The following is a 68,301-nucleotide window of genomic DNA, read 5'->3' on the forward strand; positions in this document are numbered from 1 at the left end:
TTGTATCAATCTAAATATTTTTTTAAATAGTAATATGAAAACATGCAACTCTTATATGAATAAATATACTGTTCACTAATAAATGTTACCCTTAATAAGAAGACACAACTATATTAATTAACTTAAAAACGTATTAAACTATAATAAAAAAAGAACAATATATAGACCAAAAAGTCATAAATTGATTTCAAACATTATATCCCATGGTTATTGCACCTATAGAAAAGATAAAGATAAACTTCAAAGAAGATTGGAAACACCACAAATGTTTAAAGAAAATCTTAACCTTGAAACTTTTAATTTGAGTAATGTCAAAATGTTAATCTAAATATTTTTCCATAGAGTACGTATTCTTTCGATGTACTTCTATCATACTTCTAACTTACTCTTCATTAATTTAAAAAATTATACCAAAAAATGTTGTACGTGCATAGTAAATTTTTTATATCTTAGAGTAATGAAATGTTTATGAGTTCTTTTGGTCATGGACAATACATATAATTGAAGCACCTCATAAAACAATTATACGTTTCAAATTAAAGTTATCGCATTAGTGATGTATAATGCAATTATGTGTTGCAATCCAGCTTTAGGAGAGACAGATTGTTTGGTGCTTTGGTATCCATCCACTGTCTCAACTCTTCTGCATCATTTTCTTTCCATTCCCTTCCGCTGGATTTCCCTAAAAGATGGTAGCAATTTGAGAACGGAAAAGGAGACAAAATGGAAATGGTTGGATTTTAGGTTTTAGATTTTCCTTTTCAGTTTGCTTACTTTCTTTTAATTTCATTGAATAAACAATAAAGGGGCAGAGTCGAAAAGGTTGCGCTTGGTTCAGCTCAATGCTATAAGGCTGCGTTTGGTCGTAGGATAAAAAATAGGATAGAATATGTTTTCTATTATCTTGTGTTTTGTAGATGTCCAAGATAGGATAAAGGGAATATATGGGGATATAGCCCAGATAAAAATATTCTAAGGGAGGGGATGGGGTAGACCCGGATAGAATTTCTCAAGAGAGTAGATATAAGGAGAACCAGATTTTTTCTACAACCATAGCCTCCCCTCTGCGATGGACCACCTCTCCATTGCATGAGGCCGACTCTTCGGCAACGGCGAGAGTCAAGTGTGGTCGCCTCTTCGGTGGCACTAGGCTAGGGTCTTTGATAGCAAAACCGGATATCTCCGCGATTAAGAGATAGTTTGACATGATATGAGATTATGTAATTTGTTAATCACATAATCACATTTTGAGATTATTTAATTGCTTAAATATTTTCAACATTGAATAGCGGTCTCAACATATTATGAAGAGCTCAAGGTTGATCATCGACTTTCTAGAAAGCTCTATCGGACGGCATGTATGAGTGCATCTTCAACTTGTGAAAACAGGCTGATTAATTCCATTGTTTAGCACTTGTTCACTCACTCGGCAAGACAATGAGGAAGGGTAGTGGGTAATGCTCAACGTATTCGACTTAAAATCAAGACCCCCGATTCTAATGGGTCTGCTTGATTGATGTCACGCCTAAATTTTGATGCCACAAACCTCTGTTAAAAAATAATTCACTCATTAGAACTTATCACTGAATAATTTATAAAGCATTTTGATGTTTCAGCAAAATAGAGTCGATCTCAGCCGCACCTTGCCTTTACTTATTTGATTTTATATCAGCAATTCGCCAAGTAGTAGATAAGCTATGATAAAGTCCTTGAATTTCTTATCCTCTCATATCCAGTCTTATCCCGACTAGAAATTGAGATGATTAAATGCAGCCTAAGTGTTTTACATATTGTAAATCTCCTCTATTAGTATCTTCTGCGAGGTGGATGGGTGAGGAGAGGAAAGGAGGGGTTAGCAGTAGCCTCGCCCCACCCCGCGAAAATCCCCTCTCCGCCGCCTCGTGCCTTGTTTTCTTCCCGTAAGTTAGGGCCAATGAGGCGAGCACTATCCAAATTAGGGGGTGTCCATCCCTATCTTTTATAGAGGCTTCTGAGCATAATGCCCCTTCATCGTGGATTGAGCACTATTTGAGTGTAGATAAAAATCACATGACTGAAAAAAAGGGAAATCAAGCGAAGAGAGCATAATATTGTCTTTGGAAAAAATTCTATATATAAAGAGAAATCAAGGAAAGGGAACATAATATCGTCTTTGGAAAAAATAATATATATATATATATATATATCGATAGACTGTGAAGATAATATTATCTTTTAGCCCAGTTTGAAAAATTAATTACAGTAAAGTGAAATTCAAGTACTTTAAAAAAGCACTAACTTGTGACTTTAACCCAACTCCGCCTCGTCTTTCGAGTGGGTCAAAGAAAAGTACCGACTTTGAGTCAAGACTCGATTATGCCATAGAAAAAGAAAAAATCGGTATCTAATTCATTATCCATAAAGCTGGCCATCCATTTTGCGTTAGAAAGACATAATGACATGCACCGTTGGGATCCTGGGCAACGTCATTTCATCAAGCTACGATATAGGGACAAAGGAGATAGACGTGGTCATTAGAATTCGAGGCAAATCAACGGCATTGTCATCGACGGGAAGCTATAAAGGTGACAGGGCTTTGAAAAGCTTCACCTCTAATGAAGAAAACATCTCTTGCAAGGATCGGAAGCGTGCTATGCTGTACACTTGGCGAACACCACAGTATCCCACGAGGAGATTTTACCGTTGTTCCTTGTGGAGGTTACGCTCTATCGAGTTGTTAAAAGCAGCTGAGTTGATTGGCTTCAATTTGATTTCGGTTTCTTCGTTGGAAAGATCAATGTTCAGTAGCTGCACTGGGAGTATCAATTTGGATTGATCAGTGTTGAATGATTGATATTCTCTGTCAATTTGATTGACTAGTTCATGGTCATTATGTCTCGATTGAACACAGACCTGACGTCTATGGTTGTGGCTTCTTTAATTGGATTCACCTCCAATTGATGGAAGACAATGAATTGTTGAAGGAGAAGCTGGAATTTGTGGATTAAATCTATAGAGAGATGAGGAAAGAATGACCAATTTGTAATGGCAAATACTGGACAAGAAAAATGAGCTCAAGGTAGCAGAGATTAACAACTTTAACTAAAGTTTACTGATGGAAAGGGAAAATGCAAGAGCTCAAGGGAAGGAGAAGAATCATGTGTCATATTAGCACTGATAAAAGACTTGATTGGATTGACAATGTTGAAAGTCGATAGCAGGCTTCAATCTTACTTGACCTAAATGGTTCTAGTAGGTAGTTCGATATTTACTGGTGTAGTATTGAAGCTTTTTGTGCAAGCTACAAATGTAACCAATGAATTGGGGAAGGGGATGAATGTGACCTTGGTTTTGAAGCTGATGAACGTTGAGTTTGTTTTGGATTTGCTAGTAACATGAATGTCTTTGGTGTATTTGATTTGCTTGTGGTTTGTGTTGTACAAGGTCAAAATGATAACCTGGTCAAGAGAAATGCACCAAGTCCAACCTTGTACAATTTCATGTCACCAATTTCCAACCATAAGTAGCCGGATGAACTGAATTAGCACAAATACAAAAGATTTAGGGTTCAATTGACAAGAAAAAAAAGTTTATGATTGAATTGACAAAAGTACGATAGTTTTGAGGCTTTTTTGATAATTCTCCTGGTCGTATTATATACATAATAACTTGTTATGTGGGGATTGATAGTCAAGCTAATTAACGAGAGTAAAGAAGCACCGTACAAAAAAAAAAGATGGAGCATTGTGCTAATAGGCAAATGGATTGCCCATACTCATTATTACTGTGGATTAACTTGCATATTTGCACTTAATACACATTTCCATAGTGGCAATTGTCATGAATGGTAGGTCTATCAGAATGCTTCAATCCAAAAACGAAGTTGCACATTTATTGATTGATGAATATTCATTTTTTAAGGAAATTGCACTACCTACCTTAAGATATCGAGAAATCACTACAGACATGGCAATTCAATTATTAAATGCACCGATTCATGCTTTAAAGCGCATGCTTAACATTAAGGGAAAAAAAACAAAGAAAAAATAAAAAAAAATGAAAATTCAAGAAATATTAAAATATTATTAAAATTGTCCACATTAGCGCTCGCCATGAGAATGACCGACGTCCATGTTAGTATTTTCAACAAAAATAGACCGTAAAAACTCAATTGGAAAAACTTAAAAATGTTTATGACTCAATTGGAAAAATTAAAAGATTCATAACTGAATTGAAAAAAGTGCAATAGTTTTAAGATTTTTTGAACTATTTTCCTAATGTGTATTAGACGGTATCGGGCGGTTTCTTATGCTGTGAACCAAACATTTACTAAAACTAGAAAAACGAGGTCACGTATCATTTGAATTTCTTTTAGTTTGAATTAATCAGAAGTATATATATGGGACTTCTAAGCAACATAAATAGGAGAGGATTCACATCGATTCTTTTTTTGTCTAAACATCGAATATTTTGTTGATTAGAGAAGAAGTATGACAGAAAAGATATGCCAGGCTTGCCATTGCTTCGAGGTCATGCCACTGCCGTCATGACAATTGCTCGAGATTCATGTCCCATGTTTCATTAGCAACATAGAAAAAATTGGAACCAATTTCATCAGAGATCTGCACATAGGGATGTTCCGTGTAATAAGAATTTATTTCATAGTGACGCAAAAATCAAGGGACGCTCACTTCCGACACCGAGCTCTTATACAACTTTACATGTAATAATTGCAAGTGAACCTATTCACCCTCAAGCAGACCCTATGTTCTTCCTCTATCTATCCATTAAATATGAACTTTGCTTTGCAAAATAAACCTGTGCAAACTTCACTCGCCTTCGATGGATGGTGATTCGGGAGGAGAATTGGCCCCGAGCATGGTAATGAAAATTGGCCGCCGATTAAACTACCCTACTTCTTTTCGTTTTTATGACGCTCTCGGTCCTGCCCTTAACACCAGATCCGCACCAATCTGCAATTAGTGAGTGATGGGAAATTAGATCAATCACCTAAATAACACGTATGAACGATATTTAGTCGGATTAAGACAGCAATAGTTAAGATGAAAATTTGATACTTTTTGGAAATTCATACCCGTAATGAAGGCGATATCGTAGATATGATTATTTTGGTAAATCATTGATCCGACTTTTCAGGGTTAAAGCAATGATGACGGATCTCCTACTGAAATCAAGCTTTTCGTATGCAGGCCATGATTTGATGAAACAAATGATAAGAATTTAGATGCATCCATAGATTTCTTGAGCAAAGGACTACAAAGGTTGAAGGAAAGACTTCATCATTTGTCAATGAGATAGTCCTATATGAGGAGAGTGGTATTGCTGCCAAGAGAAATTAGATATTGAAGTTTGGAGGATCACAAGATGAGAGCTGTATAAATAGGAAAAGAATTGGCCATTCTCATTAGGGAAATAATTCGCTGACAGCACTGTTAGGGGCGATACAATCTCAACTTTAGATCCACACACTATTTTTTCATATTTTGCATAAAGCATTTATTGATTGGAAAATCGTGTGGTAACAAATAACTGATAGTACTATCGGATTGTTAGAATAGCAGCTCCCGTCTCATTATTGGTGAATACACCTGCATATTTTGCATTCAATATATTTCCTTACCAAGAGATATGATAAATGGTAGGTTAGGTAGGAATTGTATAATCCACTAACACGTCAATGCACATCCTTTGATCTTTACTTCACTTTTATGGAAAATCGATATATCAAACCTCAATTATTGTGGATAAGGCAACTCAATATAAATATTGGATATTGTTATGGAATTCGCTGGCCATGTACTTAACCTCGAGCTTATTATGTGCAGCTCAAAACCGTAGCTTGTTCAGTTGATTTCTATTATTTAACTACCATCTTTGTTAATTAGATGGATTCCATCATGAATCAAACTAATTTATCTCGCATATATTATTCGATATTCGTCGAAGATGGGATAGACTTAGTAAGAACAAAGGATGGAGAGAATTACTCTCTAAAAGCATTTAGCGACAAATTTATGTGAGAGAGCATGTAGTGCTAATATCATTTCTTGGTAAAAGAAAACTACACATCTATTTTACAAAACGCAAGGTAAAAACAACATTGTGAGTCTTGTGATTTTATTAACAAACAATACGGTTATCTTCATTTGGGATTTAATAGTTCTTTGGTCATTCTATTCTTCTTAAAGATGTAAAAGGTGTTTGTTACTTTGTGTTCCCATATTGCTTTAATAGAGGAGAGTAAGGGAGATGGAGCTTTTCGGAGAAGAGCGCGCAACGAAAGCTGTGTGTATTCCACTTATGTTTAGATTAATGTTGCATTCGTAATTCAGTTTATTATCCGAGGTTAATAAGCATATAATATGATAATATGTGACATATAATATGTGAAAGATAAAGACCGTTATAGATACTAGTACTTTTTGAACTATGCGATCATCGAAAATGAATGGGTTGTCGATATCATTTAATGTACCAAAGCCACATCTTGTGGATGAAGCAATTCCCCAGAATGGAGGACTATACGTTAAACTTTGGATATCTATGTTTTTGGCTAGACATTAATTGTGGGAAAATTGTCCAAAATGTCCTAAAAATATTTGAACTTTTACCATTTTAGTCCTAAACATTTCAATTTTCCCAAATCAATATATTCGGTGAATTTTGGCTAAAAATCACTAACATGGACAGCGGTCGAGCTGATGTGCGCAAATTTTAATTATATTTTAATATTTTTTCAAATATATATATATATATATATATATATATCTCTATCCAGCGAGGTCACAAGCGACCATCGCCGGTCATCGGCGAGGGTCGGTGACCACCGGTATGGGCAAGGGTTGCGATCCCCTCCCTATGGCAAGCGAGGGCGTTGTGGCCCTCACTTGGATCTTGGCAAGGGTCTTCGTGCCCTGGTGAATCAACAAGCCGGGGCTCGGCCCTCGCTTGGATCTAAGCAAGGCCCAACATTCTCGCTTGTGGCCTGTCAAGGCGCAGATGCCCTTGCTAGTGGTTGGCGAGGGTGGCGATGCCCTCCTCTAGACCAGGTGACTTTCACTATCTAGAGATGTAAAAAAAATAAAGAAAATAAAAATAAAAATTACTAAATTTTTTTGAAAACTATTAAAATAATAGTAAAAATTGCCATATCCGTGCCACATAGGAGGATGGGCGTCCACGTTAGCGATTTCAAACCAAAATTGACTTGATAGGCTCAATTGACAAAATTAAAAAGGTTTAAAGCTTAATTGTCAAAATTAAAATATTTTGGATTGAATTGGAAAAATTAAAAGATTTAGGACTAAATTAGCAAAAAGTGCAATAGGTGCAGGATATTTTTGACAATTTTCCCTGGTAAATGTATGGATGTGTAATATGTTATGGCATCGTCATTCATGATTCGGTTGTTGTAATTTTGAAAGGGAGATGCCGAAAAAAACTAATTCAGCTTAATTAAATTTTCCCTAAATAAAATCACTACCATTTAGGCCAAATGTTACCTACACGAGTTGACTTTTACAGGAATCTCATTCATGGTTTTACTGGAATGCTTCAAAAGATGAGCAGGCCCATGCAGCCCAGGGGCTCGATCAATGAGCTGAAGTTGAAGTTTAGATTTGTAGACCTGCGAGAAAAGGAACAGCCAAAATACTGATGATTTCTATACTCGTTACAGTAATTACAGGGGCAGCAGTGAGAGGAGACCCTCACGATCCGCTTAAGCACACTGTCTTTAGTGGCCGATCGATTGTGCGTAGTAAGCCAAACAAGAATCGAAGATTCGTCGTAATAGAGAAAAACTTTGAAATCGCACTTGGATGTGATGAAATGAATGTACTAATTAGATTGATAACACTTAATTGAATAAGAAGAAGATTGATAACCCACTCTAAGATAGAATCATTCGCTGAATCACCTTGTATATAACCAAAATTCAACGAAATTCCCTAATCACTCTTGCTTATCGCGAAAGCGAGAATTGGGTATACTGCACAAACGAGAGCACATATGAAAGATTAAAGTGCAATACAATATCTCTAATAAGGAAAAAGAAGAAGACTTATCACTCATTGAACTACGGTACACTTTTGATTCGATACAAAGTAGATCGGGGTCTAACACAATTTTCACATTAGATACTCGACAGTGGAGGCATTGGCTATTAACTCGTCCCTTTTTTTTTTTTTCCTCTACTTCTACGATTCTCCCTCGAAATAAGAACACGGGTTGGCCTTATACGCGAAAAGAATTGCCCTCAATTGGCGCATGTTCGAATGCCGCTCCCTCAGGAATTCCATTCTGCATGTTGTAATGAGTAGAGGGTCGCCTTCTCCGCTGCAATAGGAGTTGTAGGAAATTTCTATTATCTGGCGTTCACACAGCGAAGCTAGGCCGATTCTAGGCTTCATTGTCGTCACCGAGTCTTTCATTGTAGACAAAGACAGACATAAAAAGGTCAAGAGAAAACTTCATATACAAGGAGGGAAATGAGTCAGTTATTGGGACTATTAGGAGAGAGTGGAATTGACTTAGGTTAAGGTGTGAAGCACCAAAAGTTGAAGGATACATTGTGGTTTTGGTAGATCACTGATCCGATACTTATGCACATGAAAGGTTAGAGTGTTGGAGTATGTGAGAGATGATTCTTAGAAGCATGTCAGAAGAGGCTTTCAGAAAGATCTTGCTTTGAAGCACTTGTAGGACCAGTAAGAATGAAGAAACTCAGTCAACTAGGGCGTGGTGCGACAAGTGATGAAAGGCTCTATAAATAGGTAAATACTTAGTCATGCTCATTATTGGTGTGGATAGACTCGTGCAATTTGCATTTAACGCAATCCCATTCTAGGAAATATTATCAAGGGCAGGTTTGTTAGAATTGATTTTCTCTAGAAACATGACCATATACACGCCCTCGATCATTACTTAACTATTTGAGAAATTTAAAATTTGGACCATTAGATTGTGGATGATTTTAATGGATGGAAACATCAGGAGCAATTTCGCAATATTCAAAGTACCAATTATATTTTTTGGATAAAACCTTAAAGTACGTAGATAAACTATTATTTGCTACTGAAAGTTATAATTCGTCACATCAAGCTCACATCTCTTTCATATTATTGAATTCGTAGTTATACATACCATTGACTGGAAAGATATTCAACAATGGTTAAACTCATTCATCTAGCATACATACGGCTTGATATGTATCTGTATTAAATTATGTCTCGAGTTTGAATTCTTTATTGAACTTGACCCGGTTGGACAAAAACTCAGTTTAACTGCACAAAGAAGAAGAAGAAGTTTTTTGCCACTAAAAGACAAAATAAGGGGCGCACTTATTTTATAATTGATATTTCACTTGTGGGGACTCCACTTTAACTAATACCAATATTGTCGGATATCAATTCTTGAGATAATAATGCGGACACATCAACGGATCTTGCAAATAAATAAATACAAAAATACCAAAGAAATAAACGTGGAACATTAAAGGACGCCAAAAATTTATGTGGTTCGGTCTATGTATTGGTACCTACATCCACGTGGAGAGCCAGCAATAAGTAGTCCACTAATCAAACGGAGAATTACAGAGTTACAATCACTAACACCGTGCAATCTAGAATTTTAAGTGTTTGTAATAATATTTAGAATATAAAGCTCGTGTGACATTTTGAGGCGTCACATGCTCGCTCGAGTGTTTCCTACACCTAAATTACACCCAAGTCCAAAGTGTTCACAAATAAACAACACGACACAAATCACGATCGTAATCCAAGAATCGCAACTTTGCAGCTCGGACTTCTCTGGGCATTTTCCAAATATCTCCAATACATTCAAATATTGGCAATCGGAGCGGATCATTACCCGAGAGCATCTCATAAAAAGGGAAGCTCCATCATCATCATCTTCTTCTTCTTCTTCTTCTTCTTCTTCTTCTTCTTTACTTTTATAGACACTTAGCAGAGAAAAATAAAAAAAAAAAAAGGAATTAATGGTGTGGTCTCTTCTTTCTTTCTTTTTTTTTTTTTTCTCTTTGGCCTCTTTCTCAGTCCGTTTCTTCTCACAATCAGACTCTTTCTCGCTCCATTTCTTCTCACAATCGGACTCTGAGACTCTCACTAGTCTCTTTAATGCACACTTCACGAACACCGGACAGGAAAGATGAGCTCAAGGCAGCGGGGATTAACAACTTGAACTAAAGCTTACAGACAAACATGGAAATCGCAAGAGTTGCAAGTGAAGAAGAAGATTCATGTGTGTTGGTATATGGATCATACGATGTGCACCCATGCGGGCAATCATACCCGCCACTACGGATAACTGCTTTTGCAGTTATCTATAGTTATTTTATTTTGAAGTGAAAAAATAATGTCTTTTGGAAGACATTATTATCTCCTCTCCCTTCACATAGTATTCGGTCGTACTCTAGAGAACACGAAAGACACTTTCTCCCTCTCTACTGTTGAATCTCAATTACGCGAAGGGACTCTCGAGATAGCAAAGGCGACATCTAATATGTGGCAATTACGGTATGTCCTCATGATGTATTCGTTTCCCGATTGGTGATGCAAGTTGTGTTATGGGAATTTTTTTTTTTTTTTTTTGCAAATTCAATGTATGGAAGAAAGGATTTAGTATCCGTCATTGGTATCAGAGCCTATAAACTTGTTTTCCTGATCACTCACTCATTGATTGAACCAATTACGCCGTGTTTCGTACAATGTTGATTGAAGTTAATCACATTCATTTGCGTCATCAATACTGTTCATGTCTTTTTTTTGGAAAATTGGTTCAGTAAAAAATACAATGTGAATAGATGGTTAGAATCTACGCATCGATACAAGTCTAGAGAGTGGTCGCCCATCGCCGGAGGAGGCCGGACAATGATGCACACGCCGTGACAGGGCGAGGCTCTTGGGGTCCGCAGCGAAAAGTTGTATTTTCATGAACATTGGTTCAATGAAAATGTAATTTGATCATACCATTGCGACGGTCGCGGCCGTACGAGTATTTTGAGGGTCAAAATGTCACCATAGGATGACGAACGCGCTGCACGACCGATATGCCCGGCAAAATGCTCTACGCGTGGGTCTCATGCGCCCATGTGAGTCGCACGTGCCTAGAACAATCGGTAACTTCATGCTGACGTAGCGCACGCATGGCTACCTACACGGCATGCCATGTAGCCGATAACATGGCGCATGCCCGACTTGAGATTCGACCTAGGTCGTGGCCCTACCCGGTTGACCTGTTGGCCTATTGACCGTTGGCCATTTAACCGTTGACCAAAAAAAAAATTCTTTGATCAATTTATGGCGGCTTGTATGTTATTTGATTTGCGTGTCTTTGATTACGATATGTTCGTAATTATTACATGATTGATAGGTTTTAGTAATCTACTTTATTTTGCATTCATTGCGGGAACAATGTCATCGAGGCCGAGGCCTAAGAAAAATTGGAAGGTGCGAAATGAAAAAACAACTTCAAGGATAATGACCCATGAGCAAAGGCAAGCTCTCGATATGATGATTGAGGAATTGGTCAATTATCGATGGGATAATTATGGTGACATTATAACTCATGTGAAGACGATCAATAAGATGATCCAAGAGATCATTTGGAAAGGCCTGAAAGGACGTTTTATGCACTAAGAAACACCAAACCCGAGGAATGGCATGGATTGATGAATCACATATAGCTTGATTTCATCAACGACAAGAAGTTCGTGCTTCATTTCTTGAATGAGTTCATAAGAATCGGGGCAACGAAGACGTCGTCGCTTGGAATAAATGGGTCCTGGCGTAGGCGGAATGCGCCCTGGCGTAATACCAAGAATTTTGTTGATGGTTTTTGGCTGATGTTCACTTAAATGGCAGCCAATTGGGTGGAGATGTGAATCACCATTGCTTGTCACCGTGATAAATGTGGATGTTGAGAGTGTTGTAATGTTAGCGAAGGGCTTCACAAGATGGTTCGAAATCCAAGTTGGCCCAGGCACAAAATCCAATCTATAGCTGGATCTCGATTGTTGGTTCCTGTGCATTTTTGTGAAATGAACATGAACACTATTGCACCGTCTTTACCCCTTCCCCCACTCCTGTTCCCTTGATACAAAGCTGCAACTCACACACAGAATTCACTCACTCCCAAAGCCAAAACCAACATTCACCCACTCCTTCCTCTCTCTTCCTCTCCTTCTACATGGAGGTCAACCATTCCTCTACCCCCTCCTAAAGTTTCCCAAATGATTTCCCTTTCCATCCGAGCACTTTCCTAGAAAATTCCCCTCCGAAATCGTGGTACGGCTTCTCACTTGACCTAAAGGCTCCTCTTCCGCCTCCTTCGAATGTGAATGGCCTCTTCTACAATCTCCTCCACAGCCGTAACACCCATATTCTCAACGATGACCATGGCTTCTCCATCGAAGCCTCCTTGCCCCCTTTCTCTCGGCTAGACTCGATCCCACGGCTCGACCCACCATTTCATCACCCATTCACCGATCCTCCCCTGACCATAATTTTCATTAATACTTTTGTGGACAGGCTATTAGTTCGACGAAGAATGATATGCTAACCAAAAACCAACTCGGTCCAGACAATTACAAGAGTATTACAAGCCTCCTTGTCGGTTGGACTGGTTAGTAAATACCAATCTAACCTAGGTCCAGCACATTGGACTGTTGTTAAGAGAATCCTAAAGTATTTGAAAGTAAGCGTTAATTACTCGCTGACATATCAAAGAAGTGATTTGCACCTTGAAGGCTATATTGATATTGACCAGGGAGATTTGGATAAGAAGAAATCCATTTTCTGGAAATGTATTCTTAATGAATAATAGGGCTATATTTTAGAGCAAGAAGAGGCAAAAGTGTATAGCATTGTCTACCATCCAAATCAAGTTTGTAGCATTGTCGGCAGCAGCACCAGAGGGTGTTTGGCTTAGAAGATTTTTTAATCATTTGGTGTTGCTAGAGATGTTGCAAATCATGTATCGATTTATTGTGATAGCTAGGTAGCAATAGCTTATACTAAGGATCCTAAGTTCCACTGCAAGACCAAACATATAGACGTTAAGTATAACTATGTCAAAGACATGGTAGCACGAAAGGATGTGAACGTACAATATGTATCTACGCATAGAATGTTAGCAGATTCTATGATGAAGCCGATTCCTAGAGATGTTTTATTTAGTCAAGTAAAGAGTCTAGAACTGCGTAGAGGTTGATTTATTGAATATTTGTATTTTTCCTAAATGTTCACAGTTGATGATGTTGTTTATTAATATGAATGTCTATAAGTCAATTTGATATTTATGCATGTTAATGCTTGGTGCATTATATTGAGAAGGTATGTCAAACAGATGAGAGATTAGTCCACTCATACGGGTAATCGCCTTCATTTCTTGTGTGATGAATAGAAATGATGCAATTTTAAACTTATTATCAAGGTGATAATTGAGAGCTCAAATTTAAAATACTGATGCCGTCTTAACTAAGTGTTAAGATGAGATCATAATGTTTATTATGTCCGCAGGTGAAGTAACCCACACATTTCACCTTACATGTCTTAAATGCCAGATGTGAGTTCCGAAAGATTTTTTTAAAAGAGGGTAGATTTATGAACTCAAGTTAGACATTGGGTATGTCCGAACTATTATCCGTACGGTATTATTTGTAAAGACATACGCTCTATAGGGAATGAGAGAAGACCGTAATACGTATTTCATACTACGTATGCATTATTCGACCAATAAGATTTAACAAAAGTTTTGATCTCAACTTTTTAAGCCATATGAGACTCTTGAGGATAAGAGTTCCTCAATTAGTGCCCTCACAACCCTTACTTATTCTCAAGGTTTCTTTTCAGTATTTGCTATCTTAGAGTGTTGCCAATGATCATGGATGATTCGGTCTAATGGGATATTTCTAGAAAAGCGATCCGAACTGAAATTGAGAGGTTTAATGGAAGGGGAAAATCGATATATCTTTGAGTCACATTATAATTGGTATTCTCTGAGCGATCTAGGGTGCTACATACTAGATCTACTCTAAATAGTCATGCCTAATTTGAGCTGCTATATACTCCTAACGGATGTATGGCAACGAGCTTTCAAAGTATGCTGGTCTCACGGACTATTTGTCAATATGAACTTTGCAAAGAAGAGAGAGTTGTGGTTTAGCCCATCATGGCCGAGTGTGAGATGTTGGGTTATTTAATGGTTACAGGTCGTCCATGTGGGCCAAGCCCATAACCTTTATGCAGCCCCTGGAGAAGGGAGTTCCTGTTTAATAAAAGGAAATGTCGTCTTTCATAATATGACGATAGTTCTCCCTAGAGAAGTAATACAACGTTCTCCCCACTCACAGATTCTCTTGACGAACTCTCCTCCAACGAAGCGTTGCTAGATCCGTCCCGGAGATTGCAAAGGCAACATTTAGTCCGTGAACAATAAGGTACACTCTGAATTTCGTGATGCACTCTTCGATCGGTGTTTCAACTATCCTAGGCATGTTTTTCCGTTGCAATTTCTTAGGAATTAGTTTCCATCACTTAGTGCCGTGGGTTTCTAGTATAGATTTCTCAAAGAGATCCCACTGACCACTATAACACATGCTTGGGGAAAAAGTTAAGAGGGCAAAGAAAATGAAAGGAGATAGTGCATGAGATGAAGTTGGAAGCAGAAAGAATCAAAAGGTATATTGTTGTGTGGAAGAAGGGAAAGAAATTGGAAAGAAAGTCGTATGGGAATTAGTTAATAACAATTTGTTACCTCGTTACAAGGATAATTCTGGTGTTCAATTGAAACTTAAAAATGAACTTAAAAATATTTTCTGTCGTTTGGGGAAGAAAATCTAAGTAGATATTCCGCATCGTTGTTTGGTTGAAAATTGCTGATGTGGACTTGGCCATCCTACATGGTGAACCAACGCTAACATGGACGATTTTTGTAGACTTTTAATAATTTTTGTGAAATTTCCAAGTAAGGTCCTCATTTTTTCAAATAATGATCCGAAGTGAGTCTTGTATAAAAAGGGCTTGAAGTGAACATGATAGTTTCAAATAAGGACATCAAGTGGCCATCGCATTTTTTCAAATAAGTATTCCCGCCGATCCATGGCATTTTCATCCAAAGATAAATTTAATGTAGATTTTGGTCAAATTAGATTAAAATGTAAGAAAGCTAAAAGTTTTAAAAAAGATGAAAATGCTATTGATTAGCTAGTGAGATCACGCCTTTTTTTGACCAATCCGGCCACTTTAGGCCTTTATTTGAAGTAAGGTCCATTACAGATTAGATGAGGGCACTTGAAGATTTTATTTGGGATTTTTCATAATTTTTTAAATATCATTTTTTTATATTATTCTTTTCTTTTCTTTCTTTGCTTTTCCTTTTCCTTCCTTCCACCGCAACGGGCCAATGAGGGTTGCGGGCGAGCTCAAGCTCACCGGGATTTGGTAAACCTCGAGGTCATCGGCCTTGGTGTCGCAACCTAAAATTTTACCATCCTCGGCAAATGGATTACTAAGTTTTTAAACCTAGATCGGACTCTCTCAAGTCCATACCAAATCACTACTTATGTTTCAAGTTATCAACATTCAAAGATTTAATCACGAGTTATCACTAATTAGTTCGGCATAGGTCTATTAGATACCTAAGTAAAATAACGGGAGAATTATTTTACTCCTGCGAACTAGAGATTTTGAGTTCGAAGACTTAATTACGTTAGATAACTCCATTGTCCTTTCAGTACCATTTAGAAAAAAAAAATGTTTACCAAATAGTTTGGATTCAATTTAGGACCTATCTCCTAACATGTGAAATGTCCAAGTGGGTGCCCAATCATGAAATGAGCAATACTCACAATTGCAAATAAATTGCATAAATGAATGAAATACAAGCAACTGCAATCATTAAGTGGTTCTTTTTGGATTTTTCATTCGTTTAATGTAGACTAAATTATATGCAAAGTTAACCTAAATTAAATGACCCGGCAAAATGTTATCTATCCTAACACGATAAGAGAATGCATGACCTAAGTCTCATGACGTGCATGAATGAAGTTAAACTTTATTCTAAATGACATACAAAGGTTATTTAAGTGAACTAACATGCAATCCTAAATGACATAGCATGAAAGCAACCTAAACTATATGACATGAATGTGATGCAATTAAACTACATGACATGTTTTTTTTTTTTCCTATTAAAATTCGTAATTAAAAATTAACAAAAGTAAAAATCTATCTAAAGTGAGATATCATCTATTTAGGTTAGGAAATACGCTAACCTAAATCCTATCTTATCTTAGATACTTATCTTGGCATTCAATTCAATTCAAGTGTATTGTCTGACCTAGATATTATCTAAACGTGCATTCAATTTAAATAGAAAAATACCCAAACTAATCCTATCAGGCGATCTTATCTAGAAATCAAATCCTAACCTATTAGGGAATGTAATCTAAAATCTATCCTAAATTAACATGCAATCTATCTAAACTCAATCCTAATTTAATATGCAAATCTATCTGAAATGTTTCTTAATCTGCATGCGATGCAATATTTTTGGTATTCTCAAAATAGGACACATATCCAAATTAAAGATGAGAGCACATTCACCCACTTTATAATATCCATCAAAATGTGCAATAAAAGACTAGGATAATTGAAAAAGTTATCAATAACGTCAAGGATAAAAATATTTTGTAAAGTAATCTTCTTCTATAATCAAACATAAACAGATAATGTCTAGAATCTCAAATATTCACATTAGATATCAATCTATCCGAAATAGGCAACAAAATATTCGAAAACAAAACGGATGAAGATTGTTACCTAGTTTGAAGATTTCAAACCAGCAAGAGATACTCGGACGTGGCCGCACAAGCGTCCGACGGTGGTGAGGGGCCGACTGTATGAGCCTGTAAAACAGAAACTTTTACTGTCGTAGAGAAGCAATCAAAGGTAACTGGCTTGGTGGGGACTCGATGAGGAGCTGGTCACAGCAATGGCTTGCTGGTCAACACGATGAGTCAAACAATCAGACAGCAACTTGATTGGACTGAGACTAGTCAGGCTTCTTGCTGGCGGGTCGACTGGTGCCAGTCTGGAAATCGCCGGAGAAGCTGAACTGTAACTAGCAAGGCCCGGCAAGGCTGGGGGAGTCGGGGCAGAGGGCTGACGACGGTGCGGTGCTCAGCCACGAACTCTCTATATGCTTTCTCTCTTTTTCACGCTCTTGTGTGTTTGTCTCTCTATTGCTCTGAGAATTCTGAATTCGCCTCTTTTATTTGAGATGTCTATTTATAATGAAAATCCTAGGTTTAACGTCAGTTCCACGGGCTTAATTCGGCCTTAAATAATGAGTCCCATTAACATTTAACTTAAAGGCTTCTTATCTCATACGGGCTTCATTCCATTTAAGCAACGCTCAATAAGGTCTCCTTTTCTATGTAATTTTCGGCCAGTGCTCCCCTTCATTGCTTGGCCAAATTTCACTTCGCTTACGTGCCCAGTCCAGCCAAATCAAATAAGTTCAGAACTTCAAACCACGGCCGGTCCAATTTTAATGTTATGCAAAATGTTCCTAATGATTACATGCAACAGAATAATTAGTTTCGTTTAGGGGCCAAAGTCTACCCTTAGTTTTCTATATAGTAAATGCCTAAATGGGTCACCAAAATTTAGGTGCCAACACTCTGGTGAGCCCGCTAGCAACTGGCCAACAGGCCAAGGAAGAAGTAAAAAAGAAAAATAAAATAAAGAAAAAAATAAAATTAATTAAAGAGAAAAGGGATGTGAAGAAGCGAAGGGAGGAAAGATGAGGGAAAGTCAAGGAAAAAAAGGAAATCATATTGCTCATTTTTTAAGGTGTTTTTATTTTTTCATTGCTGAAAATTTTTTCTTTGATTAGTTTATTTTCTATGAACCAAAAGCCAAAAAAACTATGAAACTTTTTCCAGTTTAGCCTTGATTCAAGTTAATCAAGTTCGATTAGACTGAGCACTCACTCATGAGAACCTATTTAAATCCAACTTAGAGATGGAAACCGCAATTCAATATTGTTGGATGTGATGCTTTTTTTAATAATGTGAAATTCCTTGAGCATAGGGAAACCTTGTCCTTCCGGGTACTCCGTCGTAAAGTGCTTGAAGTCCAATAAGGTGGTAGAAAGTTCTTTAAAGTTTCCTTAATTAAGTATGATTTCAAACTCTTTTTTAATCATGTTAGGCCATTTAGCATTAAGATGAACAACTAAATTTATAATCAAGAAATCACTAAATTTGCCCAAGCTAACCCCAAAATCTTGGCTTGATCTTGCCTAGATTCAAGATAATCAAGTTTTATTAGAGAGCACTCGTTCATGATAACATATTACGCATATTAGAATCAAATTGAATCCACTAATTCAATATAGTTGGATGTGATATATGTCATATATAATATATATGCATCTTTTACTCTCATTTTTCTCATGCAAGTTGAAATACTCGAATGGTTAATTCTTTTCTTTTATTTTTTTCTGAACGAGAACAGAGGAATGTCTCATTCATTATGGTTTGGTATGCAATCTTTATTGCATCTTTCTTTTTTCTTCTTATCTGATCCTTTCCTTAAAGTAGAGTGGATATTGTACAAGATAACAAAAAAAAAAAAACGAAAATTGAAATTGATATAGATTACATTTTATTGTGTATTTAATATACATTAACAATTTGTATAGCTATAACAATCATTTATATAAGTAATCATTTCATTAATTTGTAAATAGAACATAATTCTAATTATTTATAATTCCATAAACTATTTTCTTATCTTAGAGTGTTCAGTATTTGCAAAATGCCTACTAATAATCTTCCAAGGAAGGGTTAAAATATGTACAATTAAAAAATGAATAAGAAGCGTTTTGGTACGTGGATTAATTTGTTATTCTAAGTTCCTCAATTTTTCACTGCTAGTCATTTATTAGTCTTTCGCGATTTCCTTCGTTTCAATCACAAAGTCTAAGAATATCGGATAATCCGCCTTACGATTTTTGTAAATCAAACTCCCCCGAGATTTGTAAAAATCCGTAAAATTCCTTTCTGCGATCATCCTAGTTCCTCCGTAATATCCCATCAATAAAGCGAAAACCTAAAATAAATGTTCCAATTGTTGTACTAACATAGACATCTAGTTCCTCAATTTCCACGTCTATAAATTTAACAATAATTCTCTATGGATCACAAAATGACTATTTATTCCAAAAGAGTATCGCCATTCAAAGTATCTTCACTTAAAATTTAACCCTTAAACTTCTTAGATCAATAACGTAACTACTCGCCTTAATTCATACTTAAGAAAAGCACATTTTCAAACAAGGTAACAACGCCAATTACATCTTACTATTTGAACTATAACTCCCAATTTCAAAATTTCAAGCTTAATATTTCAAACTTAGTCTCCTAAGATCCATTCTCATCTCACTAAAACTCTCCACATGAAGATTCAAATACCTCACTGGAAGACCTTCTATTTCGTACATATTACCAGCGAATCATAACCTATTCCTCAGAATCCCATTTCCTTGTTTGTATGATCGTTACTTTTTATCTACTTTTGTGATATTGCAAGTTTTTCCCACAAGCAGGCGTAAAAAAGTTAGCCCTACATGTTTAGCCACTTTTTTCATTGCTTTCATTGCTTTGTACTATCTTCCCTTTGGTAGGGCTACATGTTTAGCCACTTTTCACTCTTTTGGTTGTTGTTGCTATGGGCTGATGCGCCCTGGTTGCTCCTATATATTTTGCAACCGGTTCACCGTTGAACCATCTCTGGCACTCATGGTGCCACCCATGGTTCATGGTTTTTTGTGTCCGGTTTTTCCTACTTGTACCTAGCCTTTTGAAAAGCTCAATACACACTTACCTTACCAAAAAAAAAAAAAAAAAAAAAGTTAGCCCTACAAAGGAGGCTCTGGGAAGCTTGACTCACAACGCCTTTTGAGGTTGCCAACACAATGGTAGGATCAATTCAGATTTCAACAAAGCACAAATCATTGCCGGAAATGGGCAAGTGATGCTTGTAATTCTTCCAATGCGTGCCCCTTGGTCTCCGGTACCAGCTTCACAGTGAATACGATAGTCAAACCGCAAACGCATGCGAAAATCAGAAAGGTTCCTGAAAGCAGCATAGTCATTACATAGAATTGTTAGTACACACACCGGACACATGAACACATGCAGTTCATGCTTATAGGCTCCAGAGAAGCATAGCTGGTGAAAACTACGGAACAAGAAGGAGAAAAGGAGAATTAATTATCCGTGGCGCTCCAGTCGAGCATAAAGTTGAAAGTGTAGCTAACAATCCAACAACAGGACCACCTAGCCAAGGTCACCATGCTTCCAGCGGAACCTTTAATATTTACTGGGAATACCTATTGAGATCAGTCCATCGGAATAGATAGGTTTCTAATCTTATCTGTGGCCTTGAAATGGAGATTATAGAGTGTAATGTTAGACTCATGGTATCTACTTACCTCGGACATTATAACCCACGGTAACCCGGCCATGCCGAGGGAGTAAGTTATGGCATACACCTAATTGCAATAAATAATCTGTCAGCAACTTCAACAAAACTAGTCCTGGAAAGACGGTAGAGGACTTAGAAGCACTAATATTTGATGAAGAATTCAGTTAACTATTGCTTCCACGTTTGAAAGAAAATGCGGTCAAACATTTTTCCTTTTCTTTCCCTATCTTGTCCTGGACAGATTGAGCAATGAGCCTAAAAAAAAAAATTCATTACCAATATATTGTTCTAAAACTGAGTAAAAACTACTGGGGGCCAAATCTTTTTTGTTCTTTTGTCGAATTGTGATCTGACAATTGCCCGGTAAATTAGGGTTGAGCCACAACTCGTTACGCCCACAATCATAGGAGCTAGCCATATAAAGAGTTGAACAACATGAAAGTAGAAAGTATTTGTTGTACATGCTTACCATAATGCATACATACGCCAAAATGGGAGTGACTTCCTTCCAATACTGCAGGTCCTGGCTTAGCAGCAAAGTATTAAAACAAAGGATCAGGCCACTTCATGACATCACGGAAATATTAACTAACTTACCAAACAGATTTCTGTGTTTTTTTTTTGTCCTGTTTCCGGGAACAAAAGAACAGAAATCAAAGAAACAGGAGCTTTACCAAACAAACCCTTAGTTAGTGTTGGAGTACCTGCATGAAGAATGAGAGTCCTAGAAGAAAGCAACTTAAGCCCATTCCAGCTGAAGAAAACTGCAAATGGGGGTCAGATTTGGTTATGCCAGTGAGCGACTTTAACGACTGTGTCAATATGTACTGGTTCAGTCACCATTAAAAGCGGTCTTCTTCCAACTTTATCTATCAAGATTACATTAAGAGCGCCTGCTGGGATCTGCAAAACAGGTGAGAAATCTTGAAAATGGGACAAAGGAAACTAAGTTCCAGTGCGATTCTCGATAGTCGATTACCTGGACAATAGCTACGCTTTGGGTACCAATGCTGCTTAAAAAGTCTGTCAGGATAATAAGTTGAGATTACCAAGTCTTCATTCGTTATGATTGAGTAACGAATTAATAGCGCAATCTTTACCAGCTGATTTAAATATAGTGGTTGTGTAATATTCAAATGCATTCGCCCCTTCAAATTGTTGAAGCATCATCAATCCGACTCCTATCTAGGATTTGCAAACATTAGGAAAGAAAAGGAAAAGCAAGACCAAAAAATGGAGAGTGATTCGAATATTTTCTAGGGAAGGCTTACTGTGAGGGAATGAGCATATCTTCGTCGAAACAAATCGAGAATCCTAGGCTGGGATTGCCGTTCAAAGGTTTCCGTATAGTCCTGTAAGACAATACTCATGGAAATATCAAAAAGTAGTAAGAAAATTCTGACATGTTAAATGTAGAAATTACTCTGATTTCTGCCGCTTCCTGGGAAATGTCCGTGTTTTTGCCTCGGAGTCTCTGCAACGTGACTTCAAACTCCTTTTCTTGACGGACTTTTACCTGCCAGTCATTAACTACAATAATCATCATCTTCGCAATGGAAAATGCTGAGTCCTAACAGCCAAATTGCCACAACATTAACTTCAATTCAGTCATGAGAAAAATTTATATTGGCATGATATTCAATTCGTCAATACTAGTCCCATTTTCAATCTAAAATTTTGGCAAAGTAATGTGTTTGCGCATGATAAACATTTAAAATGATCTTTCTTTTAGTACGTCGTGGTGTGCTAAAAGATTCTCCACATGGCGTACAACATTCTACTTGTGCTATTTAGATTGGCTCATCATCTAATCAACCAAGTTCCATTATGTCTTGTGTTGAGAGAATACCCTGTACTATTTTGACGATTGACAAAATAATCAAAGGTTACCAATGCATCTACTAGTTGGGTAGAAACAACTTATAGATGCGCAAGCCAATGAGTTGGTGTCTGGACTAGGAACATCTGAATACCAGCAGTGCTTTGCTTCTACAAAGTTGAACAGTCAACAATATGTTTGGAAGAGCCGGAGTGTAGAAGGTGAACAGCAAATTCAATTTGAAGTGTGGAAAGACTGGACAGACCGGTTGTAGAGGCAGCTCCTGCTATAGATGTTATATAAGATGTGTTGGCTTCTACATGCCTGGATAAAAAGACCTAGATCTTCTTCCAATTTGATTTGAATTCGAATTGATTTCTAGCAACTACTTTCAAGGTTTGGAATCCACAACAAGCAAACCGGAGAAGATCATAGTAGTTTTCCCTTTTCTGTCCAAGCAGTCAGAGAGTCAGATAGCCTGTAGAAGCAAAAGCCTCTATTCTTATAATGTTCTGCTTTGTGTAGGGACAGGAGAATAGAATCACCATTTTTAGGTGCATTGAGCAGATAAATTGGTTCAAAGGTTCCTGTGACCTCGAGATGGCTTTCAACGGTTAATTTGAAGATTGGAAGGTAAATCAAAGTAAAAAAGAATGGCTCAGGACTTTGGTGGGGATGAAGAACTTCTATTTTCTCTCTATCATTCATACTCTTGTGCTTATACTTATTGTTATTCTCTGAGATGGTTATATTTCTTGTAATTTGGGAAAAGAGAGTGGTTTATAGAGGTGTTGCGCGAAGCAAGCAATCAAACAGTAAAATAGATTAAATACGAAAATAAATCGAGTACCATATTTACGTGGTTCAATCATAGAGGTCTATGTCCACGGGAAGAGCAACAATAAATTTCTCTATAAATTAAGCGATATAACTGATATTACAACCACACTCGAGTTACTCAAACAGTCTCTATATTTCCCGGCCTCCAATTATATTCAATAACCCACGAGTGTTTAGCCGTCACAATTTCTCACGAAATAATCTCTTAATCTCATGATCAAAACCAACGAAGTAAACCCTTTCAAGCACTCGACAACAAGACGTGAAGTCCAACTTCAAGACGAAACATATGTATGAACTCGAAGTCTGACCGAATCAAGGTCAAATTCAATGTCCATGTTGACGTTCCAAGTTCAGTGGCCATATTCCCACACACATTAGGAAAGGTATTGGCATATATTTCCTTTTCCCTGTTTTTCTTATTCAATTTGGACTCTAACACCAAAAAAAAAAAAAAAATCTGATCTTCATGGCATAGATAAAGAATATGTTATTTTGAGTTGAGTTTCATTCCCGGGCTCAAATGCTAAACATAATTTAATAATCTCTACATTGACTCGACGTTTGAGTCAAGTTACAACCGCTTCACTAAAGTCTGAACTTCGTTGTTACTCTCCCACAACCCATATGGGCTCAATTGCTATAGACATCATGCAAGTTCAAGCCTCGCTTAAACTTTAAAATAACCGCGGATCTCATGATAGCACCAACTGCATATGCACCTTTAACTTTCTTGCTCTTCCATCAAGCATACCATCTCTAACTCAAACATAATATGGACAAACAAATATTCTAACGACAGAATAATCAACAATGTTATCTGACCACACTCATTCGGGAGTCCGACATCCTATAGCAGTTAATGGGGATCTATGATCGGACCAAAATGAATGGGATTGGTCCGACCTCTCGCTTGGATGGTTGACTCCCGCCATCGATAGATGTCCCATGCACATTTCGTGAATAGCAATGCACGAGAATGAATGAATTGTGATATAGCATCGAATAAGTCACTGCTCTATTCCCGACTCAAAATCCATGAAGGAGAGAAAAAGAGGCCCTATACCATACATCATGCTGCCTCGGGATGATTGCACTCAAGTCACTCCCCGTATGATTGCATTCACTAGGAATCTCCTAGCCATACCAACACTAGGGGAAAAGTACACTTTTAGTGCCAAAAATTGTGTAAGAAAATCACTTTAGTGCCAAAAGTTTTAATTGGATCACTTTAGTGCCAACTTTCTTGAAAAACGTTCACTTTGGTGCCAAGTCCGATTTGCTTCCTCGAAATTCTGACGTGGCACTTTTTTATTAATATTTTCGGCTGATGTGGCTCGCCGAGGGTTTCTGTAACCCTCGCCACCCTCGCTCCACCATTGCCGGCGAGGGTGGGGCATGGCCAGCAAGGGTCAACGAGCCTCGGCTAGGGGCCGATGACCCCGGCTGGCCTCGGACGAGGGCCTGCGGACCCTTACCTAGATCCGGGCGAGGGCCGCTACCAGCGCGGATCGGCCACCGGTGCACCCTCCTCATTCACTGGTGCTTGTTGGGGCTGATTCAAGAAAAAAGGGGGGAACAGATCTCTTAAGGGAGCTAAAAACCAGACTAGGCCAAGAGAGGAAAAGAAGAGGAATTTCTGGCGTTAAAGGCTGAGAGAGAAGGAAAACAGAGAGAGATTCGGTAAAGGAGAGATTGAGAGAACCATGGCCGATCGGGGCCTCGCCGAACTCTCGTGCGGTCGCCTCCCTCTCTACATGTCAAAAAAATCCAAAAGCCCTCCATCTCCGTCGGTCCTCTCTCTCTCCCCTGGCTGCCCGAGTCACTCCGGCTACGAATGTGACCATCTCCCTCCTATTCAAACCACCAAAGCAGCCATCCCCGCCCTCTTATTTGAAGAAGTTGGGAAAAACCCCTAAGACCTAGCGATGTCATTTCTCGCTTCCGGGGTTTTTAGGGGTTATAGGGCACTATTGGCCCTTGTTGACATCTAAATTTTGACTAATCTTTTCAATCATTTTTCATGTTTATTTTTAGCGTCCAGTGCATTACACTTGCAATTTTGTCGGACGGGCGGTGAATGAAATTAAAGTGATGGTTTTGAGCTCAATTTAGTCGATTGGACTAAGCCTGCGGTGAATGGAAATTTGGCCAAAATCCATGAATATTAATAGAGTCGAAAATTGCATGCCAAGGTGGAATATTGATTTATCTTGAAACTTTGTGAGAAATTAAGCTAGATATTATCACAGAATATAAGAGATATCAAAAGATTTTATATTGATAATAAAAAAATCTCTTTAGGAAGTAGCGAACCCTAGCTTTGCTCTATAAATACATTTCATGCTCACAGATCTGGAGGACATGATTCACATTCGGCAGAATTTGAGAGGAGGTTTCGTCCAGAGAGTGGAGGAAGAGAAATCGTGGGGGCTGCATTCTTCCAAGCCGGCGTCGCGGCCAATGAAGGGAAAACGGGAATGAAAAGGGGGGTGCTCTCATGTTTAATTTCGTCTCTCTGTTAGTTTAGTTTCATGTCCATTAAATCGTACTGACAATCATGATTTGCGTTTCATCTTGCATGTCCTCATGGAACACACAATCACGGTTGGCGACAAAAATATGGTCACTCATGGCACTTTGAGGACGGGGCCATTCACAGATTTCTTTACACGACCAAAGAGAGAGAGGCCATGGGTTAGAGTGAAAAAAAAAGCATCTACATAAGCCGTTGGGGTTGCTCCTTGATCCAAGTGTCATTGCTGCTACACTCTCGGTGACGACGAGGTTGTCGATCCGTGATCCTTAACAAGAAGTGGCCGCTTCATCTACATCAGATACACTCTAGACCAGAACCGATCTGTGGCTGAGTTCCAATGCAAGTCTCGGCGGAACATCCTCCGAGAGCCATAAGCCACCACGAGCCGGCGAGCCCAACCATATGCCGGTTGACGTCTTTGTTCGTGCTGTCCCTCGCCATCATCGTTTGCCACTATCCAGTCGTGCCGAACATCGCCAACAACGTGTGCGTCAACGACATCCAGGCTTCGCAATCATTGTCTGCTATTTTCTTGTTCGGCAATAAATCTAGCAAATCCACGCCACCAGATCAGCATGGTGATGATTCCTCAATCAAGTCCAAGCGGTGCCGTTCTTTCCCTGAAGTCCATGGTCAAAGAAGACAACAAGAATCTCTGCTAATTAAGTTTTATCTTAGACTTATCTTCTTTTGGTTTTGTCTTGGTCTGATAGTGCTATTATGGGTTCACTGACTTCACATAATTCAAGCAAAAAATAAATTTTTTAGGGGAAGCTTGGTCGTTGATAATTGTGGACCTTGAGACCAAAGGATATCCTATATTCGTTGGTCATCGTGCACGAAGATCCGCACAGGCGACTACTGCAAGTATTCTGTCCAGCCGGCCAAGTCGCGATCGTGAGGTCCATCCGCAAGCTTGATTCACGGGGCAATACGAGGTTTGAATTTGGCAATCAAATCCGTCAAATTAGGTAACGATTCTAATATTTAGAATATCTGAAAACTATGTTGCCTAAATTGATTGATTGCAATTCCGATGATATCTTGTTGAATGAATTGCATTATTTGGAAGTTTGCATATCAAGTTTGAATATTCTCAAGATATTCTAAAGATTTTGATTCAATGTGAATATTTGAGATTTTTGTGATAATCTTGTGATAATCCGAAAATCTTTTTGAATATACTCAAGTTACCAAAATCCTTTCAAAATGCAGGTTGATTAGGAAAATTTTCTTTCCTAATCCGCAACTTGTCGCATGATCGAGAACGTCCATCTTTAAGATTATTGATGGAATACTCGATTAGGCAAGAATTTGGGTTCAATCGTTAATCGTAAGATTACGAATTAAAGATTGACTCAAATATTCGCAAAATATTCCAAAACTTGATTGATATATCCACTTTTTTGTTTGACATTGATTGACATATTCACTTTCCTCATTTGATTGGAATTGTTTGATTGTCATATCTTTTAGAATATATCCGTCGCGTGATCTAATCTTGAAAATTCTAAAAAAATTGCATTCATTCACTTTCCATATTTGAAAATTGCATCTTTTAAAAAATAACATCATGTAGATATTGCATATCTAATTTTTTTAAATAATTAGATTAGATTGCATTTTAGGATAGAAATTGCATGTTTAAATAGAATTTTATGCCAAATAATATATCTTAATATATTAGATTTTAGGTCAATTTAAACTCTAAAATATGCAAGATAAATATTGTTTTAGCATAGTTCTATTTTAGGAAATTAATTCATCCGAAAATATAAAAAAATTCATTCATCCATGCCACGTCATCTTTGCCATGTCGGATTAGGTTGCATTTTAGCTTATATTGCGTATTAGAATTGCATGTCTAGGTTTTAATTAATTTACATGTCACGTAGTTAATTTAATTAAACCATGGTCTCACTTGTATATTAATTTAATTTCCATGTCATCTTGTTTAGTTTTGCATTTAATTCATAACATTGCATTGCATATAGTATAGTTTTTCATGCATTCATAAAAAAATCAAAAATAAAAGAATTATCTTGTGTGGCGCATGCTCCCTTGATTATATTGATTTCTAGATGTTCATTAATTGATTGTGCACCCGCATGATAACCTTTGTTAGTGACTTAGGTTAAAATCAATTAATGTTGCATTCTCAAATGATTTTTCATGAAATAAAATGGAACCGAAAGGGCGTTAGAGTAATACGGTGTAATCAAGTCCCCGAACTCTTAATCTCTGGTTCGTAGGATTAAAATAGTACTTCCGCTATTTTATTTAGGTTTCTAATCGACCTACCATAAATGATTAGTGGCGGCTCCAAAATTAAAATACATTGCATGTTAATCAATTGAACCTCAAGTTGCGATTTGGTATGGACTAGGGAGAGTCCGAGTTAGGTTAGTTAAATAATTAACCTGATAATCCATTAGCCTATAAATTTTCTGAATTTTTAGGTTGCGACAGCCCCAGCGAGGTCTGCTTCCTCCGCGGTTGCTGCTCCTGCTTCTGCTTTTGCCAAAGTTTCCAAGGTCGCGGCGAAGCCGAAGAAGGCGAGCGATTCGGCCTCGCCGAAGGCGCCGAGCGGCCCTTCGGGGATACAGAAGGTGACTCCTGTCTTCTTTGGCGCTCACTCGATTTCTCAACACAAGCAAAGCCTCTTGCATCAAGGCTGTCCATTTTTTATTTTTAAAAAATTTTTAGCTTATTTTAATTTTTTTTAAATAAAATTTTTATTTTAAAATTTTTCTGTTAGTTTTTCGTTTTTAAAATCTTAATTTATTATTTTTTTTTTTCTGAATTTTGAAGTCCGCATGGAACCAATGTGTACTTCATTTTTTTTTAAATGCTAGTTAAAATTCAAAAATTAAATAAAAATGCCACGTGGCAATTTTGGCTGGAATTTTTGGTCGAAGGCACCAAAATGATCATTTTCTCTCCGACTTGACGTTAAAGTGATCTGTTTGAAATTTTTAGCACTAAAGTGATCTCCATACAAAACTTTTGGTACTAAAAGTGTACTTTTGCCCAAACACTAGAGCGCATTTTATTAGCCTTCTCTGATAATGATTTGCTCATCAACTCCGCAATATATTGTGGTTTACTAGCACTAGTGCGGTGTCTCACTATGCATTCCTTCATGCATACTTCATTTAACATCTCTTAAGAGAACTTCATGCTTCTATCGGTTCGCACATGGTTGATCGTTTTACCAGCCTCTTTTCAATCAAAGCTCTTAACTGCATGATTTGGACAAAAACATCAAACTTGTGCCTAAGCACAATCACCGAGGTCCTCTTCGAGTAGTCATCTAAAAATGTTAACACAAAATTTGTACTCTTCCTCGAAGAAAACTACGGTAGCCTCTGAACATCCAAGTGTATTAATTCGGCAATTTCCATGGTTTGTTTGACATTCACACTAAACTATACTTTTCACCATTGATTTAAATCACATCACCTGCATACATTCAGTTCATTACTCACATAATCACATAGTTAATTCCACTCACTTAGAACCTTCCGGTTTTTCCTACTAATGTTCCCAAACATATATACCACAATTCAGATTCTTGAACGGATGCATCCGATGTCTTAGTATCGAAATGTGTCGGTGTCTCACCTTAAAGTTCATACATGCCATTGTGCTCTATTCCTTTCATTATCACAAAGGCACCTCGAACAATTTTCAAAACACCGCATTCCGAAGAATACCAACAACTAGCTGAATCCAAGGCACTTAAGGGAATTAGGTTTTTCTTCAACTCTCGAACATGCCTAACTCTAGTCAATGTCTTCATAGTACCATTATGCACACATTACCAACAACTACAACATCGCATTCATTATTGTTCCCCAACTGCACTTTACTACTATATATGCATTGATAGTTCCTGTTAGGTGTAGCATGAAAAGAATAACCACAATCCATAGTCCATTCATCAAACGACGAATCATTAGTGACAGAGAAGACATAATAAGCACTAATCTAAATTATATTCAACAATACCTACAACATCATTTGTAGAATCAACTTTAATTCCCTTACCCTTGTAATTCTTCAATTTAAGGAAATTCCTCCTAAGATGCCCCTTCTTACCACAATTTCAACAGACATCACTACTAGTCTTAGATTGGTTAAGTCTATTTGAGTTTATACTACTTCTCCTAACACGAGTACAAGTTCTTTCTCTATTTTCACCTACTAAAGCAGTAGATATAGATTCACCGGACTCTCTTTTATGGATGTCCTCAAATCTCGAATCCCAATGAACGTCAAACTTGTTGACCTAGATGAATTACTACCAGCAATATGAGTAGTATTTCAACTATCAGGCAATGAAGATATTAGAATCAAATCACATACCTCATCTTTAAAATCAATCTCAACTGTACTCGGTTGACTAACAATCACATTGAGTTCATTGATATGATTATCAGTAAATGCACCTTCGTTCATCTTTAAGTTAAATAGACGTCACATTAAATAGACCTTGTTAATCGCAGAGGGCTTCTTGTACATATCCAGTAGGGCTTTCATCAAATTCATTACTAGATTTTCTAACAAGAGAATTTTTACAGAGGATACAAACATGCCACCATATATACATATATATAGAGCATATACATACATGTATACATTATATTACTTGGCTATTAGATATAGTAGAGTAAACAAGAGGAGTGTCACATTTTCTCAATATGAGTTTTCTAAATGAGAGATTGTAAGATAATACTTGTGGGTTTACTTTTGGCTCAATCTAAATATTGGAAACACTCAAGCATGTAAGGAATTGTTACTTTTTGATTGTTAGTGGATTATTTACTGCTAGCTCACACTTGGAGAACGTGCTGGCACTTGGACCTAGCCACATCAATCTCTAGTGTTCTTTATTGTTTCTCATTTATTTCTCTAGTGATTTCACATTGATTTAATTGCAAGATTCATTAATGTTTCTATAGTATATTATAAAAATTGGTATTGAAGCTAAGGTTAGGGTTTCTAGAATTAATGTGGGGATTTTTTCTTCTTTTTTTTTTTTGTCACTATTTGGAAATTCTGTATATGCAATTATGTTTGGAGCGAAACTTGAGATTGAGAAGTTCAATAGGAAAAATAACTTTGGGTTGTCGAGCATTAAGGTGTGTGCCCTATTAACAATCCAAGGTTTGGCAAATGCGTTGGATGGAAATAATATGTTTCCAGAAACAATGAAAAAGGCCGATAAGGTAGAATTGATGGAGAAAGCAAAAATCATAATTATGTTGAATCTGTCGGATGAGCTATTAATTGAAGTGGTCGAAGAGAATAATCCACAAAATTATGAGCAAACCTTGGGCACTTAATCCGATGAAATGTTTGAACAAGCTGAAAATGATGTTTCAGTGCCAAATGGTTGAAGGCACATCCATTGTAGCCCATTTAGATGAGTTTAACAAACTCATAATGAACTTGAAGATTGTGAATGAGTCATTGCCAGAGGAGAAACAAGGTATGATGTTGTTGGCATTTCTGTCACATTCTTTTGAGCACTTTATGGATCACTGCTACATGGGCATATTATGATTACTTTGGAAGAGGTAAAACTTGCCTTGTTTTGTAAGGAGTGGTAAAAAAATTTATGAGAAGATAACTTGGCACGAAATTTGATTATTCGAGATCGGAGAGAGTCTGGAGGAAGCAGATGGAATATGCATTCTAAATCGAGCTCCAATGTGCAGAATTGTCGATGTTACTCTTGTGATGAGATATGGCACCGCAGGAGAGAAAGTATCGGATTCATGAAAAAGTTTTAATTTTCGTAAAATATCCAATTCACCCCCTCATGGTTACTCAACCATTCAATAGCCCCATCGGATGACTAATTTGGACCTAAAACTCATCAATTCGTCTCCATTGGATGAATCTACATAGAGTAAAGTGAAGGGCCACAATCTAAATTAAAGTTTCGAATGAGCACCTGATACACTCCATGAACAACTCACCAGCCATCTTGGAGACTCGGGGATGAGGAATAAACCAAAAACTTGAAGTACGCAAGGGATTCCACACGAAAATGAATTCATGGACGGTGAGCTTCTGATTGTTTCCAAGGTAAATTTAACAAAACAAAGCACAAGAGAAGCGAGACAGTAACCTATCAAAGCCAAGATACGCCAGGAAACAATAGTTCCTAGGAAGTACATCAACGAAATGCCACAGCACGACAAAAGCTGCAGCAAGACCAAGCAATGACGAGCAACGCATCGGAGTCGACCCCATTACCGGTTTACAGCGGCTCAAAAAAATGTTTACGTGATTTAATGCCGTGAATGCTCCCCGGACGTGTTTGGGTGTTATTTCGGCAATGTACACAGGTACCTGTTTGGCCGCAAAAATCATGATCAACGTCTTCCAGAAATCAATTAGGACAAGAAAATCTGTACGTTTCTGCATTACCACATAACTTAGAATCCCAAAGCCAACTCCATGTGATAGTCTTCCGATATCGAGCCACCAAACATTCTGTAAGCTAAGATGAAATACATCGTTAACTGCGTCACAGCCTTTTCGGAGCAGGAAATTGAACAAATAATCCCCAAACTTTAGTCAAGTCATCGACAATCTATCGAACGAAGTTCTGAAGAGGTAAATAGACAGCACGAACCTTGGCAAATGCTATAGAAAGCCATCCTGCAGCGCAAAATATTTGCGAAATCCCCATTGTCTGCGTCGCAACAATACCTCAATTAAGAACTCAATGAGATCCTTTTCAGGTTCTTCAAATTCAAGAATAGCTGGAAAGGCTAGAGAATGCCGTACCGATCTTCGGCCCATCATATCGGTCTTGTTAACGCCTAAATTTTGACTAATCTATTTTTTGCATAAAAATTAGAACTAATTTTAGTTCTAAATAAAAATCATCTCACATATTTATTTTTAGCGTACATTGCATTGACATATAATTGGGCAAGCGGAACACTTAATTTAGCATGCGTCTAGACTAGGCACGGGATGGAAAAATACCTTGAGAAGATTTGAAACTTCAGGGACTGTATTGCAAATACTTGAAACTTCGGGGACCGCATTGCAAATACCAAAAGAAGATGGAGAAGGGAAGATGGTGAAGGGAAGATAATGAAAGGAAGATGGTGAAGGGAAGATAAAGAAGGGAAGATAATGAAAGGAAGATGGTGAAGAGAAGATGAATATGAAGAAGGGAAGATGAAAATGGAAGGTGGAGAAATGAAGATGAAGAAGAGAAGATGAAGATGAAGAAGAGAAGATGAAAATGGAAGGTGGAGAAATGAAGATGAAGAATGAAGGATGAAGAACTTTGCCTATAAAAGAGGAAGAGAATTGAGAGAGTTTTTTGGGGAGTGAAAGAGAATTGAGAGAGTTTTAGAGTGGAAGAGAATTGAGAGAATTTGTGAGAGAAATTCTTTAGAGAGGAAAAAGAGAGTTCTTGAGAAAAGTTGGAAGAGAAAATTTGAGAGTGAAGAAAAGAGTTTTAGTCGAGCATCATCTTTGACGAGTCCCGACACGTACTTCGCCTCTCGTCATCCAACAACGCCGCTGCTTGCCTTTTTCGACGATAGCCACGTTCTTCCAACTCCGAGATCTTGAAGGAAGCCATAACGTGTACGTGAGTAAGATTTTGTGTAATAGAAGGTAACCATTTCCATCTCGATCTACAAAAATGTAATCGTTTGGTGTGAACATTTGTTTGTTTATTTTAGACATGTTACGTGTCTCAAAATTTAGCATCATTACATGTTAATTTATTTTTATAAATACTCGTGATTGGCTGCGTTTTCCTTCTTTCTAAATCACCCATGGTGTATATCGTACAAAGTTCAATGTTTTACATCCCCATAAAAAGAAGAAAAAACCAAAAAATTGCATCTTTGAATTTCAAGTAAAATCCATCAAAATTGCCAAATCAAATATTTTTTCATGAAAATGGTACCGAAAGGGCGTTAGAGTAATCTAGCGTAACCAAATCCCCGAATTCAAAATCTCGGTTCGCGGAAATAAGATAGTTTTCTCCCGCTATTTTATTTAGGTTTCTAATCAACCTACCGAAAATGATTAGTGGCGACTCCAAATTCAAAATACATTGCATGTTAATCATTTGAACCTTAAGTTGCGATTTGGTATGGACTTGGGAGAGTCCGAGTTAGGTTAGTTAATTAATTAACTCTGATAATCCATTAGCCCGAAAATTAACTTGTTTATTTTTTAGGTCGTGGATGACTTAGCGACTCATTTGGGGACTAAAGAGGACTTAGGCCAGAATAATTTCATGAAAAATAAAATCACTTGATCCGGCAATCTTTTTTGAATTTTAATCCTTAGGTGTTAAATGGTTTTGCAGGAAAGGGAGTTATAAGGGGAGGAGTCTGTGGCTAATCTTTTTTTTTTTTTTTTTTGGTAAAGGTAAGATATATATTGACAAAACCAAGGCGCAGCCATACAATAGTAGATAGAAGAGCACGGGGAGCCCGACACTACATAAAAGGGGGTCTTGCACTCGTGATGACACTAGTCGGTGCCATTAGGAGTGCAAGAGTGTCGTTGGTCCAAAAGAGGGACAAGGGTCCCTATGGAAAAGAAGGAGGAACGGCCAAAACAGCTCAACCAAAATACAACCGGAAAAGGAAAATGGGACGACCCTTCTATCAGCCAAATATAGTAGGATCGATGGCCCGGGTGGCTTGTATTCTCCTGTTGCGAGGTGTGTCTTTAACATGCTTGAAAGTCAGCGCTTTATCCTTCACAACTTTTTCCGGATGCGTCTTGATGGCAGGTAAATAGAGAGTTTGATTACGGAACAAGATCTGGTTTCTTGTCTTCCAAATGATGTGGCAAAGTGCTCCAAAGGAGAAACGGGCTATCTGTTGGTGGAAGCTGCGACCACCTATATGCTGCATGGCCCCTTGCATATTATCCCGCCAAGGCCTATTATACCATGCAAGATTGCACTTGGCCGCCCAATATGAAGCAAGGGACGCTGTGTGGTGGCATCCAAAATATAAATGATCGATACTATCCGGTCTACACCGTGAAAAGGCACATGCTGCATTCGAAATCCGGTTGTAACTAATCGGTACCACCTGGGTGGGTAGTCGATTCCGCATGGCCAGCCATAGATGGAATGAGTACCTAGGTGCCATAGAATGATTCCAAATGAAAGCATGCCACTGTACTTCTTGTCCTCTCCGCCTTATGATATTCCAGGCTGAGGCAATGGAGAAGTCATCGGAGGAGTGGCCAAGCCAAGCAAAGCGATCAGAACGGCTCTGGTCAAGGGGTGGGATCTGCTCCGGCCATGCTCGAATGGTGGCCACAATCTGTGATTGGCGACCGGGGACGACAAACACATCAGCAACCGTGGCTTTCCGAGGGATGCCCGAACGGTAAATGTCGATGTTGGAAAAGACTTTGTTAAGCGGCCCCCGTGGATGCCAAGGATCAAACCAAAAAGATACATTACATCCGCTGCCCAACCGCCAAGTAAAGAGATGCAGAAAGTCCATCCTCGGATCAAGTATTTTTTTCCATGCCCAAGAACATAATGTTGGCCTGGTGACTACCCGGAAATTCTTGTTCTTTAGGAACGTGGAATGAATCCATTTGCACCATAATGATTCTCTGTACGTAAACAAAAGCCATATATGTTTAAGCATCGCTGCCCTATTGCAATCAACAAGTCTCCTTATCCCGAGCCCCCCCTCTTCTTTGGGAAGGCAAACATCATCCCACGAGACTTTTGCACCCCCAACACCAAGTCTCGGCCCCTTCCACAGGAGCTGCCTTAGGATGCGTTCTATTCGAGACAGTACTGCCTTGGGTAGCATAAACACAGCAGCCCAGTAAACGTGAATTGCATGTAAACCGGACCTGATGAGTTGAAGCCGACCTGCAAAGGATAGAAAGCGTTGAGTCCAAGATTGAGCTCTAGCCGTTATCGGGTTCACCAAGGAGTCACAGTCCACTCTTGACAGTCTTGAGGCAATAACGGGGACACCTAGGTATCGGAATGGCAGAGCACCTTCATGGAAGCCAAAGACATTGAGGATTGCTTCTTTCGGCTCCATAGAACCCCCGGAGAAGAAGATCTCACTCTTGGACAGATTTGGCCTAAGTCCAGCCCATGTAGAGAATCTAGCGAGGCCATCCTTCATCAATGTAGCCGTTGGTAAGTTTGCCTCCATGAAAAGTAGTACATCATCTGCAAAGAACATATGTGTGAGCTAATCTTTGTTTTGCGGGCTTGGTGATGAGAATTTTAATTTTTGAACTATCGGAGTGCTGATTGCTTTTAAAATGTCGTGCATGCCTCTATATAATTGCACTACACCACCTTGACTTGTGACCGAACCCGGGTCACCCGATAGTTTCGGGATGGTATTTATGTGGTTCTTTAACCTTGGCGGTAAGGCTTCGCTAAAGGTTATCCCGCTTGGATCCCGAATTCTTCAAAAAAATGGCTCGAGAGTTATTCTCATGCACGTAAGGCTATGATGCATGAGAGTTGCTCTTGTCGACCGAACCAAGCCGAGATGATTGGACCCGACTAGTCGTGACTATGTATGCGAGGCAGCAACTAGTCATGATGAACGTACGCGAGGCTGCGACATGTCGTTCCGTCTTTCATTTCATTTTGCTAAAAGAACTAAAATCTGAATCCACACTTCATGTGCATGTCTTTGTGATTGACATTTTCTTCCCTACGGCGGTAATTTCTTGTCTCTTATGCCTTGTTATCTCATTTTTATTCTGGGCTGGTCCATGGTTTAGGTTGATTTAATTGGCACGTGATCTATATACGAATGGGTCGCAACGATATCCGTTTCGTGCCTACTCCGAAGCTAGAGCTCAAGAAGCTATGGGGTAAGTTGAAGTCGGATGGCCAGCAGTACGTGCTCAAGCGTATCGGGTTCATGTTGCCAATTCTTGAGATTGATGTTCAAAGCGGGATCATGCAAGCACTTGCTCATTTTGGTGCCCCGAGACGACCACGTTTGTGTTCGGAGGTAAGTTTGAGCTCACACCTACTGCGGAAGAATACAGTATTGCCATTGGAAAATCAATTGAGTTGGATGTGGTTGAACCACCTATTCGGGTAGATCCGGTGGTAGTGCTTGCTGAATTTTGGGTTCGACTAAAAAGAAATTGAAAAAGTCTTTGAAGGGTAAGCTGCCGGGCATGCCCTTTATCTTTCCTCATTGAATGTTTTGAAAATAACTCCGACCTCATGAGATCTAAGATTTTTATCTTAACCTTTTTCGGACTTATCATTTTTCCATTCCGTCAGAACGCTATAGATCCCGTGATAGCATGGACGGTAAAACAAGTTTGTGGTGGGGTCAATTTCGTAAACACCATCCTTGCTGAAACTTTCATTTCACTAACATGTTTCGCTCATTCCAAAAAAGAAAACGAGAAAGAAAAAGATAAGATTTTTCGAGCCCCAATTGAGCTTTTACAAATCTGGTTTTTCTCACACCTTTCTCAATTCGGGGAAAACATGATTGTATTTGAAATGGGTATGACTAACAACCCTATTTTAAGATTTAAACAAATACGGGATCGAACTAAGAACTTGCACTATACGCAGTGGGTCCATTTATTCGAGAATCCAAATCCTAAGATTTTCCTTTGGCAAGTTGTATGGTTTCGAGTGGTAGAAGCTCGATTGTGCCATGGCGACCCGGAAACCCGTGCCTTTGATGGGCATTTATGGAGCAACCAGCTATCGGCCTCTTCGGGTTACACGACAATTTCGGGTTCTGCAGGATATCCCGCCTTCACTTGGGCCCAACGAATTCCAAGTTCAATTTGAGAAGGACGAGAACTACGGAGCAGAAGCGAGACGTCATTCTGAGGCTTGGCGGGAGTGTTCTAATCGGAAGCTGATTTGGCCCATAGAGGAGCTCACCGGAAAAATGAGGAGTCACTTTGCCACAACTCGGTATATTCAGTTTCATGCCATCCCTACTGAGATACTCCCGAAGATCCCGATCGTGACAATGCAGCATACCCGTCAAGCTCAACTCAAAGCCAGCGAAGAGAAGGCGATGAAGGCCCAAGAAAAGGCGGATGCTTTGGCAAAGGAGAATGCACGATTGCGGCGCGCCTTGAAGGCCCATTCGTCTATAGATCACGTGGCCTCTAAAAAAAAGAAAAACCGTTTGATTTCTTGGTTTGCTTAAATTGAGTCATGTATTTACTTTCATAGGTTGATTGTTTAGGAATCTCATCGTCCTATTTCCAATTTCACACTTTGCTTATGTAGTTTTTACAATTTCATCGGTTGTCCTCAATTCTGATTTGGCTTGTTCCTGTTGTACGATTTTTACTAAATTCTATGATCGATTTTTGAGTAAGTGCCAAACACGAAAGTTGTAGACCTATGTTTCAACTAATGTCTTACAAAATTTCAGAATTAAATTCATAATTTAAGATGGCCCTTCGTTTTTTCAACAACATGCGGTTATAACAGTTTTCTGAACGTGATTTTTTGGAAAGACACATTAAACTGCTTTGATCCGTGCATTTCTAGTCCGATTGGCCAACATAAAAGTTGTTCATCATCTTCTCAACTATGAGCTCGTAAAATTTGGACATGTTTTGATCAACGTGCAAATTGATACGGATTTTTTCGTAAAAGCGGACAAACTGAAAATTACATGTTTCAATCCTTTGGTTATAATCACTTTGTTCGTTTGAGTCTAGAGGGATGCCATGGACCGGCTCAATATTCTTGTTCTCTGTACTCATTTTGCGTTTGTTACTACGTACAGGTAATTTATCACGGATCCTCCACATATTACTCGATTAGTCGCGAGGAAGATGGCCGACATCAACGCCACCGTCGGTGCTGCCCTAGATGAGAAACTTGGCTCCTTGACCGAGCGCTTCGAAGGGATGATGTCCCGAAAGATGGAAGAAATGATGGCTGCCTTCGCCGCCAAACTTCAATCATCCACCACCAACCCACCGCTAACCATTCCTGCTCCAATTCCTCCTATGGACAACTCCGGTAAAGCCACGGAAGCTGCTCCCTATCGGACAATGCCGCTAGAAGACGTGATCTTCACGGGCGTGAGCTCGAGCACGCCGCCCGTAGTCCCAATCCCCCAAGCCAGCCCTGTGGCCCCCGGGTTGAATGGTGATACGGCCAAGCGGTTGGCCCAAATGGAACGAGAGGATCCGAGAGGTCGAGGGGACTCACAACATACCCGGATTGACTTGTTTGTCTTTTCAAAGGTCACAGTGCCGGAGAAGTTCAAAATGCCCGACTTCGAGAAGTATGATGGGACTTCTAACCCGGTTCAGCACGTCCGAGATGTACCGGGCAAGAATGAATAAGCACGCGACCAACGGCCCCCCGATGGTCCGGACTTTCCAAGCTAGTTTAAAAGAAGGCTGCCATGAGGTGGTATACGGACTACGAGATCTATCGGATGGATGATTGGGAGAAGGCAGCTAATGCCTTCATCAAACATTTCAGCTTTAACTTGGACGTGCTCACCACCGGAGAAGATCTTGAACGGCTTGAGATGAAGAAAGGAGAAACAATCAAGCGGTATGCCACCGGGTGGAGGAATGTGGCATCTCGGCTAAAACCGGTCCCTCGGGAAGGGAGCTCATGAAGTTGTTTGTTTCCACTCTGCCGCGAATTATGAAAACCCGAGTGCGGGATCCGTTTGCTACGTCATTCAGCCATCTAATTGCAATGGCTGAAGAAATCGAAACGGTATGAAGAAAGGTTGGTACGATGATGTCACCACAACAACTAAGAGGTTTGCGGTAAGGAAAGACAAGGAGCCGGCCCCACAGGTCAACATGACCTACGGCCAAAAACCCACGACCCCGGACGCCGGTCGTACTGATTCCAAATCAGCGAGCGAGGCCAATTTCGGCGTGCAACGACAAAGAGGGAATCAACGGCCCCCTCGGCGGTTTACCCCTCTACCAGGAACCCCGTCGCAAGTACTCGCGGTTCTCCGTAAGAGAGGTTTGCGACTTCCGAGCCTCTACGACTCGGTAACACGAGCTCGCCAAGATATGATCCATCAAAGAAATGTGATTACCCGCGGGGAGCTTGGACATGACACGACAGTTTGTTTCGTGTTAAAGCATCGGATCCAAGATCTTCTTGATTCTAAGGCATTCTTGTTCCAAGGCAACAAACCGCCGAATGTCGAGAATAATCCTTTGCCGGATCATTCAAGTAAAGTTAATGCTTGTATTCGGGCTGGGAATTAGACAGGTTGGTGCTATTAAGGTGGAAGTAGGTGATATTCTCAATGCTCACGATCGGGGCGGGATATTATGAGGTCGGTGAACCGATATCACTCGATCGGTTGAAGGAAAAGGTCTCCACTCTCACGAAGAATGGATTCATAGTGCGGGCAAGTCAAACCGGGACGGTGGCCACTATATCCCCAGTTGTCATTGGACCGGGATCGGGAGCTTGCGGCTTTGACCCAACCGGGACTTTTCAAGAGTCTCGGGTGGAAGATGCTAAAGTGACTAACTTGATCAAGAATGACCCGAGTTAGCGAGACATGCCCGCCTTGGAAGATGTAGTGGATGATGAATTTGGAATAGTCATTGCCTCGCCTCGGCCTTTTCCGTACGCTAATGACAATGCGGTTCCTTGGTCCTACGATCTTGCCACGATAACAAGATCGGGACGCGCTTATAGTGATGACCAACCGACTAAACAAGTCATGAGAAAGATGCTAAGGAATTCTTGGCTGTAATCAAGGCAAGTGAGTACGGCGTTGTCGACCCGATTGCGGAAGTCACCGGCTCGGGTATCCCTACTCGAACTTCTACGATCATCCGAGAAGCATCGGGAGTCCTTGATGAAGGTACTCGGCGAAATTCACGTACCCGAGAATGTTGAACAGGACAAACTAGAGAACTTTGTGGGGACGATCCTTCTAAAGGATCGAGGTTGCATTCGGCGACGATGAGATTCCTCTTGAAGGGCGAGGTCATAACAAAGCTTTGCACATAACGGTCAAACATAAGCAAACTCACGTAGCTCGGGTACTTATTGACAACGGGTCGGCACTAAATATTTGCCCATTAGCCACATTGAATCGTCTTGGAATCGACCGGCCGGGTTGCGAGACGGCCAAGACTTCCGTCCGCTCATTCGATGGCGTAAAGAAGGATGTCTTTGGGCGAGATCAACTTGGAGATTCGAGATCGGGCCTTCTTTGTTTGACATTCTCTTCCAGGTATTAGACATTCCTTCGGCCTTTAACCTTCTCTTAGGCCGACCTTGGATTCATAATGCCGGAGGCTGTCCCATCAAGCCTTCATCGAGAAAATTAAGTTCGTGGTCGAACGAAGTTGGTATTTGTCCATGGGGAGGAAGATCACCCGGATTTTCAATGAGACGGCCATCCCTTACATCGAGCCGACTCATGTTGAAGAAGATTCCTACCACGCTTTTGAGATAGTACACACCATCCATGCATCACCGGAAAGTCCTTTACCGAGTTCCGAAATATCGGCCACTTCTCTTATGGTGGCTAAGATAATGGTTGGCAATGACTTCAAACCCGGTATGGGTTTAGGTCGGCATGGCCAAGGGATTCGCGCCCCAATTGAACCCAAAGGCCAATCTCATACAGCTGGTGCGGGATGTCGAGGACGTGGACATAAAAGGCGTAATGGGTCGCGGTAGCGAGGCATGCGATCCTTTACCCCCACCTCTATATACCACTTTCCGATCAGTTGGAGTGGTTGGAGGTTACGATAATTTGACCCAATTCGAAGAAGACTTGGGGATTGTGTTCCCCGACACACCGAAGGACCGAGATATTCCGGTTGAGCCAATAGGGTGCGAAGAGGATGAAGGGGTCTTCGATATCGCTGGTTGTTTTGACGATGTAACCATTCTTTGCTATATCGAAGACGGAGCGCATGAAGAGGAACCTTACCCGGCACCTAAACCTTCCAAATCATTCGTCAATGCCATATGTGATGATCCCTTTGGAGGGTTTAGATTCGGAGTAACATCTTTATGTTTATGCAATCCCTAGCGTGGGACCTTTACTATTTCCTTTAGGTTTTGGGTCACATTGGGATTTCTATTACGTGTTGCACTCTTGAATTTTTTCCTAGAAGATGTAATTTCATATCAATAAAATTGCACTATTTTTCGAATCTTGTTGAAGTATCCCAAACCAACCCGATGACGATAACCAACGACCAACAAGTTTGTCATCATGGTAAGAGCGAGGGTTGGGCTTCTTCAAGAATTCATGTCCCACGGTTTTGAAAAAAAAATAATAACAAAAAATAAATAAATAAAGTTCTTCAAAAAAAAAAAAAAAAAAAAAAAACACCGCAATTAAACCTTGTTTGTTTTTCTGATTTTGTTACTTTATGTTTTGGGGGGATACATGAGGAGGGAAATCTAGTGGATTCGAAGTATACGACCTAGATGAGTGCGGTCAGTTATGAGGAAATTCGTCGGGATTTCGAACGACATGAGGAGATCAAGCCCTTGGCCGGTGAACAAGCTGTCTCGGTCAACCTAGGCGATGCGAGAAAACCCTAAAGAAGTTAAGATCGGGGCAAACCTTTCCAAAGAGATGACCGATCGCTTGACTAAGCTCCTGAAGGATTACCGGGATATTTTCGCTTCGGTCCTATGCGAGATATGCCCGGTCTTGATCGTTCCATTGTCGAACATTGTTTGCCGATAGATCCTTCGGCTAAGCCGGTGGTGCAAAAGTCAAGGAGGGCCGGACCGGAGTGGTCCAGGAAGATCAAAGAGGAGGTCATGAAGGCGCTTGACGTCGGATTCCTTGAGACTACGAGAATATTCGATTGGGTTGCCAATATAGTCCCGGTCATGAAGAAGGATGGGCGTATTCGGGTGCGTGTCGATTATCGAGATTTGAATAAGGCCGGTCCCAAAGATGATTTTCCCCTCCCGCATATCGACGTACTTGTTGTGATCTTGCGGGATTTGAATTGTTTTCATTCATGGATGGTTTCTCCGGGTACAATCGGATTCGATGAATGTCAATGACAAGTTGAAAACCACTTTCACCACACCATGGGGAATGTTTCATTACCGGGTGATGCCGTTCGGTCTCGGAAATCTTTGGAGCTACTTACCAACGAGCCATGGTTGCCCTTTTCCACGACATGATGCATAATGAGATTGAGGTTTACGTTGATGACATGATAGCAAAAACAAGGCATGGAGAAGATCATGTCGAAACGCTCAAGAAATTGTTCGATAGACTCCGAAAGTACAAGTTACGCCTCAACCCCGCCAAGTGTGTCTTTGGGACCAGCTCGGGCAAAGCTGCTCGGATTCGTGGTAAGCAATAAGGGTATTGAAGTCGACCCTTCTAAAGTCAAGGCTATTCGTGAGCTTAAGCCGCCGACGACGGTTAAAGAAGTTCGAAGTCGATGGGCGAGGCTAAACTATATTGCTCGATTCATCTCTCGGTTATCGAAACCGCTAAGCCATTCCTCAAGCCGTTAAAGAAGAATGCGCTAATCCAATGGGATAGCGAATGTGAAGAAGCTTTTGGGAAGCTGACGACATCTCATGAGTCCACCCGTGCTCATTCCTCCAACACCGGGGCAACCTTTAATCCTCTACCTCACAATCCTTAGTGAGTCTTTGGGTGCTATGTTAGCACAAGAGAGGCGGGAGGATGGAAAAGAACGAGCCATTTATTATCGAGCAAGAAATTCACTTGCCCGGAAATGAAGTACACCGAAGCGAGAAAACATGTGCGGCGTTAGTGCGGGTGCTTGCACGGGCTTCGGCAATATACCTTGCATTACCAGGTACTTTTGGTGACGAGTGCGATCCTATCAAATACTTGCTTAATCAACCCGCCTTGATTGGTAGACTTGCCAAATGGCGAGATCCTCATCTCCGAATTTGATGTTCAATATTTGTCCCAAAAGTCAATCAAGGGACGGGCTATAGCGGATGTCCTAGCTGAAAATCCGGGCGAGATGATGATGCCTATTATTCGAGGATCGGATCATGTCGGTGGAAGATTACATCTGGACTATGTATTTTGACGGAGCTGTCAATTTATCGGGATCGAGGCACGGGCGCGGTTCGATATCTCCCGGTGGTCGACATTATCCTGTGGCCGCAAAATTGGTATTCCCTTGCACAAATAATATAGCGGAATATGAGGCATGCATCCTCGGTGCACGGCTGCGATTGAAATGGGGATAGCCCGACTCAAGGTGTTCGGAGATTCCGCTCGATTATCCTTGACTTGTTGGAAAGTGGAAGACGAGAGATGCTAAATTGCTACCCTACCATGAGTATTTGGATAAAGCTGGTGGAGGAATTTGAGGATATCTCATTTGAGTATCTGTCCCGGGACTCATAATCGATTCGGCGATGCATTGGCTACCTTGTCTTCAATGTTACAAATCGCCAATGGACTTGAGGTTGACCCACTGAAAATCGAGGTATTAAAAAAGCCGGCATATTGTATGGCCGTGATCGATGAACCTGATAGTAAGCCGTGGTACCATGACATCAAAACTTATATTCGAAGCGACGGTTCCCTGAAGAAAGTACCGTATCGACCAAAAGTACATAAGGAAGATGGCTTGAAGTTCTTCTTAAATGGAGAAAATTTATACAAGCGATCATTCGATTACGTCCTACTAAGATGCGTTGATTCAACCGAAGCGGTTCGTTTGATGATGGAAGTGCATGAAGGGATCCGTGGTCCACACATGAATGGCCACATGTTAGCTAAGAAGGTTATGAGGTTGGGTTATTATTGGCTCACGCTCGAAAGAGATTGTATTCGGCATGTCGGAGTTGTCACAAATGTCGATTCATGGTGACAAGATTAATGTCCCTCCGAATGAGTTGCATCGAGTTATCGAACCATGGCCGTTTTCTATGTGGGGCATTGATGTTATTGGCCCTATCAATCCTAAAGCATCCAATGGGCATCGATTCATCTTGGTAGCAATTGACTATTTCTCTAAATGGATCGAAGCCGCATCCTATTTAGCGGTCACGGCCACGAAATATCGTGAAATTTATCCGTCGAGATATCATCGCTCGATATGGTTCACTGAAGCCATAATCAGCGACAATGGCTCAAACTTGAACAACAAGCTAATAGACGAATTGTTCAAGGAATTCAAGATCAAGCATCCGAACTCTTCCCCATATCGTCCTCGGATGAATGGAGCGGTAGAAGCCGCCAATAAGAATATTAAGAAAATCTTAGCGAAGACGGCTGAAAATTATCGCGATTGGCATGAGAGGTTGCCATTTGCACTTATGGCGTATCGGACCTCGATCCGGACATCTACGGGGGCAACCCCGTATTCTCTTGTATATGGAATGGAGGTTGTTCTACCGGTTGAAGTGGAAATTCCTTCCTTACGTATCTTGTCTCAAGCTATCTTGCGGAAGGCTGAATGGATCCAAGCAGAGGGCAAGCCAATTGAATCGATCGATGAAAAGAGAATTAAGGCTATATGTCATGGCCGGTGTTATCAGCGAGAGGGTTGCTAATTCATTCAACAAAAAAGTTCGGCCTCGATATTTTCGGATCAATGACCTGGTCTTGCGAAAATTGTTGCCAATAGTCCCACTCCCGGAAGGGAAGTTTGCTCCAAACTATGGTGGTCCATATATAGTAAAGAAGGTGCTCCCTGGTGGTGCTTTGATTACGGCCGAGATGGATGGTCGTGTATTTACCAACCCGGTGAATTCGACTACGTAAAGAAATATTATACTTGATTTACTACGATGTTTTCATAATTGAGTTATAATATTAATCTGATTCACAAGTTGTTCACATTTGGGCATTCGTTTGTTTCATCGCTACCAATTTTCTTTGAGAGATCGTTTCGAATGGGGGGTCTCTCGGCCCAATTGAATCGGCCATCGGTAGCGTGAGATTTACATATTCACGAGTAAAAGGGGTTATCTTGCGAAAAAATATGATGACCAAGATGAAATCGGTAAAAACTTGCATTCGTTTCATCCATCGGAAAGCCTTACAAATAGATCATCGGGGTGGGAACGTAAAGCCAAAGCCCGAGCCCTAATGAGCATCACAAAGGAGCTTAAGCGGTCCTCCATACAATTGATGCTCCGCCTACATTGATCGCTTCGAGAATCAAGATCCGCCGGCTTAAAGAGGAGGAGCTCACATTTCTCTTTAAGCTCGGCTACCTTGTCCTCGTGATACTCGACAGCGGATTCCAAGTCATGGATCGGCATTCTCCCGCGGGCTATATCCGAGGGTCGGATCGTCCATCCTTTCTTCCAGCCATGTGCATTGGAATTTCAAAACAATATTGAGCGGATCACGCTCAAAGATGGTACGAGACATGGCCAAACGTTCCACCAAGTTTCCCCTCTCACGAACCGGCAAGGAGACTTGATCATTACCGTAGTCAAGGGCCTTCTTATAATTGTCGGCTACTACAAGCCGGCCAACACCAAGTTATCTGTCCGATCGATAGCGTGCCCTCACAAGATAGGCCAAAGTAACATCTTGATGAGCGTGATTGTAAGCCTCCGGGAAGTTAGTGAAGAGGGTAGGGAAGATCCTATATTCCTCTTCTAACTTGGTACCTTGAATAGAAGTAGTGTCCATATCCCTAAACATAAGACGAATTTCGGTTTCGACCTCGGGATGATTGGCTATATAAGAGTAGCCCTGGCCTAGGAGATTATAAAGTTTCTCCCATTTGGCCAAAACCTCGGCCGAGAAGACGTGTGCGGGGAGGAGGCCATTGTTGTTGAAGCAAGCGAAAAGAATGGATGCGAAAGAGTGCTTAGAAGGTTGGAGATGAAGATATGAAAGCGATGATCATCTCGGCGTTAAATCCTAATTTAAAGGGCGGGGAAAAGTCATAGCAATAATTATTGTGGGGGCCGAGTTAATTATCTGGGTGAAACTACGGACGTTTCGTCCGTGAATCACGGATCTACCATCTCGAGGCTCACGAATTCGAAAAAGTTGCGAAATGACTTAAAGGTTCCGCCATATTAAAAGAGGGACAAGCATCTTGCGAGAAAAGATTTGAGGGTCCCACCGTGTCGAAGGAAATGAAGAAGACAGAGCGGGAAACACAAAATCTTGGGAGAAGCTTTGGCTTAGTGGTTTTCATCCACGTTAAAGGGAGGCTCCGGAACATGCATGTTTACTCAAAAGAATTTGGAGAGAGTAAGCATACGGCGGAGAGTAGAGTGAACAAAAAGCGGTAAGAAGTATTTCAATCCAACATGTTTGGAGGCTACCAGCACTTCTTGGAGGCAACCAACCTAGACATCCCCGAGAATGAACTGCTGAATTTCGAGGCCGGATCCAGCCTTGAAGCCGTAAAACCCAACTCCCTTGGCGGTGAAGTTCAAGATCTCGATAACAGCAACAACAATAGCGGCGTGTAGCAGCCGTAGTCAACCCCGAGAAAAGAAAACATCAAATCAAAGAGCTCGAAGCTGCCTTCAAGGAGTGCCCTTACGTGAACGGGAAACGAAAAAATGAGTTGAGCCGGAAGCTAGGAATGGAGCCCTTGAAGGTCGGGTTTTGGTTTCAAAATAAGCGGGCCCAGTGAAGGTTCAAAGTGAAAGTCATGAACTTGCGTCTCTAAAGGAAGAAAATGAAGAGCTTCGCGCGAGAGATCAAGAGGTATAGGGATGCTCTTAACATCGCTATTTGCCATGTCTGTAACAACCCCATCACCTTTGGTGGCATGTTCCTTGATGAACCACATCTGAGCATTGAAAATGCTCATTTATCGATTCATCCCCCCGAGCAAGTTCTCGCACAATCGGATTTCGTTGGGGATACATCCCAGAAAGTCGGCCTTGCGGAGGCAGAACCGATGCCCTTCGAGGGAAGTGACATGCATCACTACAATTGGAGTTCCCACGATGTCACGGTCGGCCAATTCAACACCGATGAAACTCCGAATCTGTAGCCTACATGAAGCTTGAGTTTTTATTATGGGCTTTCAAAATATCACTCTTTTGAGCATTACTAGCTAGCCCTTATGAATTCTCAAGAGAAGTAGAGACATGCGTGAATGAATGTCTTGTTTGTTACAAAGTCCCCATGTGAGACATTCTTCCTTTTACGCCTAGAGTTAATCAAGGGGCAAAGAACAGTACTATCCGCAAATATCATCATGCTTAAATGCGTGAATTCTTTGTCAGATTTGACTGAACGCCGAAAGGAAAAGCATTAAAAGCCTTCACATAGGTAGATGCAAAAAGATTTGAGGAGGGAAATAACTGCCTCGTTATTAGAGAAAGCAAAAAGATTCGAGGAAATAAGCGCCTCGGGAGGAAGTGAAAAGATTTGAGAAGGGAAATAACTGCCTCGTTCGTAGGGGGAACCGAAAAGATCTGAGGAGGGAAATAACTGCCTCGTTCATAGAGAAAGCGAAAAGATTTGAGGGCTCCTACATATCGGAAAAGGAAAAAGATGACAGATTGAGTAAGAGGCAAGAGTTATTACGAAATGGATCTAAGGCACTAAGACCGGAAAGGAGAGAAAAAGTTGTCCTCTTTCGTAGAAAAAGCAAGAACCTATATGCGAGACTAACGAATCGAGAAAAAGTTTATAAATGACCACGGAACTCGTCACGAAAGACCACCGTCACTTTTGTGATTTTCGGGCGGATTGTTTTGCAAGTCGAGAACATCTAAAGCTCGGTCTGCGGTCGAAACAACCATTTTCGATCTACGTATGGAAGGTTTTAAAAGAAAAACACGTTCATTCCGGGCGGAAGTATGGGAACCTTCCTATCCTGAAGATCTGCGAGTCATGGTCATTGATGGCAACCCCGTTTCCCTCTCAATCCTCGTTGCTATCTTTGAGAAGTTGCATGTACGGGATTTTTGCTTATGCGAAAGCAACGGATGCCTTACAAGTGCGAGGCGGTACAAATATGATTTTGACATCGTCGTCACAGCCGTGGTAGGGATCGACATGGACGGTTTCAGTCTCTTAAAGATCATTGATTCCGAGTTGGACATACAGGTCATCGTAGTATCGGCAAGTAATGATCGGCGGTTCGTAACGAGGGCCATATCGCATGGTGCTCGAGACGTCCCTACGAAGCCGGTCTGCGTTCGAGTGCTCCAAAACATTTGGCAGCATGCTGTAAGGAAGCAATTACTCGTACAAAAAAACCACGACCAAGGCGACGACGACGATTTTGTCCAAAAGAAAAGGCCCCTTTGGTCCGCCAAGCTTCATTCTATATTCATTGAGGCGGTTCGACGGCTAGGAATCAATTCAGCCACGACCAACGGCTGTACACAAAATGATGAATATAGACGGACTCACCATGCAAAGTGTCACAAATCACCTTCAAAGGGTTAGAGATAAGGCGAGGAAGCACGATGCAGCTTGGGACCAAGGCGACCGGACCCGAGTTGTTGGAAGATCAATTCGGGAAAACCTACCAAGCAAAAGGTACCCGGCCACTTCCCAATCAAGAATACAGGTTATACCAACATTCCGCTGGTGGTTCTAGTAGCGGACCGGTTGATCATCCCTACAAGTTCCCGAGCAACGACGGAGGCTCAAGCTTAAGGAGTCGGGCTGCTCACAACAATCTGTCACCGGTGTTAGCAAGTAACAATGCCCAATTCGAGTATCAATTGCTCGAAAAATCAGAAGATTACTTTGATGATGAGCTTGCTACCTTGATGAGCCTGTTTGGAAATGAAGGACCTCCGGAGGCTGTGATCCGAAGCAAGTTATTATGGGTCTTCAAACAACGATTGTTGGTGTTTAGTCCAAGACGAGAATCGGTTGATCGTTGAAGTGGCCGGCAAGAGAGGTGGAACCAATCTCGCATGAATACTCTTTTAATTCCATGTATAGTTCCCCTACGTGGGATATTTTTTACTTTCTAACTGTCTAGAATTTGCCTAGAGTTAAAGGACGAATTTTCTCCTCTCTTGTCAAATGCGTAAGTTCCTTACTAAGCTAGGCCTGTAGCAAATCAATTTGTGGACGACGCCCCTGAACATCCGTAAAGAGAGATTCCGAATAGCCTTACTTGGGAGAATACGAGTAAAAGACCAAGCGGGCTCAAAGATGGGTAACTCCGTATCGTCCCAATTGGCTCTTAGTCGTTTCAAACTCTAATTTAATCTTATTTCATTCTCAACGGGGGATTGTCAACTGTTTTGAGGACAATATAGCAAAAAGCGAACCAACCATGGACGCCAACATCACCATAGCCTAGTGGTTGGGGGAATGACGGTGGTCCGAGGCGTCCCGGGTTCGATCCTGGGATTTGGCATCAATGTACAAAGATTAATAAAAACCTTTTTGCTTCGCAGTTCAATGCCGATTGAAGCTCAGCCCAATGGTTACAAAACCGGAGATATAACATCCCGGACATACAATCCGATCCGGATGAGTTAATCTTTTCAATTCAAAGTTCACAAGAAATTCGTACAAGGGTAAAGCGGTATCGTTTCAACTCGTTTAGAACATGAGAACGTACATTGGCCTTTCCCTTTTGATTTTTTACGGGGTCATTGCCTTTCCGAGATAGGGAAGTATCCCTTCTCTTTAAAATTAATGAAGCGAGAAATTTTTTGAAGCCTTTGACAATCTCATGTCTCGAAGTAGACAATAAAGTTTTGCAACTCATTTGCATGAGCGGGGGCAACTCACGATCCACGCCCCTAAAAATTTTCTTACGTGCTTACACCAAGATAAAAAGTTGCTACATTTTATATGCTCAAAAACACTCATACATTGCATAGTTTGTGCATAATTTGTTCCTCATATTTAATTTACCAACTCTGAATAAGGAACATGAACTACATAAGATACATCGGATGTATGGAATGGGGCATGACAGGATGATGAAAGGCAATCATTTCCCAAACACGTCCAATTTTTTTCAGGCGAGATGAACGGTGGCAAAATTCCGCATTCCCCGAGGTAAAGAGTTTTCTCGCGAAAGGTACGATAGTTGAAGTGACGGAGGCGTTTATTTCTCTATCCTAAACACTACGGGTTATCCATTGATTACCCCTTTTGAGCGGTGGTTTCATTTCTTCACCCCTGTCAAGAACCACCCCACATCGGGGTCCGGACGGGTTAATTCTAGCAGCAACACGAGGTAAATGGTTAGAAATTTTCTTGCTCGGACTACCATTAATCTTCGGGTGTTTCTTTGCATTTATACTCGAATTTTAATTCAAGTGCCTTAGGATGATGAAGAGCATTCACTTCTCTATCCTATACACTTCATTCTTTGCATAGCCCACTTGAGCCTGCAAATTCATTTCTTAAACCCATGTTGGTGATCATTTGCTCATTCCAAAGACGAAGATAGCATTTTCCCAAGGATTAGAATTGGAGATGGTCGGGTCAACAGAGAGTTCCCGAATGGACTCATTTCTTGTATGCTAGATTTTTTATGTTTACATAATTTTTCTTTGTAAATGTTTATGTTTGTTGTAATTCTTGGTTCAAAATCATGGGATTGTAAAAAAAAAAAAAAAAAAAAAAAAAAAAAAAAAGGGGGAGAGGCAAACTCAGCTTAAAGGAGAAGGGCCTGCTCTCGAAAAAAAAAAAAAAAGGAAAAGAAATCTCTTCTCAAAAAAAAAAAAAAAAAAGAAGAAAAAAGAAAAATGAGAGTCGGGAGTAAGAAAAGCAAAGGCTGATCTCATATGAAAATTTCAAGCATAGGAAAAGCAAAGTGCCTACCAAAAGTAAGGCCAATGCACATTCATTTGTAAAGTACTTCTGAATTTTGAATGTACATTTTTGCATGTTAAGTTGTAAATTCCATATACATGTTTGCATTGTGTCTCTTGCAAATCCTTGACGGACACTTGTTGTGAAGAAGACTCCCCAAGAAATCAATTCGCAAAGTGCAATTTTCAGTAGAAGACTACCATCCCTCATTCAATGATGGTATTCTTTACGAAGACATTTCCGGAAGACCAAGATCGGTGACTAGTCGGCAATGATCACCAACGTCAAGCCCCTTCTCATTTAATTTCTGAGCCAAAACGAGTCTTTTCGTTCCTCGGTCCCCAATCCTAGCCTACGTTATAACCCTCCAAAGTCTCTTCTGATTAGGACACTCGAGTTAACGTAGAGTTAAATGATTTTAAGCATCACTCGAAGAAGTTCGAGCAAGATTATTTCTCTCTCATTTTTTGCGGGATTCTTGACTTGTAAATCTGGAGCGAGATGATGAAGAAATTCATTTCAGCGACCTTGACTCAATTAGAGTCCCCTTTGTAAACCTTTGACCTAGCCCTCATTACGGTCCCTAATCAAGACCTCCCGGATCGGCTCGGTCGTATCAATTGCGAGATTACTTGGATCCTTATCGAATGCGATGATGGAAAGATTGAGTGATTTTTCTTGAATCCTGCAGACAGGATAAATAGCTTTTCTCGAGAGTGAGAGAAAGCCCTTTCGGACTGAAATCCCCCCATTCGGCTCACATTCGAGGTATTCGTAATGTGAGAACCTCCCTGGACAAAATTGGTAATGCAAGCTTGACGGAATGGTTATGCATGAACCATAGTATGAGTGATTGCATTATACTCATTGTTGAATATGTTTGTGTGTGTTACCTCTGACATTCTATGATAGGTAATACATTCCCGATGTTCGAGTTCCCTCCTAAGGTCTCGAAATTCATCCAAGGATTATTGAATGAGCAAGTTTTGCTGGCAAATGCCTACCAGGTACGATACGAGCAATTTGTTTCATTCCTTGATTAATCGTTTGGAGAACCCGGGTAAGTTTTCTGAACCCCTTTTCAAATTAACAACTCTTCGATGATAGTTGTTATGATTCAATTCGAGGCAATATGCCCCTTTTGTACTTATCGATTCCATTCGATGGTGCTCCTATCAAATATTGTTCAATTCGGGCAATATGCCTCTTCTATCGAGTCGTGAAGACATATGCCTTTGGCGATCTTGACATCTTATCAAATCATAACGACGTAGCTCTTATGATTCTCGGCTCCTTTATCAAATCATGAAGACATAAGCACCCATGTTTTTGATCCAAACCAAATCATAACGACGTAGCTCTTATGATTTTGATTCCCCCTTTGTCGAATCGTGAAGACATATGCACTGGCGATTTCGACATTTAATCAACTCACAACGACGTAGCTCTTGTGAACTTGATCCCACTTCTTTTGACTCACAATGACGTAGCTCTTGTGATCTCGAAGGACACATATATCTTGCGTTGTCTCGCATTAGGGAGAAGTCTACGATAACGGATAGGCCAAATACCTTAAGGTCCTCATGTTTGCAAGAAACTTGGAAATTGAGGGAATCGTCGGCTTACGAGGTATTTGATAAAACATGTATTCTCGTATGCGATCCATGTGCAGGTTTCTTTAACAAAAGAGAGGAGGAGAAATTTTAGCACATGTTATTTACGGTCTTGCATATCATGCATCACTTCATAAAAATGGGATTAAAACTCCCGCCAAAAAGTTCATCCATAATTTGCCTTGTCAAAATTTAGGATTCAATTTTGTCTTTGAGCGGAACCTCTACGAGCCTCCACTCAAAGAGGGGCAGCTATTGACGCCTAAATTTTGACTAATCTATTTTTTGCATAAAAATTAGAACTAATTTTAGTTCTAAATAAAAATCATCTCACATATTTATTTTTAGCGTACATTGCATTGACATATAATTGGGCAAGCGGAACACTTAATTTAGCATGCGTCTAGACTAGGCACGGGATGGAAAAATACACTTGAGAAGATTTGAAACTTGCACAACTTGTATTGCAAATACTTGAAACTTCGGGGACCGCATTGCAAATACCAAAAGAAGATGGAGAAGGGAAGATGGTGAAGGGAAGATAATGAAAGGAAGATGGTGAAGGGAAGATAAAGAAGGGAAGATAATGAAAGGAAGATGGTGAAGAGAAGATGAATATGAAGAAGGGAAGATGAAAATGGAAGGTGGAGAAATGAAGATGAAGAAGAGAAGATGAAGATGAAGAAGAGAAGATGAAAATGGAAGGTGGAGAAATGAAGATGAAGAATGAAGGATGAAGAACTTTGCCTATAAAAGAGGAAGAGAATTGAGAGAGTTTTTTGGGGAGTGAAAGAGAATTGAGAGAGTTTTAGAGTGGAAGAGAATTGAGAGAATTTGTGAGAGAAATTCTTTAGAGAGGAAAAAGAGAGTTCTTGAGAAAAGTTGGAAGAGAAAATTTGAGAGTGAAGAAAAGAGTTTTAGTCGAGCATCATCTTTGACGAGTCCCGACACGTACTTCGCCTCTCGTCATCCAACAACGCCGCTGCTTGCCTTTTTCGACGATAGCCACGTTCTTCCAACTCCGAGATCTTGAAGGAAGCCATAACGTGTACGTGAGTAAGATTTTGTGTAATAGAAGGTAACCCTTTCCATCTCGATCTACAAAAATGTAATCGTTTGGTGTGAACATTTGTTTGTTTATTTTAGACATGTTACGTGTCTCAAAATTTAGCATCATTACATGTTAATTTATTTTTATAAATACTCGTGATTGGCTGCGTTTTCCTTCTTTCTAAATCACCCATGGTGTATATCGTACAAAGTTCAATGTTTTACATCCCCATAAAAAAGAAGAAAAAACCAAAAAAATTGCATCTTTGAATTTCAAGTAAAATCCATCAAAATTGCCAAATCAAATATTTTTTCATGAAAATGGTACCGAAAGGGCGTTAGAGTAATCTAGCGTAACCAAATCCCCGAATTCAAAATCTCCGGTTCGCGGAAATAAGATAGTTTTCTCCCGCTATTTTATTTAGGTTTCTAATCAACCTACCGAAAATGATTAGTGGCGACTCCAAATTCAAAATACATTGCATGTTAATCATTTGAACCTTAAGTTGCGATTTGGTATGGACTTGGGAGAGTCCGAGTTAGGTTAGTTAATTAATTAACCCGATAATCCATTAGCCCGAAAATTAACTTGTTTATTTTTTAGGTCGTGACAGGTCTTCCGGCCATTAACCAAAGCTCCTATTACCCCTCCTATTGTTATTATAGAACCAAAAAGCGAGTACTGTAACATGTCAAATCGGGATTACTAATGTTAGAAAACCTGAATCGTGACTCTCAAATTCTCTTTATCCATTGGTGTCTCAAGAGTCATAGCTAGCTAATGCGTTTTCGGGGCATCGACCATGCTTTTTAGGAAAAAGTTGCGTTGTAAACAAAAGTGGGTTGATCATTGTGACCTACGTCCACGAGAAGATCAGTACAAAATTCCATAACAAATTAAACGATACAACGAAAATTACAATCACCCTCGAGCACTTAAATACCGTTTTCTAGCCTTCAATTATAACTGATAATATTTAGCTCTCACAATATCGTGTGAAATGATATTTTAATCTCACAAAGGGAATACACAAATTCTTAACACAATAATCTAACTACCCAAATTACTCTCGAGTGTAATTCACGAACAAAAATAAACTCACGTGAAGAACACTCACATAGGCAAAACCTCCCTTCGTTGGTGCTCAAAGGCACGCTTCAAACACGATGGGTCTCCTCTATTTGTGGCCAAGAGAAGATCTTGCCCACCATCGTTGACTTTTTGGTGAAAGAAGCCCATCGCCGGCTAGTCAAGTGGCCGACAATACACGCTCTTCAAGTTGGCGGGAAAGAGTACGATCACCTCTCTTTCGTGCGCAAAAGAGATCTCCACCAAGACATGACAAAGAAACAATTATTTCCCAAGTCTCGAAGTCCAACTTGGGACTAGGAAGAAAACAAAAGAGGCAGGCAAATGCACTTTTGAGGATAAAGAGGCGGACAAGTTCAAAGGACATTCCAAGACGTCACATGTTGAGAAGTAGTGGAAGGCGAAAAGAATCCTTCAAGAGTAAAACATTATTCAAAGGAGGGACATGGATCGCATGATTACTTCTAATAAATGCCACAGTGCGGAAATTGTTCATATACTACGATCGCTTTACGCCCTACGATCTGAAGCTCAAGACATATTCTAACCGTTAAAATGAGATTCAAGATGATATTAGCAGAGATTCAGCCTAGAATGTCACCGAACAAAGAATTGGCTGAAGCTGGTAGCAATTCATTATACTTTCTAGCAATACACAGAGAACATGTAGCATGTATGCTTGATAGGACTCACTGCTGTCGTAGAGAGCCCCGGATCCTCCATTATGCCCGACTCGGCGGGCGACGAATACCCCGACTGCATTATAAAAATACGCCACTGGTTATGGTAACTTCTACCTGGTGAAGAGTAACTATATGAGAGACTACGGTCTAAACAGAGCCGTTAGAGAAATCTAATTATTTTATGTCTCTCTCCCAACCTGAGTTTCCATAACAAACTTAATTAATCCCAAAGAAGCAACTTTAGTCTTTTAAATTTCCCTGAATTATGACATTCTTGAAAAATCCAGGTCAGCATAATATCTTTCGCCCATTAAACCATGTCATCCTCGGCAGGTGCTTCTGCAACATTATTCCCTTTCGCTCCCCACACGCCCCAACAAACAAACAAAAAAGACAACCGGACATTCAACGAGAATTGCGGACAAGGATCTTGCTCGTTGTAACATCGGACGAATGCCAAGGCGAAAACGACCATTTTTTTTCCAGAATGAAAGTTGCTAAAAGACAAACATGGGCCGAGCAATTGGCTTCATCCTCCTCCTTTTTCTAACGAAGCGTTCACTCGAATTTGAAGAACCCTGTCGCGGGAAAGCCAAAAACCAAAAAAAGTGTGCTTGACAGAAAATTGAGCAGGTTTCCTAGTGATCAAACTATGTGCACACAATTAACGAAAGGACTTGATGCAATAATTCTCACAGTACACCCGGTGGCGAAAGACCCGCAAACGGCAACGAGCGTGCTAAAGCGACCGGAGGCGTGACCGAGTGATCACTTGAAGACATGGATTTTCCATAGTTGCGGAGAAGCAGAGAGCTTGTGCGCAACCCGTCTCCTTCTTGGCTCTCTCTCTCCATCCCTTGAAGAGCATGAGTCGGCTACCAGACCGAGCATATGAAGGACAGTCGGGGTTGGTGTGAGAGAGAGAAGGGGGGGGGGGGGGTGTTGTTTCAAGGGATGGAGAGAGAGAGCCAAGAAGGAGACGGGTTGCGCACAAGCTAGTCGCCACGTGTCCAGTAGGGGCCATTTAACTGTTTTTTTCTCCCTTTTGCTTGAAAAACTCTGGAAAGGAAAGCGGAAAATTTCAAATACATTAGGTTTATCTTGTAAAAGGATGTCTTCTAATTTCTAAAATTTATCACAAAAATATAATTGAGCAAAAAAATATAATTGAGTCCTAAAAGTTACAAAAACTACGATCAAGTACTAAAAATTATCAAATTGATGAAATCGAATCATTCTGTTAAGTCCGTCCAACTTAGCTAACGAAAAATACAGACTTGAATTTTTTAAATATTTTTTTCTCTCTTACGTGATGATGACGTAATTAAAACGGCATCGCTTTTGTCCAAATCTGATTTTTTAATATAATTTTAAGCCAAAAAATTAAAGCAAAACAAAACAGAACCACTCTTGCCACCATCGCCCCACCATGGCCGGCCCTTCCCAATGATGGTGGGGCAACGGAGATGAGGGCCGCAAAGCCCAGCCCTGGTCGCTAGTTCTCTTGTTTTTTTTTCCCCCTTATGTTTTAGAATTAATTTAAATAAAAATTATAAAAAAATCATATTTGGATAAAAACAACTCGTTTTACCCACGTCATTGTCACGTAGGAGAGAGAAAATATTAAATTACGTCAGCATTAGCTACATTGGACGGAGTTAACGGAAGGACTTTACTTTCACCAATTTGGCAAATTTTAGAACTCGATGGCACTTTTTATAAATTTTAAGACTCAATTGTACTTTCGTAATAAGTTTTAGGATATCCGGTGAACATATCCATTTTTTAAAGAAAGAAAACAAGGGGAATTTTATTACAAATAAGGATCTAAAATGCTCATTTGTTCTCTAATAAAAATCCAAACTTGGCCGGCCAAATCTTCGTCGGTCGGCCACTATACCGGGGGCAATTTCGTCCATTGGAATTTCTCCTTTGTATTCTTTTCTTTTCCTTTCTTTTTTTTTCCGATTTTCTTTTTATTTCATTTTCTTTCTTTCTTTTCTTTCTTTTTTATCTTCTTCGGGCCTCCATCTTCCGCATCTTATCGTCCTGTCTCTAGCGGGCACGCGACGGGCATTGCCATCTACGCTTTTGACTGGTTAATCCAAGCCCTTGATCAAGCACTCCAATGGTTCCCGGCACAGGCCGGCATGGCATGACGGGCACAGACACCATCCTGCGCGTGATGCGGAAGAAGGTGGAGCACACGGGACTCCGTTGCCGAGGACGTGCCAACGTTCGCCATCAATCCCTGGTGATATTGATGAAGGGATCGAGGAGCTTGTTGGTATGGCTGCTAACGATGGCAACGGCGGGGGCTGTTGGTGTTTGGGTCAAGCTATACCGGCCCGGCCGGCGATGAACTCGACGAATGTGTCCAATGATAATGAACTATTTTATTGTCAATCACATTTTTATTAAATAGCCTAGGTAACCTCTTTAATCATGTGGTCCAAACACAAAATCATATTAAATGATCTAACATTTGTTACATTTGATGGTGTAATTAATCAAATATGTACCCCGCACCTAATTCATATAGAAAGTTCCATTCCTTGATTATGAACATGTGGTTTTCTACAATATAAAAGGGCCTAATACCGTAAAAAACTTCTAACTTTCGCATTTATAACAATTATATTCAAAACTTTTTTTTGTTTATAAAAAAACCCCCCAACTTGTACTTTTGTCTCAATTCTACCATTCTAATACCCAAAAAAATTATCAACTTTAGTATCTGTCCCAATTATATCAAAATTTTTTTTGTCTCATAAAAAATCCCAAACTTTTACTTTTATCTCAATTCTACCACCATTAGCCTTCCATCCATAATCACCGTTAGTTAATCTTAGCTAGAATTTTCTTGCCAAACTTACCAATGAATCTTCAAAATTTAGATGTAGTAAGTTTCGGGGGTGACAAGATTTTAGATCGATCGTCCAAATATTTTCATGTCTAGCTGTTATTTGGGATATTTAATGCTGGAGAGAACACGAAACATGTCGTCTTGAGTGATTCTATATCTTTAGGAAATATGTAGAGGAAGCAAACAACGGAAAAGAAGTTCTTGAGTTTTTCCATGTCAGCTTTGTCGAGGTGTAATTCATCAACGACCTGGAAATAATAAGTAGGATTAACTAATGGTGATTATAGAAGTAAGGCTAATGGTGGTAGAATTGGGACAAAAGTAAAAGTTGAAGGTTATTTATGAGACAAAAAAAGTTTTGGATATAATTAGAACATATGCTAAAGTTAAAGTTGAGGGTTTTTTTGGTACTAGACTGGTAGAATTTGGACAAAAGCAAAAGTTTAGGGTAGAATTAAGACAAAAGTAAAAGTTGAAGGTTTTTTATGAGACAAAAAAAGTTCTAGCTATAATTGTCACAAATGCTAAAGTTGAAGGTTCTTTTGGGTATGTGTCAATATAAAAGTGAAAAGGTTTTCATTTTGTACTTAGAGGATCTTCAAATTGAGCCTAACATCTTTATAGAGGAAACCGTATCTTTTTTTTTTTTTTTTTGTGGAATTGTAAAAATTTCAAGCAAGGACTTTTTATTGATTATATTAATCATTTGGCATCACTCCATAGATTACACTAACAGCGCAAGTTAGGATTTAGTTATTATAGAGTCCGACTTTCGTGAATATTCCTTTGTTTTTCATGATTTTATTTCTACTTGTCGTATGTAATCGGAATACTGATCTTTGTCATTGTTGTAGGGTGCTATCTTTTCTATTTCCTTCTCCAAAGATAGTTCCTTCTTACTTGCTATGGAAGGTTCAAAGGTGAGACTTGAAGCAAGTGGAATTCTTCGCCATCTTCTCATTCAAAATTGTACTTTCTTGCAGTTTATATTAGGGAAAAAATCACCAAAAAATATAAATTATTTTCACAGTGACACATTTTCCCTAAACTTTTTTTTTGTGACCCAAAAAACCCCCAAACTTGTACCAGTGCAACATCTTTACCCCACACTCTTTCTTGTGACACCAAAATTCCAAACTTATACACGAGTGACATATGTACCGCAAAGTATTTTTTTTTTTTTTTGTGACACCAAAAACCCCAAACTTGTAGGCATGTGATACATTTACCCAAATTTTGAGATAAATGTGTCACATGAATACAACTTCAGGATTTTTGGTATCACAAGAAAAAATTTGAGGTAAATGTGTCAAATTGGTACCAGTTTGAAGTAAATATGCCATATAAGTACAAGTTTTGAGATTTTTTGTGTCATAAAAAAAAGTTAGAAGTAAATGTGTCAAAGAGGGCGTAGTTTAGGATTTTTGGTGATTTTTTCCTTTTATATTAATTACTCCTATATGATTGGGAATCTGTCGCGGGACACATTATCTGATGCACTGGATGCCAAAGTTTTGGACCCCGGCAAGCCGAAGAAAGCAGAACCTAATTCTCGATGCTGCCAAATGAGACTTTGGTAAAAAAAAATATCTTAGATTTTCTCGATGGCGTCCTTTCTCGGTGAAGTCATTGGCAACTTTGTGAGTCGAGTAATGTACTTGTTGCAACATGTAGTTTAGCATTTTTAAGCTTCTTTGTCTTATTTTAGGTCTTGAGAAGGAAAAGGAAAGTGTTTTTCATGTTGGTGTTGTTAGTCTGCAAGAGCATCACAAGTTCGGGGCAGAAGTGTCACACCTAATGTATGAAACCAATGCAATAGTGCCATTTTAACTCAAAATCACTTGTTCAAATGGTAGCTTCAAGGTTCAGACTTTGGAATCTATGTATCTAGTATAACGGAAAAACATGTTAAATAGCAAAGCACTTTGTCAAGATGGACGGCCATTGCGCTCATTTTTTTTTTAAAACAGCAAAATAAGCTGTTAGAATTCTATGTAAATCTGGCTTCGACCGCATAATCAATGAGACGCTCCATAGAGTTTTATTTATTTTCATATACTTTGTTCATGCTATGTGGCCTTATACGACAAAAGAAGTGCGAGTTTAACAAAGATGGGTCCTTTATGAGTTTTAGCTGCACTAGCTCCCCTTAAGTTAAGCATGTGCTTGTAAGCATGAATTGATACATCAAAAAATGTAGTTTTTGTTGCTGATCAGATGGTGTCGTCTGGTTATTGTTTCACTGCAGCAAACCATATGTTGTGTAAATAATGTGTCTCTTTCGGCCATATGAATTGGCATTTTTAAAATTTTCATTTGTTGCTTCCCGTTCATTATTTGCAACTTGACTCTTCAAAACAATGCAATTCTCAATCTTGCAAGCTTGCTAGATTCGTGGAGTGGCCAGATTTTGGGTAGGTTGCCCAAGTATGATTTTAGCCCTGTGCAACTCAGTGGATCCTGCCAGCTTGCAACTGGTGCATTTCTCTTGATTAGGTTATGCTTTTAGACTAGGCCTTTCTCTGGTCAGTTGAGATTACACTCATCTCAACATCAATGGACCTAAAAGTTTCAACTCAAACCACAAGCAAGTCAAATAAACCAAAGACATTGATGTTACTAGCAACTCCGAAACCAACGTTACCTTCATTAGCTTCAAAAATAAGCTTACATTCATCACCTTCCCTAATCCATTGGTCTCCCAATTTGAGAGTCTTGATCTATGGTGAGTTTGATTAGATTGGTTAGGTCTAATCATGCCAAAACAGAGTCAAGCAAAGCCCGTCCAAACAGTGGGCATGATGGGCCTCGTAAAAAAATAGTACCCCGTTCAAGGTTAAACTCTAATAGGACCTTCAAAAGCCAAAAGAATGGGGAACATGACTATGTTTCCACGCAAATTGTCTTATCCTTGACAATATTTCCCTATTGGAAATGCATTTCGAGCTTCAGACATGTATAAGTTAGTTGACCATCCGCAACTAAAGAATTGAAAGTCCAAACCGTAGATATTGTGGTCAAACAAAATTTCTTTTGTAGACAATTGCCAACTTACAAGATCTTGTAATCACTCACTATCTTTTGATGCATTACTTATGTGTGCATCCGCGAGGTTGAAATGCTCAAACGAAATTTCTTTTGTACCCAATTGCCAACTTCCAAAATCTTATAAACACTCGCTAGCTTTGTACATAACCAAAGTAGATAGGGTTTGATCTTTACCTGAAAAGAGAAGCAATAATAAGAACTCCTGCACTAATACTTTGCGAAAGGTTTGTGGTGACATTGTGAATAATTCTTAATTAGTCTCCCCGTAGAAATTTCACGCATGATCCCCTTGCCTTTTCTTTTCTTGTTTTCATCTAGCATATTAGTTAGTAGGTGAGAGATAGCGATAGAAGCCTTAACACGACCGAAGATGTCAAGGCAAACACTGAAAAACCGAGCTAAACACATGCACAGGCAATAATATTAGATCTCTTCCAGGTCTATCACATCAACCATGACATAGTCATAGACACCCTTACACATGGTTATATGAGAATAAAACAAAAGAAGTCTCTATTTCACATACGATTACTAGAACAACAACATTAGGTCTCAAATAAGCAAACTGGGAAACAAATGAGTTTTGCACAAAGACAACATTTTGAGAAGCACATATTATGAATTCGCAATTAGCCACTTCAGCGGGCCATCATCTCGAGGAAGTCCAGCTCTTTAATCTCCCGACGGTGATAGTGATTATAGTGATGAGGGTGATGGTGGTGGTATAGCGATCACCATCCATCACCGAGCTCATCTCCAAGTTTAGCTCACATTCAATATTAAATCTCTCTTCACTCCCATTACTCACATTCACTCAGCACCAGATGATAATAATGGACCTTCATCTAATAAAGCCCAAGATTTCCATTCCCATCAACCATTGGAAAAATGACGTAATTGCTGGCTGGCCTCTGAGCCGGCAGCAGCGACTGGCTGTGATGGTGGCGATTCGGGGCCTACTGGGGGCGCTTGGCCACTTCAGGCTGTACGTCCAAGCCATGAGAAATGGCTGTTGTCGACAAAGACAATGACCGCTTCTCGGTTTTGTGGTCGCCACCACAAGCCAGTGCCGATCGTTCTGGAGGAGATGGAGTAGTGACACTCTTGATGTAGTCTTGCAAGAGGTTGGAATCGTCATTGTTTGGGAGGAACTTGCGTTGAGAGAGTTCCTTGCGCTTGGTGGCATTCCAGCGATTTTTTATGTTATTATCTGTCCTTCCAGGCAGTATCTTGGCTATCTCGGCCCATTTGTTCCCAATCCGCATGTGTGCTTGAATCAGGATCTTATCTTCTTTGATGCTGCACGGGTTCTTCTGCTGAGAAATTAATGAGAGCCAAATGAAGAAGAAGAAGAAGCAGAAAAAGAGGAGGACAGGGAAAAACTTACTCCCGGGTTTCGTGAGTTTAGGTTTTTGGCGAAGTTCTTAATTTTGGCGGTGCGTCTTTGATTACTCTAGCTTAATATTTTTCAGTTTTAAGTGATCAAATATGTTACAAACTATATTTATTTACATGAAGTGTAAAATATTTTCTTGATATATATTGTGGTGAAGTTTCTTTGGGGGGAAAATGAGGCAAATTCATAATGAATCTATTTACACCCTTTTAATATAATTGTGGATCTTATTCATTTAACGCTTAATTGAGGTGTATTCCTAGCTTTTTTCTAGGCTATTAATTAGATAAATGTTATGAGTTAAATGGAAGAACTTGGATTTCATCAAATAAGTTAACCTTTTGTTTTGTTCTTAAATAGATGCTGATCTACAGCATGGAAGTGCGCGAAGGATTCATGTGATTGTTCTCTCTAAAAGTTAGGCAAAATGGCACCTCAAATACCAATATTTGTGTATGATGCTCACTTTAGTGTGTGTGTGTGTGTATATATATATATATATATATTTGATCACTTAAGTGCCAAATAAAAGCAAAAAGGATCACTTGAGTGCCAACAACGAGAAATTTCGGTGACCATGCGGGAGTTGGCACTTAAATAATCGTTTTAAAAAAAACAATTGGCACTTAAGTGATAAAAAAAATATTAGCATCAAAATGAACATCATACACAAATATTAACACTTGAGGTGTCTTTTTGCCCTAAAAGTTAAGAAAGAAATACTTACATTTAATAAGAATCAAAACATGTTTTGAGATTTTTACAACCCTACTTATGAGGCGTGGTTTCCGAAAAATCCGGTTTGCATGGGCACTCATCCCATGCATGCTTGTGAGTTGTCTCATATTGACTAAATGATGCAGGATAACTAGCATATCGGCAAACTTTAAGAAGTAAGTCAACCAAAAATTAAATAACAACAAAGAAAGAATTGGACTCACGAGTTCCACGCACTGATGACAAGCGTCAATGAAGATGAGGAAATAAAGTCATTTTTTATAAGGACTAATAAAACAAACACATATTCTCTATTGTGGTGTGTAAATGAATTTATGATAAATCACAATGGCAAATCACAATGACTATTGAATGCTCGTATCCTTTAATCTATATGCATATCAGATATCTGCCTCTAGATATACTTCTTATGTATGGGATTCATTTATCAAATCTTATTGTGATTCTATTTAGGAATACGTGACTAAATGAGCATGATGGTCAATGTAAATTTATGCAATGGAAGGTATAATGGATGTAGAGTCTAGAGCAAGAGCAAATTACGAGCAAGAAAAAACATATTTTTAAAGGAAAAAAGGGACAAAAAATCTTGATATCAGGCCTCAAATGGTTACGCCATCTCTCCCTACACTATTTTCCGACTCTCCCCTCCAGAATCTGAGCAATCTGAGATCACTTTTTCGGTCCATGCACCTCAACCAATGTTGTCAAGAGCCTGCACATAAATAAGAAGAAAAAAATATTCAAACAATGAATAGTTTTCTTCTTCATCATTCCCAACATTTGGAAAAAGGAAACATGCGCAGAAACCCTAACGAGGAAAATAAGCTAAAAACCCATATATCAAAGGAAAAACAATCAGAACCGCGCGGGAAAAAAAATTAGATGAAGAAGAAGAAGCAAGAAAAAAGGGGGTCTTTTCAAATCTTAACCTGTCTTCTTCAAGAGTCCACTGGCCTTTGACAACCAAAGGTTCCTTGTCAACCTTGCCATCCTCACTCTCTCTCTTCTTCTTTCCCGTTCTCTGCTTTTGTTGCTGATGCGGCAGACCTATCACCACCTCTCTCTTGCTCCAATCATCACCACCGTCATCCCGCTCATGACCCCACGGGCTGTCTGAGTTCATGCCTCCCGAAGAGATCTCCTCACCGAGCGTCTCGTTCGACAATGGTGGTTCATTCAAGTCGAGCAAAGGCATGATCTGGCAGTCCACCGTCACCGGATCGCCATGAAGATGGTGATTGACTGGACCGTAGTCGAAGTGGCTCTTGAACTTGGCCTGGCCATGCGCTGCAACACCATCAGTGTTGTCGCCGCACTCTGGCGAGTTTTCCATGGATGGAGGAGGAGGAGGAGGAGGAGGGGTCGGCGGTGGTGGCGGCATGTAAAGGTCGAACCCTCTAGGGAAAGTTACAGTCGGGTGAGTATCGGCGGATGGGTGATGAAATGGCGGATCGAGCTGTGGGGTCGAGTCCACCTGAGAGAAGGGGTTTGATGAGGAGCCTTCGATGGAGAAGCCGTGGTCATCGTCAAGAATGTTGGTGTTATGGCTGTGGAGGAGCTTGTAGAAGATGCCATTCACGTTCGGAGAAGGCGGAGGAGGAGCCTCGAGGTCAAGCGAGAAGCCGTGCCAGGGTTTGGCGGGGGATTTTTCCAGGAAAGTGCCCCGATGGAAAGGGAAATCATCTCGGAAAGTATAGGAGGGGGTGGAGGAATGGTTGAGCCCCATGCTGAGGAAGAGGGAGAGAGGGGAAGAAGTGGGTGAATGCTGGTTTTGGCTTTGGGAGTGAGTGAATTCTGTGTGTGAGTTGCGGCTTTGTAACAAGGGAAGAGAGGGGGGGCGGGGGGCTAAGAAGGTGCAATGGTGTCCACGTTCATTTCCAAAAAATTCACTAGGAACTGGCGGTCAAGATCGAGCTCTAGATTGGATTTTGAACCTGGGCCAACTTGGATTTCAAACCATCTTGAGGGACCCTTTCGCTGACGTGGCGCCACGTGTTGGTCACTGAGTGGCCCGATATTACTGATGTGGTGGGGCGGAACCACCTACTATGTCCTACATTCTTGAATCTTATTCTATCGAGTCTCGTGAGGAAAGTGCGAGTTCATTATGATTTATGCACTCTGATCTAAGGGCGTCATAGAAATAAAGTTCAGTTGACACACCTCTATATTCATAGCTCACCTCGATTCTACCCGATTTAATTTTACAATACACGATGTTATTATTAAGTTATATTGAGAGTAGGATTTTTTAAACTTGAGCTCAACTTGAATAACTTTCAAAAGATTTAATCTAACTGGACTTGTCAATAAGATTTGCATGAAATTTGAACTAAACTCGGACTCATAGTCTAAGAATCAATGCAACTGAAAACAAACTTATTTTATCAGTCTCGCGAGCAACTCGAGTTGCGCATTTGAAGTTCAAGTTTGGCTCAATTCAATGCTCAACATAATTCGAACTCGAAAAGAATCGAGATGTGTGAGGCAAGATCCAATCGCTCACGAGTAGTTTGACTGGTTTATACCCTTGGATGTAATTAGACCAATTGGATCAATGTTCCACATCATTTTTCATAAAAAGATACCACTCCGGCCAATCAGAGAGAGAGAGAGTAAAGTGGAGCAGCGGCAGTGCTCTATTAACGCGGCGGTTGGCGATGGACTCATAGGGGGTGACAACTTCATATTAACATATTATTTTGATTAAAGAGATATAAGAACTGACTACTAAGAATTTGGAGCAACTTAAACAAATTAATTAGCAAAATGATGCGGTTGCCAATATTTTACGTAGTATATGTATACATACACACACGACTTAATCAAGTTTGTTTCAAAGACAGACTGATGGACCAAGACAAAAAGACACAATTTTAGTTGCATTGTCAGATAATTGACTTCTAAGAGGAGCATCTGCTTTGCAAGAAGTTTCAATCATGGAACTGGAGTAGACGATTGAGAATTTTGTTTAAGGCTCCTTTCGTTTAGCATAAAATGAACAATTCCAAGAATATTTTTTCAACAAATGATTGTTTATATCACTAGAAACAATTAACCTATGAAAGTGTTTTCAGTATCGACAAGAATTTATGTCTAAAATTTTCATAAGTAATGGAAAGAATTTTCATTCATTGATTTTTGTAAGTGAAATAAGTTTAAATTTTTAGGAAAATATTTTCTAAATCATCAATTTTTTGCGAAACAAAATGGAGCCTAAATGAGAAAGTGAATGATTACTAGATAGGTTTAACAAAATGGGAAGGTGATTAGGACTAATTAGCATTGAGGAAGTGCATAAATTTTGCAATATGAAAGAACTAGAGAGGAGGAATCAATGCTAGATTTCTTTCCAAAACTAGGGACCTCTTCAAAAGCTGATGTGTCATTATTGTTTTACTCTTTATAGGCACATGGAATAATGTCCCTCTCCGATATTTGATCAAACTAAAGAAATACGTTGAACATGAAAGAAAGTACAAATATTATATTGAAGAAGTTAAAAATTCGAGGATGACATTGCATGTCAGGCCCAAAATTTTTGAACTGCCACTTTCATTTTATAGATGACCAAATGTTCTTTTCCGGAGATAAACTCAGCTAAGAATAGTTTAAAAATATCAAGAGCTTGCTCTGACTCATCATGAACAATGCCAATGTGACCCAAAAACAAAAATGCAACTTGCTCTGATTCATCCAGGTTTCATCGGCCAAAAACTTTTCGCAAAGCAATTAAGAAACTCATGCAAAGAGTCATGGCAGGGCTAAAATCGGGATGAACTTCTCAACAGAGTTTCTGTCCTCTTGCACTTTATGTGGAAAAAATAAGGAGCACATCCAGGTGCCATGACATCATAGCTAATCCCCAATGTACTAAATGTTTCGTAACAGATTGAACATTTCAGTTTAAAAATCATGTGAACACTCGGCAAGATCAATTCAACGAAAAGGGAAAAAAAATGACGGACTCCCAATGCTTTTTTTTTTCCTACATAAGCTGGGGCTGCCAAATTTTCTAAATCAAAAGGTCGCGAACGATATAACTCCACCGAGGCGATTTTAGTTATCATAAGCCATAATATTGAAAAGCGGAGAAAGGTCTTGCCCTAAGAACAGTCTCGACGTTAGAACACTCTCAACATCCGCATTTATCACGGTGACAAGCGATTGCCATTTAACTGAACATCAGCCAAAACCATCAGTAAAAATTCAGTAACGGATACAACATAGGGTTTCAATACCACTGAGAATGAGAGTCTTCGGTTTCACACAAAAAGAAGCAAACGGCAACCACCAACATTTTATTTTTCCTGCCCAATCATCGAACCGAGACCACCCTCAGCTCAAGGCCACAGCAGTTCCAAAACCGCAGA

General features: G+C 39.8%; 1 protein-coding gene across 1 annotated transcript; it reads right to left on the reverse strand.

Moving 5' to 3' along the window:
• Positions 1 to 19,954: 19,954 nt before the first annotated feature.
• LOC115727921 (sugar transporter ERD6-like 5) lies at positions 19,955 to 56,731 on the reverse strand. The gene is given in 20 exon segments (XM_048276075.1): positions 19,955 to 20,170; positions 20,312 to 20,421; positions 20,524 to 20,583; positions 20,986 to 21,039; positions 21,221 to 21,280; positions 21,357 to 21,419; positions 21,496 to 21,539; positions 21,617 to 21,701; positions 21,788 to 21,868; positions 21,940 to 22,032; positions 31,702 to 31,766; positions 31,854 to 31,929; positions 32,012 to 32,077; positions 32,156 to 32,221; positions 32,364 to 32,423; positions 32,519 to 32,553; positions 54,717 to 54,786; positions 55,888 to 55,950; positions 56,574 to 56,623; positions 56,626 to 56,731. Coding segments are annotated over 20 exon segments (1,437 nt in total). The 3' UTR covers positions 19,955 to 20,040.
• Between the last annotated feature and the right edge of the window lie 11,570 nt (positions 56,732 to 68,301).

Source organism: Rhodamnia argentea, chromosome 3 (assembly GCF_020921035.1).
Source record: "Rhodamnia argentea isolate NSW1041297 chromosome 3, ASM2092103v1, whole genome shotgun sequence".
Taxonomy (NCBI): domain Eukaryota; kingdom Viridiplantae; phylum Streptophyta; class Magnoliopsida; order Myrtales; family Myrtaceae; genus Rhodamnia; species Rhodamnia argentea.